At 34.7% G+C, this 60948-nt stretch overlaps 3 protein-coding genes across 7 annotated transcripts; 1 reads left to right on the plus strand and 2 right to left on the minus strand.

Moving 5' to 3' along the window:
• Window positions 1-11770: 11770 nt before the first annotated feature.
• Window positions 11771-15063, plus strand: LOC148879609 (sulfate transporter 1.2-like). The gene is made up of 11 exons (XM_088974833.1): window positions 11771-12109; window positions 12204-12252; window positions 12353-12560; window positions 12672-12846; window positions 12971-13036; window positions 13127-13143; window positions 13680-13995; window positions 14099-14292; window positions 14506-14591; window positions 14687-14763; window positions 14914-15063. The coding sequence occupies exons 1-11, from the start codon at window positions 11771-11773 to the stop codon at window positions 15061-15063; spliced, it is 1677 nt and encodes a 558-aa protein (XP_088830959.1).
• A 5438-nt stretch (window positions 15064-20501) lies between these two features.
• On the minus strand, window positions 20502-39240 carry AE7 (MIP18 family protein (DUF59)). 3 transcript variants are annotated; one of them, XM_088961181.1, is made up of 6 exons: window positions 38792-39240; window positions 31122-31328; window positions 26405-26508; window positions 26187-26286; window positions 22431-22476; window positions 20502-20848 (listed from the first exon to the last, which is right to left on the minus strand). In XM_088961181.1, exons 2-6 carry the CDS (start codon window positions 31245-31247, stop codon window positions 20748-20750), a joined length of 477 nt encoding a protein of 158 aa, XP_088817307.1. In that variant the 5' UTR covers window positions 31248-31328; window positions 38792-39240; the 3' UTR covers window positions 20502-20747. The 3 variants fall into 3 exon arrangements, with proteins under 3 accessions (XP_088817307.1, XP_088817306.1, XP_088817308.1); XM_088961180.1 differs by lacking the exon at window positions 38792-39240 and adding an exon at window positions 31646-31917; XM_088961182.1 differs by lacking the exon at window positions 38792-39240 and adding an exon at window positions 31646-31917 and having other exon boundaries at window positions 20502-20858.
• A 9889-nt stretch (window positions 39241-49129) lies between these two features.
• On the minus strand, window positions 49130-60726 carry LOC148879611 (4-coumarate--CoA ligase 2-like). 3 transcript variants are annotated; one of them, XM_088961184.1, is made up of 6 exons: window positions 59170-60726; window positions 55246-55444; window positions 54274-54419; window positions 54115-54182; window positions 53918-54020; window positions 49130-49500 (listed from the first exon to the last, which is right to left on the minus strand). In XM_088961184.1, the coding sequence occupies exons 1-6, from the start codon at window positions 60232-60234 to the stop codon at window positions 49366-49368; spliced, it is 1716 nt and encodes a 571-aa protein (XP_088817310.1). In that variant the 5' UTR covers window positions 60235-60726; the 3' UTR covers window positions 49130-49365. The 3 variants fall into 3 exon arrangements, with proteins under 3 accessions (XP_088817310.1, XP_088817309.1, XP_088817311.1); XM_088961183.1 differs by lacking the exon at window positions 49130-49500 and adding an exon at window positions 50385-51402 and having other exon boundaries at window positions 59170-60610; XM_088961185.1 differs by lacking the exons at window positions 49130-49500; window positions 53918-54020 and having other exon boundaries at window positions 54111-54182; window positions 59170-60610.
• Between the last annotated feature and the right edge of the window lie 222 nt (window positions 60727-60948).

Consider the following 60948-nt stretch of genomic DNA (forward strand, 5'->3'; position numbering starts at 1 on the left):
CATTTTATAAGACCTTGCCTGCATAACAAGCCCCGAAGGGTTATATAGACCGGTCAACCCAACGAAATGCAACTATGCAAGCAAAATGCAAGCCCCCTAGGGTTATATAAAATGTTTTTCATTTTATAAGACCTTGCCTGCATAACATTCCGTTCTCTATTCGTTCGTTTTGCTATTTCAAGCCCCCGTTTCTTTTCCCCTCTCTGTTTCTCTTCTTGTTTTTTCAAGGTAATCCAGTGCTTTCTGTTTCTTTGGTTATAGCTAGAATCATGCATATCCCTCTCTCTCTCTCTCTCTCTCTCTCTCTCTCTCTCTCTCTCTGTGTCTCCGGGTGACAATAGGGGGGGAGGTCGATATTCCAACGCCGCTCATTTCCCACCAGAAGCCTGCAGCTAACGGTGTTAATCCCGTTGTTGACAGTACTGTTATTTCTTCAGAAAACAAGCGAGATCCCGAAGTCGCTAAGATTATTCTCGGTTTCTCATTGGAGGCTGCAATAGCTCTTTCGATTTTCTACCATCAATCTCAACTTCAACTTTCCTTTCCCTGGTTGCTCAGCGGTCTTTCCTTGGCCTTGTGGGTCGCCTTCTCAGCTTCCATTGCTGCATCCTTTCTGTTCCATCCGAATTTTCCAAAGGTGGCAGATGTAATGGAACAACTTAGCGTTGCTGCTGCTGCTACTGTTTTCTTTCTGGCGACCGGAGCCATCCTTCATGAAAGTATCAAACAGCTATGTTGAGGTATCGAGGGTAATTCGAGTCATTTACAAAAATTTGTAAGGATCTTTTGGACACTGAATTGGCTCTAAAACACCTCTGAATGCATTAAGAGCAAGCCCAAGGTCTTTTATTTTCAGATCTGGAAATTAGTTTCAGACCCAGTTTAAGAGATTCAGACCTCTAAAAGGTGCAATCAAATGACACCTTAGTCAACAACATCGTGACCTAGCTAATTGAACCACTAAACCAATTAATCTGATAGAGGGGTCACCAGTTTGGCATTAATTATATTTTTCTTAATTTTTGTATTTCATTTCCAACAACAATAAAAATAGTTTTTGTTTACCACATTTTTTGTTTTAGTGTGATGAATGCAAAATATTAGAAATGTGGCCATATTTTTTCTATAAAATTTCTATATTTTTTATAAACTTTTGTGTTTCTATCAATTTTTAAACTTATTTATTATTTAAATGTGACATCATGGGTACCCATTTGACCTAGATGATTGAACATCCACCACATGGATGGGAAAAATCTTTTACTTTTGGGTTGATTTTACATTTTATGTTTCATGTCTATCATTACTACAACATATTTTGTTTTGCATACTTATTTTTCTATAATATGATAAATATATAATATAGAGATGTGCTCAATTTTGTATACTAAAGTTATGTACTTTTTATTTTTTGTGTTTTTATATTTTTAAATATTTATTATTTAACTATGATGTCATGGTTTAGCCAATTTGATCCAAAAGGTTGGACATTCACTTGGCACCTAGATAGGAAAATGGTTTCATTTTTAGATCAATTTTAAATATTGTATTCATTTGCATCATTAATAAAGATAACTCCTGCTTATCATGCTTTTTTTTGTTTAATATTACTAATATATAATATCAAAGATGTGCCTAATTAAGTTTTCTATTTTTGTATTTCTCAATAATTCTTTGTATGTTTTCTATTTTTAAAAATTTGATTACTTAACTATAATATCATGGATGAACCCATTTGACCCAAATAGTTGAAGCATTGACCTGCCACTCAAAGAGGAAAATGGTTTCACTTCCAAGTCGGTTTAAGTTTTCTATTCCATTTCTATCACTAATGGAAACACTTCTTATTTGTCACACTTCTTTTTGTTTAGTATGATGGATATATAATATTAGGTTTTCTAGCTTTTTATTACTTTTCTTTATATTTTGTATTTTTTTATCTATTTAAAATTTTAATATTTGATTAATGCATTATGGGTTCACTTGTTTGACCCAAAAGATTGAATTGCTTAGACACCATCTAAAAAAACCGTTTTCAAGTTAATTTTAAAAAATATAGATTTTTGTGCTTTTAAAATTATTGTTCATGAATTTAATTAGTAAAATTTGATGTTTAGAAATAAAGATATCTCAAATATAGGATTTAATGAAAGAGAAAGTGGGCTAATAACTTAAATCGGGGATTTAATAAGAGGTAGTAGAATGAATTGAATTGTAGTATTGAAGTTACATTTTTTGCTCTCATAGCAAGGACAAAATAATTTAAAAAATATGGTTGTCCCCAACCCTAAACATGGACGAGGCGGAGACAGGGAAAATACTTTTTCCCCAAAGTATTTTCCCCGAACTAGGGACGGCGCTGTGATGGGTTTTGTATATAATTCCCCAAACTCGCCTTCAACCCGAAGGTAAAATTAGTAAAATATCTCTATGTTTAATATTGATATTTAAAATGTCTAAGTTTTCCCTAAATTCTTAAAATCCTAGAATCCCATAATTCCATTTTTTGAAGTATCTCCAAAGTATTATAATTCAATTCCTAAAATACCCCCAAATTCCTATATTATATGTGTAAATTGCCCACAAAATAAATAACTTTTAATAAATTGCCTTGGAGCAGGGAAAATTTGGGGATTACCCATCCTCAATGGGGAGTAGATGCCCCACCTCGAACCCGCCCCGCCATCGGGGATGGGGTGAGGATGGGGCAAAGTATCTTGATTTTAGGGCGAGGACAAGGAGGGGATGCCCTACCCGAAACCCACCCCATTGCTATTCCTAGTTACTTCCTTACCCAGCCTAACCCAACAAACACAAAAAATACTTTCCTAAAAAAAACACAATTTCTAAGTTCAAACAATCTTCAAAACGCTTCTAAACTCCCCCTCCTCTTCCCCTTCCCCTAGTGATGTGATTTCTTAATTCATTGTCTACTTGCACCTTCTCATCAGCTTTCTGCTCCCAACTAGCAGCCCCCTAGCTTGAAAATTTCATATGCTTCTCTCAGAGACTCATTATCTTCTCCCTCCTTAGGATCTCTTTTATCTTCCTCCAAGTCTTTGAAAATTCTCTTTACATTCTCTTCTCCCCCTAAAAAGGGAGAACGGTTCAGTTTAGGGTCAGAATTTTTAGTCTCAAAGCACATTTGGGGTAGGTGTCAACTGGAAATTGATGCCAATTCATGGGCGGGCATTGATGTATAGTGTGGGAGTATTTGACATTTTGAGTGTTCATAGATCTGCAGTGGAATTCAGAAATCTACAATGGGCCTGTCTGTACTTTTCCAAAAAAAAAATCCAAATGGTTTCGTCGTTTCCACACTTTTACCAACTCTTTTTTTAATCAAGGATTCTCTCTTCAATGGATTCCTTTTCAGCCCTTGTACTAGTATTCTCCATTGGTCTTCCATCTGATTATGTCTCACTTTCTCCCACATAGACCTATTCATGGGCCGGGTAGCCCATTGGCTTGGCCCGGCCTGACCCATTATTAAGTTGGGTTTGGCCATCATTTTAGGCCCACGGGGGCTTAGGCCTAAAACATCGGGCCCAACTTTTTTTGGGCTGGGCCTAGGCTTTCTCCAAAAAGCCCAACCCGAGCCTGACTTAATATTATATATTAAATAATAAAAATATATTTTATTTAATAAAATATATATATACAACATTTTTTCTTTGTTCTTCTTCTCTTTTTTTATGTGATAGCAAAATATTTATTATTTTTGAATTTTAAAGGTTTTTAATATAAATAAAACATTTTTTATTGAATAAAAAAAGAAATTTTTTTATATTTTTTACTGGACTTAGGCTCAAAACTTAGGTCCAATGATTGGGTTGAACTCAGACTCGGGCTTAAATATATTCTATTGATATATATACCGAACCCAGCCAGAACCCTGCCTGGCGTGGCCCATGAACAAGACTACAGTATCTTCTTCCATACCAGAGCCACTAGAGGTCGTAGGGGGCTGCATTTGATCTTCTCTTCCCCCCACCAAATCCGGAATCCTGTCCGCATTCTCCCCTCAGAGCGTTCTCTGTCAATACTTCCATCTCATTCCTACTTTGAAGTAAGGTCACCATTAATTTTTTTGAACAATCTTCCCTTTTTGCAGGTAATTTTCAACCTTCTCTTTATGCATACTCCTTTTGGAAGAGCTAGATTTTTTTTTCACAAGTTCCTCAACATACCTTAATTCCCTGTGAAGCTGACATGCACAATTGAAGAAGTTGGTGCAGATGTGTAGAACGATATGTGCAGGTGATTCAGACTCATATGTCCAAAAACTTTATGAATTTAGTAGGTTGTCTTTTCAAAGTTCAGAACGATAATTTGATGTATATATACACATATATATAATTTTCTCAGACATAACATATTTACAAATATTATCATATTTTATATTATAAAATATTGAAATTAAGAACTTCCACTTTTGTATTTTTTTTAATATAATCCTTGAATAATTCGGTATTTAGTGAAAATTAAATACATCCTGCAACTCTGGCATATAGTACAAATAAGGAAAACGTGTAAATTAATTCTAGCTCACTTTAGCTTAAGGTTTTACTTTACTTCATCTATGTTATAAACAAACAGAACAAAGCAAAATTTAGAACGAAAATAAATCAGAATTTGCATTCAGTTCTTTTGCATCAGTGCAAAATGAAATTGCATTTTAAACAACTAGGCATATAAGAAACGATGGCAAACAAGAAGAATTAATCCGCGACAAAGGCAATATCAATTATTAAATATGACTCCATGTTGAGGAGAAGGCAAATTTCCTAGATCTGAGAATCTCTGATTATCAGCAATTTTCCTTCCTGCCCGAAGCCTCCAAATCACGCTTTGCAAAAATTAATCAAGAGACGATCATGAACTCCCTCTTAATTACTGCTGCTCTGGAATTCTTGCATGCATGTGATAATATATACATGGGAAATATCTAGCTTGGATGATCATATTCTAAGGGCACTGAATCCCCCAAGGTTTTTAAAACCTACCCAGAGACTCAACCGGTCAGGGGTCCAGTTTCTGGGTAAAATGGCCCAATCATTCAAATCAAATGGTTGGCCCATTCTGATAAAAAATTTTAAAAAATAAAAAAGGTCAAAACCATTAAACAGTTTGACCGACCGCTCGAATCCGGTCCAGTCCGATTATCCCCTATTGCCCTGGAATTCCTCTTGCTCTTGGAAAATATATAAGAAAGGCAATCCCTCGTTTCTTCTTTGTCAAAATGAAGGCTTTGAATTTCTGAGTTCCGAAGCATCTCTACATTGTTAGCTCTCGTTGCCTCCACCTTGAGCTAGTAATTAAAGCAGCTAGTTTCAGCAGAGCTCACTACTTTCCTGTTAAGCTGTGTATTTCTTCTAATAAGCTTTCACTTTTGTATATATCATGCATGAACATAATGGGTTCGACTAAAATTCAAAAGGGTCTAGTTATTTTAGTGTAATAATCACTCCATGATCCACATTACACCCTCTCTGATCAAAGAGTATCTGGTTTTGTTTCTGTGGTGCAGCAGAAAATTTCAGATACACACCGCTAGCTTCTATGCTGATACATAAAACCAAGGTCTAGAGAAACTCTATTGCCATGGAAGAATTAACATTGCCATTGCAAAAGAAGAAGAAGAAAGCAAGGTGAAAATGCCTGGCAAGGGTAGTTTTGATATTTTGTAATACTAGTAATTAAGTACATGCGTTGCATGTGAGAATTTTTTCTTCATATTAATTACTTGAATTTTAAATATAGCATAGTTAAAATAGAAATTGAAAATTAACAAAAGCAACAATTTGATTAAAAATAAATTTAAATGCTTATAGTAAATAGCAATATTATTATTATTATTATTATTATTATTACTAAATTTTGTATTCCATTTCTATCATAAATAAAAATAACTTTTATTTTAACAATTATTTTTATTCAATATGATGAATATATAATACTAGAAATGTTCTCAAATGCTTTCGACAAAATTATGTACATTTTCATTTTCAGTGTTCTATCTTTTTTTTTTAATATTTAATATTCAATTATGACATCATAGGTTTCTTTGAAAAGTTGGATCATTGACCCACCATCTAGATAAGAAATTAGCTTTGCTTTTGAATTGGTTTTAAATTAGAGAAAAATATAATTAGAGTTGGTTGTACATTAAAATTAGGCTACAAGTTGGTCCAAAAACCAATAAAACTCTAACAATTGGCTCTACATTTCAAATTATAAAAACCCTCCACCATGTAATGGAAATGCTTATGTAGTTGTTGCCAACATGGGACTTAATCCATGTTGGACACAATAAAAGCTTATACTGAAATTGCCCTTTAATGTTGGGTGATTGAAAAAAAAAAGGTTTTTAGTTTATCTCACGCTCCCTCTCTCTCTCTCTCTCTCTCTCTCATAGTTGCCTCTCTCTGCTCGATGACTATGTGACTTGAAAATAAATAAAAATGGTTTTTAGCTTCTATATTTACGTTCTTTTTATAAATTTCTCTTATTCTCTCTTTACCCATCGTTCTCCCTCAATCTCTCTCATCCTCTCTCTCATTATTTTTTTTTTTATTTTTCTTACACACGTATATAGTATTAATTAGATCATATAAAAGAACATGAGACCAATTTATTATGGTTCAAAATCATTACAACAATTTGATAAAAATTTATAAGAAACTCTTGGCTATGAAATTTACATCAACTTAATAAAAATTTATAACTTTATTGTACAAGTGGTTGGTCCCTTTAGTTCTTTTATATGGTCTGATTAATATTGTATAAGTTTGTAAGAAAAAAAAATAAAAAGAACGAAAGAGGGAGTTGGAGAAAGACTAAGAGAGAGAGAGAGAGAGAGAGAGAGAGAGAGAGAGAGAGAGAAGGGTTTTAATTTGGCTACAAATCGAAGCTAAGAGAGTGGGAGAGAGGGGGAGCGGGAGATCGAGAGATGACTATGAAAGTGAGAGAGAAGGGAGGGAGATCAAGAAACAGAGGGAGTGTGATAGAAACTGAAAACTTATTTTTAGTATAGGCTTTTTGCTGTGTCTAACATGGATTAAGAGTCCTATGTTGGCAATAGCCACATAAGCCTTCAATGACATGATAAGGTTTTTTATAATTTTAAATCCAGTTGTACATTTAAAATTATATATATATATATATATATATATATATATATATATATTAATACGGGAAAATTCCTATATTTCTTAGTCTAAAATGTTTTATATCATAAATTAAATTTTTAAATTTATTTTTTAATAATTCCACCATAATTTTTTTAAAAATTAAATTTAAAATATTTTGAACTGACTGACCCAAATCGATAATCGACCCAAACTGATAATTTAATATTGAATAATAGTTTAATCTCTAATAAATATTAATCAATAAATTATAAAAAAATACAATAAATACAATAGATAAAATTTAAAAATTTAAATAACTACAACTTAATCTCCAATAATTATCGAAAATTTTCTATTAAATAACAAAACAAAAATAAATTTATACATAATTATTGAAAAATATATTTATCAAAAACAATAAATAGTTACTGAAAATACAATAAATATTAATTTTAGTATAGATAAATATATAATAAATAGGGAAAAGTACGGAGACACACAATGCAGAATTTTGAATTCCAGCCCCCCTACAACTAGCCCTGTGCCCCCTATAAATCACATCTTACCCGTGAATTTGGCATCAATTCACGGTCAAGATGCATTCCCCCTGTACTTTGGGCTAGTAAATTATGAGATGGGCTGATTTGTACTTCTCCCTAATAAATATAGATTAAGATTTTAAAATCATTATAAATAAATATTATTTTTTGAAACTTATTTTCTAGAACTGTTAATTGATATAAGTAAAATTAGTTATCTACAATATTATTTAGTTATTTTAAAAATACCATTATTGAAATTTTAAAATATTAAATATTTATTGAATTTAGTAATCTATAAAATTATAATTTATACTATTATTACATAATTTCGTTATTTTAACTATCTAAAATCTAGTTATGTTTAATACTTCATTATTTAAAATATTTAGTTATTTAAATATTTAAATAATATATAAAATATTTAATTTTTTTGTCATTTGAATTTTATTTAGTTTAAAGTTATTACGTAATATTAAATATTTTTTATATAATTATTTATCTATTTTTAATATTTTGTTATTTATGATATTTAGTTATTGAAATATTTAAATGCTATTTTACTTTTTAATGTTAAAATTTTATTGTTTGAATAATATTTAAATTGAATAATCCAGAAAATCATAATTTATATTATTAGTACATATTTTCGTAATGAATTTTGTAAAATTATAAAATTATTAATAACATGAATATTATTGAATTTATTATAATTATTTTTTGTATTTTTAATAAATATTTTAAAGTTATTATTTTAATTTTTTAGATTATTTAAATAATTTTTAAATTTTTACTTCAAACTTTCTTAAGATAGTTATAGATAAAAAGTGGGGAAGAGGATAAATAGGAATTAGAGATAATTTAGGAGAAAGCGGCAGGGGGTAGTTTAGGAGAAATTTTAGGAGAGGATACTATTTAGGTTATTGAGAACGTATGAGAGAGGGAGAGAGATATCTTAGGTAATTTTTTATGGGAAGGAGAACATATCATTGGTTGTTTAAAAATTAACATTGAATAAAAAATTAAAAAATTAAAAAAAGGAGAAATTTTCTAGATTGTTGTATTTTAGGGGATGTTTGGAACCGTGGCTGTTTTTTAAAAAAATGGTGCCACGTTGGATCCACATAGGTGTTTCAACAAACGCCCATGTAACTCATTGTTTGGTTCATTCGATTATTAAAAAATCAAGCATGCCTCGAAAGTTGGGACACTGCCTACATGGCAAAAGTGTTTTTTTGTGAAAATTGGGTCTCCAAACACCATGTTCGTGTGTGCGTGTGTGTAGATAGATAGATAGATTGATTGCTTGATTGGTTGATAGACAGATAGATTACTAAAAGATTTAATTAGTGGAATTTAATGTTGAATAGCAAAAATACCTTAAATATAGGATTTAATAAGAGAAAATGAGAGATAATGCTTTAAATATATGACTTAATGAAAGGAAATAGAATGAATTGAAGAATATTATTCAAATTACAATTTCTACCCCTCAAAATAGAGAGGGACCAAATTCAAAAAGAGGGGTATTTTAGTCAATAAAAAGTCCAAAAACCATAGGGAGTCATTCCACATTTTATGATGGTATAGATAATTAGATATAGATATAGCTTCTAAGTTTTTTTTTGTGGGACACAAACGGATCGGATTGGATTCGAATCAAGGTATATCTGAATCCGATCCAACACTATTCATGGTAGATCCAATCGGATATGTTAGGTAAGGATCTGAATTCGAATCTAATCGGGAAGTCGAATCTTCAGATCTAATTTGATCCAATTTGTTTACTTTAAAAATTATTAAATTATTAAAAGAAAAATAAAATATACCAATTTAAATAAAGAAAACAAAAAATACAAGTATTATTTTAATTATTTTCATCATATATACATATTTTTTATAAAAAAATAAATAATATATTAAATTTAAAAAAATGCAATATAAAAATATATATATATATATATATATATATATATATATATATATGGCCCTCCCAAATGAGCACTTCATATATAGCTTCTAAAAATGTTGTGGTACAGAATTATTTCGAGGTAGAAGGATGGTTTTTGGCCAGTTTTTCAATGGACAATAAACTTAAAATGTGAAAAAATGTAATCTTTTGAAACCCAATTTTAAGTCGGAATAAAATAGTCTTTTAATTTAAAATGAAGTGGTTTCAAAAAATACAAGCTAAATTACATCTTGTTTTATTTTTAAATATATTTTTTATTTAAAAATATATTTCTTTTCATACATATACATATTTTTTACATTTCACGTACATTACTTTAAAATACATCATAATCTTTTTGTAAATTGGATACATATTCATTTTAGTGTATACATATGTATTGAAAAATTTACACTACTCATTGAAAATTTAATAATTTCCCAACCCGAGCTCTCTCTTCCCTATTGAATTCATGCATGTATGTATGGCATTAGGGTATGTATTAAAACTAGTGAAAAAGAATATCTGTTATCTCTCAATTCGGATCATGCTAAGGTGTACATTAATCAATGAATATTCGTCAAAATTTTAGTAAAAGAGACCTGAATTGATTATCTAAATACAGTGCAGTTTGGCCCTTCCAACATGCAGTAACATGTTGCATGGGCCATAAGGCTAGCCTAGAAAAAGAAGAGAAGATAATCTTATTCAGTCAAGAAGCATAGTCCACTGGGCAAGTAGCTAGCTTATTGACTGAATTAGTTCAGCTTCTCTTTCTTTTGCCTTTTTTTTTTTTTTTTTTTATGTCCAATGCCTCGCATTAATAAACCCCTGGCAGTGCACTAATGCATCTAATGGGCTTTGAGTTGAAGCTCAGAGCCTCAGACTTGCCCTCATATATACTTTCCTCCAAATTTTGGTTGAACTCTGATTCAATTCTCACAAGACAGACCATGTTTACACCGTTTTTACAGCCACTTGTATCTCTGCATTTGGAATATCTCCCCATATATAAAAACATACAATTACGTATGAGCACACAGTCTTGTGAGGACTGAATCCGATCTTATTTTGGTTAGATGGTCCTGGGCTAGAGGAGATTGGATGAACTGAAAACAAAATCATACAACTATACAAGTATATATGTTGGGCAACATATTATGAGTGAACTCCCATGTTTTTGCACCATTGCAAAATGAAATTGCAACGTAAACAACTAGGCATTTAATAAACGATGGCAAACAAGAAGAATTAATCCGTGACAAACTCTGGTATATAGTACAAATAAGAAAAGTGTAAATTCTACTTCACTTTGGCTTAGGGTTTTACTTTACTTCATTCATCTACGTTACAAACAAACAAAACAATGTAAAATTCAGAATGACAATAATTAATCAGAACTTGCATTCAATTTATTTGCACCAGTGCAAAATGAAATTGCATTGTAAATAACCGGCATATAAGATGGCAAAGAAGAAGAATCAATCGGCGACAAAGACAATACTAATTATTAAATATGATTCCATGTCAGCGAGAAGGCAAATTGCCCAGATCTGAGAATCTCTTATCATCAGCAGTTGCCATCAAGATTCAAGATACAGTGAAGTCAACGCAATCCCTGAAGCCTTCAAATCACTATTTGCAAAAATTAATCAAGAGATGATCAACTCCCTCTTACTGCTGCGCTGGCATTCTTGCATGTGATAATATATATTCATGGAAAAGATCTAGCTAGCTCGGATGATCATATTCTATGGGCACTGAATCCCCTATTGCCCTGGAATTTCTCTTTCTCTTGGGAACTATATAAGAAAGACAATCCCTCGTTTCTTCTTTGTCAGAGAGAAGCCTCTTCTGAGTTCTGAAGCATCTCTACATTGTTAGCTCTCGTTGCCTCCACCTTGAGCTAGTTTCCTGTTAAGTTATATAGTTCTTCTAATAAGCTTTCACTTTTTCATCATGAACGTAATGGGTTCAACTAAAATTCAAAAGGGTCTCGTTATATTAGTGTAATAATCACTCCATGATCCACATTACGCCCTCTCTGATCAAGAGTATCCGGTTTTGTTTCTGTGGTGCAGGAGAAGATTTCAGATACAGTTCTGCTAGCTTCAGAGAGAGAGAGAGAGAGAGAGTTTCTGCCTCCGATGGGTCATTCAACTGACGAAGATACGCAAAACAGGGAGATGGACATTGAGAGTCTGCCATCCTCACGTCGTCGCACGGAGAGCTTGTCATCGCACGTTCACAAGGTGGGACTGCCATCTCCCCAGAATCTCTTCAAGGATTTCAAGGAAACTGTGAAGGAAACGTTGTTTCCAGATGGCCCTTTACGCCCTTTCAAGGATCAACCCAGATCAAGAAAGCTCATCCTGGGTCTCCAGGCCATTTTCCCCATTTTTGAATGGGGAAGAGACTACAGTTTAGCTAAATTTAAAGGAGATCTCATTGCAGGACTCACCATTGCAAGTCTCTGTATTCCACAGGTAGAGAGAAGATATTTCATGGGTCCCAGAAAGAAAAGTAGGAACCTTACATATGATGCTAATTAATAGTTCTTTTGCTTGAAAAAATGAATAGGATATTGGGTATGCGAAGCTTGCAAATTTGGCTCCACAGTATGGGCTATGTAAGTGCTTCTTCATACTGAAATTCTGGGTTTTGCTTGGATCCTGTATCAAGTAGTAATCCTGTGTTTTGCTTAAAGGGTTAATTGTTAATTTTTACAGACACCAGCTTTGTACCTCCATTAATTTATGCCGTATTGGGAAGTTCAAGAGATATTGCCATCGGACCGGCAGCCGTGGTGTCTCTCATACTGGGAACTATGCTCCAGGATGAGATTGATCCCGTCAAGAATGCAGCTGACTACCGTCGGCTTGCTTTCACGGCTACTTTTTTTGCTGGGATCATTCAAGCTGCACTTGGACTTTTCAGGTAATCAACAGCTTAATTATTCTGTACCGATCTTGGTTTACTGTTTATTAATTCTCGATCGGTTTATTTGTTACACCATATAATGATGACTGTTTCTGGGTTTGCTTTTAGGTTGGGATTTTTGATTGATTTCCTATCTCATGCTGCAATTGTTGGGTTTCTGTCTGGGACTGCCATTACAATTGCACTGCAACAATTAAAAGGTTTCCTCGGCATAAAAGATTTTACAAGAAAAACTGATATTGTTTCTGTTATGCGATCAGTATGGGGATCAGTACACCATGGAGTAAGCATTAACATTTCCCTTCTTTAATTGCTATTTCAAGGATCCATACACCATGCATGGATTAAACAATCCAACTGAGCTCTGAGTTCAGCCTAAGACTACTGAAATTTACAACATTTTGCAGTGGAATTGGCAGACTATAATCATAGGAACAACATTCTTGGGTTTCCTTCTGTTAGCCAAGCACATTGTAAGAGACTATATATTAATTATTAAATCTATTTAATTTTGGTTTATTGCATTGAATATTTTCTCTAATCGTTAGGTGGTTTATGAACAGGGAAAGAAGAACAAGAGGTTATGGGAATGAAAATAGTCTGAGGGTAAATTTTGGTTTAGTTATTGCTTCAGATTTGACTTTGTCATATTTGTTTGTGAGAAATATAATGGGAAGTAAAATGGAGTGGTCCCCACTTTATATGAAAGAGAATGGAGATATAAGAGGGGAGAGAGATTTCTTTTGGAGTGTTGTAGGAAGAAAGACGATGTGGTCCCCACTTTACATGATAGAGAATTGAAGGATGAGGAAGGATGCAAAATTTGCACTGTTAGTGAGTGCAAATGAGACAAAAAATACAAATTTTTCATGAGCTAGAAGTACATATCATAGTTAGAAGAAAATAGATGCAAAACTGAAATGGGTGTTTCATTTTGCAGTAGAGGATTTGTGCTGATAATGCTGCCTACAAATATGTAGATATGGTGGTCATGAATCGGATGAAATTACATTGTTTTTAGACCTAGCTATCAACTAAAGCTCCCCTTTCACAGAAACCCAATATCAATAAGCTAATGATATCCATCTTTCTTTATGCTTTCTGCATGAATTGATTAATTGATGGCGACTCCACTTCTGTTGCAGGTTCCTTCTCTCGATCTGCAGTGAATTACATGGCTGGCTGCCAGACAACCATATCCAATGTAGTAATGTCTATTGTTGTCTTACTAACCTTGGAACTCATCACACCCCTCTTTAAGTACACTCCCAGCACCATTCTTTCTGCTATCATTATTTCTGCCGTGATCGGAATGGTCGACATTGAGTCAATGCTTCTCATATGGAGGATTGATAAATTGGATTTCGTGGCTTGCATGGGAACTTTCCTTGGTGTGGTTTTTGATTCGGTTGAAATCGGCCTTTTAATTGCTGTAAGAATTATATCTAAAAACCTACAAATTAAATCAGCTTACTACTTCTAGTTAATTAATGGGTTCTCTTCATAAGCTTTAATTTTCTTCTTACATGACACAGGTTTCCCTATCTTTGGCTAAGATACTCCTGCAAGTGACAAGGCCAAGGGTAGTATTACTTGGAAAGCTTCCCTGGAAGACAACCATCTATAGGAACATTGATCAATATCCTGATGCAATGAGGGTTTCAGGCTTACTCATAGTTAGGGTCGACTCTGCAATCTATTTCTCCAACTGTAACTATGTCAAAGAGAGGTATTTTTGAGCGAACTCCCTTTGATCTGTTTTCCAAATGTTAACTTATTTTTTTCTTACTAGCTTGAATTTAATAGATTCAATATAATGAGGAAGGAGTGAGAATCAACATTGCTCAGGATGACCTTGGATTTTGAAATTTTGATTAAGAAAATTAAGTCACTGAGCATCATATAACTGACAATATGTTAAATTATATTCACTTTCTTGTAGGATTGGAAGATGGTTGAGTGATGAAGAAGAGAAATTCAAAGCAAGGTTCCTACCAAGAATCCAGTTCCTTATCATTGATCTGTCACGTAAACATTCAGACTCTCTCCTTTTACTAAACATGTTGGAATTGATCATCCCTCTAGCTTGAAACTCATTTTCATGATTCTTCTTTTCACTGCAGCCGTTATTGACATTGACACCAGTGGTATCCATGCTCTGGAAGATCTATATAAGAGCCTCAGGAAGAAAGATGTTCAGGTCAGCCACAGTAGTATAACTATCCCATGTTATTAAATTAAAGATACTATATATTTATCAGAAAGAGAGAGTGAGAGAGAGAGAGAAGAGAGAGTATTAATAAATCTAGGCAGGGACAACTGTATATTAAAGCTACTACATGTTCTACAGCTTGTTCTAGCAAATCCAGGGCAAGCAGTGATAGACAAGTTTCACGCATCCAAGTTGACGGAATTGATTGGGCAGGATAAGATCTTCCTAACAGTGGATGATGCTGTCTTGAAATGCAGTATCAAGGTTGCAGAATCGGAGCTGAACTAATTAAGAGACTATCTTCATCTATCTGAGAAAATAATGTTCAAGGAAAAGAAGCACTAAGAACATGATTGGAAGCTAGTTTTATACTTAATTCCATAAAGAAAATGATGTAGTTTCTGTCTGTTCTGTATTTTAGTGTAAGAAGAAACGTAAAAGGAATAGTGGAGTAAAGGTGATCAGATTGTTTACATTGTGGATTAATTAATTGTAGAAAAACTAGTGAGATAGGCGGTTGCTTTGGGTTGGCGGTCGAGGGTTCAAATCGAAAGAGGGTTCAATGGAGGGCCCACCGCAATTTAAAAAGTAAAATAAAAAATAACCGATTGTCGGGACAGTTTCTAGGTCGGACGGTGTGACTGTCCAGGTCAAACAGTGTGACTATATAGAATTTACAGCTCCATACCTCTACAACGTTTTTGCTGCACTAGTGCCAAAAATACTGTTTTTCTCTTTTCTTAGCTAACTAAAATATAAAGAGAAATTTATTATCAAATAATAATAATAATAATAAAGATAAATTTATGGTTTAGTCCACCTCGGTCACCCCAAATATAAAAACTCCTTGAGGTTTCATTTTAACAAAAATCTCCCATGTTATTTTGAAAAGACCTGTAGTAACCTCCCTTCCATCATTCTGCCTATGGAAAACTTTGGCCTAATGCAATATTTTTTGAAAATACCTATTTTATCAATATGGCGTATGCCTATTAATTTGTATCAATATTTATTAAGGTGTCGTTTGATAAATCTTTTTTGAAAAAATCTTTTGGCAAACTGAACAATCAAAAGATGATGTGAGCTTTTGCATTAATATTTTAGCAACTTGAAGACCGCCTGATTAAGGCACGTCTTTCCATGCAATTATGCGATGAAAAAAGTTGAAGAATTTTATTTGGAGCTTTTCGAAAATAATCGAAAACGGCTTTACGTGTCTTTTCAAAGAGACATCTTTTGATGGATAGTTTTTTTCCAATCAAACAGAAAAAAGACAAAACATAGGCCATTGACTTCCAAACAACCAACAGCCCACATAGAAAGACGTGCCAAATGAGACCTAAAATACTGCCAAAGATCTTTTATCTAAAAAGGTTCCATAGGTCAAATTGAAAGAGTAAAGTAATTTTACTTTTGTAAACTAATCAAGTTGAGTGAATTTTGGAAGGGCAAATCTGACATTCTGAAATATGTAGAAAAAGATGCCCCAGTGAGTAATAAGGGCAATTTCATAAATTCAAAGCCTTGTTACTATGACAACGGTGGAAGGGACTGGAGATTTTTCAAATTTACAGGGGAGGTTCTTACTATAACGAAACCTCAAGAGAGGTTTTATAATTGTCAGGAAACTCAGGATAGATTTTACAATTTACCTTTTTCTTGGTAAGGCTGAGTTTGGAAGGGGTACAAATGCAAATATGTTGAGTGTAAAACCTTATATTTTGTATTATTTTGTATGTGTTTACGCTATCCATATTTGCATTTGTACTGCTTCCAAACGGATGTTATCCATTTTATTATATAGGATTTGAATTGAAGTTGGATTATAGTTAATTATTGAATAGTATAAATAAATTAAATTTAAAAATGCTCAAAATGTTATTTATTATTAATAAAATGAATTAATAATAACTTTGATATTATATATGATGGACAAAATGAATTGAAAATTACTTACACGAAACTTAAATCTATTACTATTTACTAAAAATATTACATCTAAATCATCTTTACTGTAGATACCATATAAATTTTAAACGTATGAATATCAACCTAAAAGCTTAAACTGTCAAATAAGGTTCTTGAATAGTTTTTTTATTATCTAACAATATATAATCGAATGGAATTAGATCTTATCAGAACAGATAGGGATGGATTCATATTTATTCCACTATAAACAACTCCAATTCAGGTCACTCTAAATGGGATCGAATTCAGATAACAATTAGCTAGATACCCTTTTCAACCCTAAAATGAATTATTATAATTGGACTTCAATTAATGGAGTCATGCAGATGGGAGTATTATAAGAGGTTTAATTGACACTTGATATTTAAGAGACCTTTTAAATCACATAAATAGGTAAGCCTTAGGGGTGCAAATGGATTGTCGGGATCCAAGACCCAATCCTGTTTGGTCGAATTTGGATCACCTCTATTTGAATTTTTGGATCAGATTTGGATCACCCTTATCCGATCCGAGAAGATTTAATCTGATGTATATACTCATATTTGAATTCAATCCGATCCATTTGCATCCCTAATAAGCCTATTTTAAGCATGCTGCTTTTAGGAAAAAGGAAAATAAAAGGAATAGTGGTCATTTCATTGATTTTTTTTTTATTATTTATTTATATTGTCCTCATAATTTTCTCCATGAAGCAAGAAATAAGCCACATGTAATAATGAAAAATAAGCCACATAATATATATATATATATATATATGTGTGTGTGTGTGTGGACATATTGAGGTCAGCTTGAGATATTTGCAATATAATAATGCAAAATTAAGCTAATAGGTCAATAGATAGTATATTGATTAGGCATGAATAGATCCTACTTCATACCCTAATTATTTTTTCTCTGCACACTTATTCCATTAATTAAGCATTAACATAAGCACGCGACCTTAATGCATTTAAGTCACTACCCTTAGTTATTTTTTCAACGCCAGAAAGGCAAATTTTCATTCATTCAAATGCTCAAATTATAATCATTTAAGACTGCCGAGAGAACGAATTAATGGGGAATATACAGACCAAGTATGAATGGATAGAGCTCGTTTTGGGAGAAGATACACCAGTTGGTTGACAAACTGAACTGAGCAATGGGAGATCTGATCCAAATTGCATATCCAATTCAAAGAATAAAGAATTTCCAATGATCCCTTCAAAATTTAACAAACTGAACTGACCAAATGTTCTTTACTCGTTATAAAAGGAAGAAAAGCCGGGGTAGGGTTTTGAAATTCTACTATATTGTATCAGAAACCAAGAGAGCAAGAAGGAAAATGTAAAACGGAGAACATACAGGATTTTAATGTGATTTGGGAATTTGTATGCATCCGTAGATGAATTCTTATATGGAATTCTTCATTCTTTTTTAAAGACAGATATGGGATTCATCATTTTCAATCCAACACATAGACTAGTTTTTACGTCACTAAATTGGGTTTTCCAAAACTTTACTAATCTAGTCTAAGTACAATTGAGAACAAGCATGGTAAAAAACAAAAGGTGAAAATTTCCATTTTGGGGCGATGTAGTCATATTTTGCATAGGGTCCATTTTACTTCTAACATGCAAGTAAATCCATGCAATGCATGGGCTTAGATAGAAATATTGTTAGGCTTGGGCTAACAAATTTAGGTTTTGGCATCAATATGGGTTTAGGTTAGGGTCCATGTTTTAGGGTTGGTCTTGGGTTGGACTTTAACCTGACCCAATCCATTTAATTTATACTCCTGCTTTAAGAGCCAAAAGAGGTAAGAGGAATTGAGGGATTTAATGGGGAAGGGAGATGTTACAAATATTGAATATTAGACTATTGGGTCGAGAGAGAAAGAGAGAGAGAGAGCAGTGATGGATTTTTATAAAGACAATTAGGACCCAAGAGGGCTTATATTTTGATTTTTTTTTATATTTTTAATAATCAATAATTTCATTTAAAAATAAATAACATGTATGAGAAATGAGAAAAGGATGTCCATGTGAGCTCTATAGTGAGTAGACCTCTTGTCTCCCTTTTCCTATTTCTAATATAGATATAGATATATTCTTATAAAAAAATATAGATATACATATAGATATAGATGGATCCTTCTGAATATAAAACATCTTTCTTCTAACCATTTTTTTTCAATTTGATCATAAAGAACCATTTTGTTTTTGTTATTGTTGTTGCTTGTGGAGGATGCACTCATGCACCTAATAAAATTCCTCATCTATGTTTAATAATGATCAAAGTGGCACACTAGAATAAATACCCTCTCAAATTTTGTTTAGGCAACCAGCAATAAACTAACGAACAAATAAATAAAATCCCTTTTACTGAGAAAATTTTAAATATTAATAGAGACATAATAGTTAATATAATACATGTATGATAAAATATAATATAGAAATATTTGATATAATAATGCACTTTTTTAAAATCCTGCTGTGGCAGATTATTCAATTGAGCAAAATCCTGAGCCATAATACTTGCCCAAAGAGAGAGACATAACACCACCATGGATTGAATAACATCTGATGTTGCAATTCATGGAATCCAGATTTCCCTTTCACTTTTCCTATCCATTCTGTATACGCCGTGAATTGCAGTCGCATATCTCTCAATTCATAATAGAGATATCTGGCTGCAATTTATAACGGGTAGAGAATGGGTAGAAAAAGTGAATAGGAAATCCTGTTTAGCAATTCATGTATAACAAGGGTCATTCTACCAAAATGCCCAATTGATTAATGAGGCTTGAACAACATTAGCAAAACAAAAATTAAGGTTTTTTTTTCATTAGAACTACTAAAAAAAACAAGCATGTGGATCTTAGATGGGTTGAAGCACCTAGATCATACTCCATGGAAATAATCAATCTAACTCAACCAGTCTCAGTAAATGGTTTCTTGCATTAGGAAGCAACTCGCCATGGCAGGCCATTCCCCATCCGTCCCCACAAAAATTGGATCCACATCAATGCCCCACAGCACATCCCCATTGTGTATTGGGAACATCTCCCAATAATAAGTAGGGGAGATATTCCCAATGCATGCTGAGATGTGCATGTGGGGTGCTGATGTGATCTCACAAAAATTCCTATCCACATTCCCAATCCCCATCCGCATCCTTGTTAGAAGGGAAGGGGCCAAAGGGGATCTCCACTCTCCGTATTCTTTTATTATGTCAATTATTTTGTCTTTTTTTTATTTTATTTAAAAAAAAATTAAATAAAATAATTAAAATTTGACAAAACAATTGAAAAAGATTCAAATATATTCAATCATATTTTTAATATATATATTTATGCATGGTGTACTCTTCCCGTCCACGACAAAGGGGATGAAAATTTCTATATCCCCATCCCCATGGGGCAAAAATCATCCCCATCCCCGCCCCATTCGGGGTGGGTCCTTGTGGGGATCAGGAAAATGGAAAAAATTTCCATTCCTATATGCCCTAGCAACATGTTCTCAATGGATATGCACAGTGAGAAGTCCAAGGTGAGTTTCCCATGTTCTTCACGGACTAGAGATAAGTATGTTATAAAAATCAGGGGCTTTCTTCTCTTGTCCACTCTCATTTGGATCTTCATGTAATGGACATAAGGGCTTTGAAGGATGTCTAAGGAGAAGATTGGATGAAACAAAACAATACAGTATTGTTGAACGTTGTGAGACAAGTCATAGAAGATATGATGATCCACACAGTTTCAGCGAAGTTTCAGTACACCATTAAAGGCAAAGGTCAAAGTAAATAAGCATTTGCATCAATTTCAATAATTCCAACCCAAAGTTGAACTTCACAGAAAACCTCATACAGTATCTAAACCTTCAAAACACCAAAGAATGAAACGAAAGGAAGCAAAATAAATTGTGGAGCTAACACATAGTTGCTACTCAGTAAATAAGAACCACAGGTGCTACGGTGGACCTCTCAAACAAGCCATAAACTGAATTTGTTCATCAGATGGCACTTGGTCAAGCATAAGTTGGTGCCAGACACTCATCAACCATATCTAAGAGATTAGGGTTTTCCAATGCTGCTGCCACCCGTTCTTTATCATTCAGCTGTTTATTAACTGCAAGAAGCTAACGGCAGCATGTTACTAGACAAATCCATTATTCTGTAATTCCAGCTTAGAGAAGATTATAAAAACACCTGGTAACTAGATAGGTACAAACTGACATTGTTGACATCTAATTAAGACATATGGGTTTGACTGTTGGAGTCCACACTCTGTTTCTTCATGCTCCATCAAACTTTGTTAGACTTTATGGGGAAAATGTCACTCAGATCCAGGCTACCTCTTTTTTGATAATAAAAGGACATTTATTAAAGAAACAAGAGAACAAACAATACATGGTGACAAGGAATCACCGACAAGAGGAAGGGAAAACGCCTTAAATGAAAGAAAAAACCAAACAACAAACAAAACAGCAAACCGAAAACTTCGTCAAACACAATACACCTTCACTTCATCCCCTAAAGCCCCAAGACCAAATGAAAACTGCACAAGCCATCAGTCCATCACTAATCCTCCTCCACAAGCAGATCTTCCTGCCTATCATCAGTTTCATTCCACACCTCTCCTCCTTCCCCCACTATAACTTTGTTCACACTTTCCTCCCTCATCTCGATCTCCTCAAGGTGTTTCCAACAAAAGCTTCCCCACCCATAAAAACAGACCAAGATTTTTGCCAATGTCAACAATTTTCTCAAATAGCTAAACTTCCTTCCTTCACCACCTTTTCTCCTGGGACCCTATCAACCATTCTCACCTCATCTTCAACTCTTCCCAAACTCTTTCTCCTTTTCTTGTGAAAATTATCCAACTAAATCTCTGAATTTCTGGGGCCAAAACAGTCTCCCCCACCAACACCATCCAACACCAAAACCTTTGTATTTACCCCTTTTCTCTTGTAAACTCTTTTAACATTTTTTGCGGGACCTGTGCCAAACAATCAAAGCTTCAGCCGCAAGAAGACTTTTAGCTATGTGAACAATGTGTTTCTTGCAAGGAACGCAAAACTTCTTTGGAGCCAGCCCAACTTCCTCAACCTCACCTCCCCCTTCATCTTTCCCTTTGTGACCCAAATCCACTCTAACTTACCTATCATCACCTCCTCAAAATAAAAAGCATCACCAGCACGAATCCATCTCAAGGAAAGACTCCTGTCACCAACAGCTTCCACTGGACCATCCTCTGAACCACCTCCATCTTCTTCGCTGATCAAACAAAGAACATGAACTTTCTTATGAACTTCCTTCCCATCCCCCAGTCCACTATCCACCCCTTCATTGTTCTCCTCTGAACCAGTCAGAAACAACTCCACCGAAATAGAAAAACTTTCTTGAATTGGCAAATCTGCATCCTTCTGAGCCTCTGATTTGTCACAGGCCACGGGAGATTCAACACCCTCCTGATCACAAGCCCCAGGGGATCAATCAACCACAGCAATGCTCCACGATCCTCCACAACATCTTCAACAATCTTCCTGTTACCTCCTGTATCGAACTTCCTGATCAAAGGCTACCCTTCCATGGGTCTGAATGCCCTCAGATTAACTAATGAAACATATTTAGAATTGAAACAAGCATCCAGTTTTACTATTTCATATACCACAACCCAAATACAATATAAGCATCAGAAAAAAGAATACCTGCAGCTTCAGTTGCATGAGTTCCAGGTGCTATCCTGATATCCACCTAAACAAAAAGAGAGAGAAGTTGAGAACAGAAGTGTCATAGAAAACTTATTCTTTACCAATGGCATCAAGCATTGCCATGTAAGAAAATAATACCCTTTCAAAATATATGGAGCATAGAAAATCAAGTTCAAGGACTTGGATAAAAATTAAAATATCCAATCAAGACACAGCAGAAAATACCAATTTATGCAAACACAAGAATGAAAAATAAATTTCCCTTTGTGATTTATCAAGGTGAACAACACAACTTTTTTTATCAGTGTGAACACTGAACAACACAAAATATAACCTTATTTCCTTTAATCTGCTTACAGTATGTATACATAAACCAGCTCCATCTTAATGGTCACCTTTTATTTTGCTCCCAATTCGCAACTGAAGCAGAAAAAATCTACAGACTTTACCTTTTTTGGAATTTCTGCTATTTGATCAAGGTGAATCCCACACAATACAAATATACAACCTTCCTCCTTAAACCCATATAATTTTCCACATAAACCAATGCTATCCCATTTTCCTCTTCTACTTCAATCCTGACTACCAAGTAAACTACCATGAATCAACCCACAAGCAAAAAGATGAAGATGGAAGCTAAGACTCAAAACCCTTTAATATACTCTGCCTTCAATCAGTCACAAACTACAAAAATGCTTTAAGATTTTGTGAAGTTTTTTTATTGGAAATGGTAACTTCCATTAAACCAACAAAAAGAACACACAATATCAAAGAATTAGCCACACCATTGGCTGACCTCGTCCAATTAAGAGTACTCCAGCTTCCCTTGCTAAGAAAAAATCTCCCTTATCTGCTATCTAAATGTCCACACCCCCAGACTTTTTTTGTCTGCAGCCATCCTATTAACAGCTTGGAGTCTCCCTCCACCTCATAGTTATGAATTCCCCATTGCTTGGCCACAATCCTTGAAGTAAGGCCATAATCTCAGCTCTTAATGAATCTCCAACACCTATTGGGCCAGAGTGTAATGCTATCACCTTGCCCTCCCCATCTTTGAATACTCCCCCAAGATTTTCTTAACACTCATAAATCTCCGAAAATAAAGAGGAGGCATTTATAAACACCTTGAATGCAATAACCAACAATGACCAATATTTTACATTTATGTAATGCTCCATTTAAATTAAAATGCAAGAAACAAAAGTAACAAATTATGACATAGGATCCCATATTCATGCAACATAAGATCTAAAAATAACCAATATAGGCAACCAACTATCTTGCACAAAGAGAGATAATGCTCGGTGAACAATATACTCTTTATGTTGGACACAAAAGAGATGCTATTCAAAGTAATTTATGATTGGAGATATGGTTTCTTTGGAAAATGGTTCTTTGTCTTGGAATCTGCATTTGGGAAGAGGTGTAGGGGACAGGGATTTATATGACACTTCTCTCTTGTTTATCTAATGTTTATCATACTTTTACTGGTGAGGACGAGTGAATTTGGCCCCTTTCATGTAATGGTTCCTTCTCTTGTTCTTTCTTTAAATCCCTTGAACCTTCTCAGAAGTTGCTTTTGACCTCTCCTATTCCATATTAAGAAATTTGGTCAGGCCCTCCTCCTCCGAAGGTAAAGATTTTCTGTTGGGAAGTTTCTCTTCAAATAGTAAACACTTGTTTCTGTTCCAATCACCTGTTTCTCTTCATTTATGATTGTGCACTCTGTCTTAACAGTGGAGTGTTCCAATCACCTGTTTCTGTTTTGTCAATTCTCTTAAAAGATGTGGTTTTACTTCCTATTGCTCTTTGGGAAGCAATGGGTGTCCCCACAAAACATTGTGGATCTTTTTGGACAAAATGTCATAGATTGTAAATCTAAAAGAACGAGGTTGCTATGGCAAAGCACAAGAGTATCTATTTCTATTCTTTGGACTATTTGGGGGAAAGAAATTCAAGAGCCTTTGATGACAAGAAGATAAGGGTGGAGGAGCTAATTGAGCTAACCTAGGTGAGAATAGCTCACTGGGTCATGAGTTGTGGTGTTGTGCTGAATTTAAGGACAGTGGAATGGAAAACCTAATGTGAGGCTGGTCAGTGATGACTGGTGCACGTAACAGGCCTGTAACAAGAAATGTTAATTGGGAGCAGTCACCTGATGGAAGGTTAAAGTTTAGCTTTGATGGCTGCTGATAAAAAAAAAAAAGTTTAGCTTTGATGGACTTGGGGACATGTTTAAATAAAAGTATATACCATGAAAATGATACAGATGCCTACCATCTTATACCTATAGAAAATGATAAAAAGAATTTCTGTTGGTTAATTATTAATGTTCTATAGGAAAAGTAGGTCTTGATGTACATTAACTTATGTCACACTGTACATTAGATATTTCATAGAGTTGTCCCCTCAATCTTCAAGAATCCATGGTGGAAGAAGCCAATGTCTTCCAACATAAACACTTCATCCAGTTAGGAGGCTTCATGCAACACTGAAATGAGGTCATTTTCCCAACAAGATGAATATCAGATAACTCATAATTGAAGGGGACTCAGAGGTGGTGATAGGGTGGCTAAATAAAGATAATAGTAGCCTATGGAATTACAGTAATGAGAGGAAAAAATTTTCAGTGGCTGGTGAGGGAGATGGAAGTGAAGATGAGGTGGGTTCAAAGATCAGCTAACTCTTTAGCTGATGATGAGCTAAACAAGGGGTAGAAAGGGATTCAATGTTTTGGGATAAATTGTAAATTATTGTTCTTTATTTCCTTTTCTTTTCTTCTTGAGGGCTCAAGTTGTATTTAGAAGATAAGAAATTGTATTTAGAAGATAAGAGTGTTTGTCTTCCTCTTTGTAATTACCTTCTTGCTGAATTAATGGAGATGCTAATGAATTTGTTATTGATAAAAAAAATGAGGTCATTTTCAGTATTAGATCTTCCCTGAGTATAATTTTTTTCATGAACTTGCTTTTGAATATAATCCATACTGGGTGTGCTCTCTGTAGAACCAAATATGGGTTAAATCATCACGGCCTTGAAGAGACCATGAAGAAACCAACATAAAAGTTCACTCCTCCCTTTTCTCCCCAAATGCCAAAGCATTTTGGCTTGCACCATCTATGGATGTTCATTCCTCCAAATCATCTTTTTTTATTTATTTTTCGTTGATGGGTAAACCCTCCAAATTGTTTAATCAAAATTATCTTACTTTCTCATTATTCCCCCGACCATGACCTTTTACTGAAGTGAACTTTGATGCATTATCAAGTAGCCACTTTGGTCTGGCACCATGCAAAGACCTGCTCAAGATATATGTGGCATTTCCTGGAAGGTTGTGCATAGTAAATTGTAATTTACTTCCTTCAAGAGATAGTCATAGTGTCATACCTTCTTGTTTTAATTAATTAAGTTTAAACAAGCTCCCTACTGTATGCTCCCTTTTCGGAGCTTTCTGATGTTTTAATGAAATCTGTCACTATGGAACCAGAGAAGTTTATGGTGGATAGCTTTGGCAATTTTCGAACTGATAATGTAATGCCTTAATAATGGTCCAGATGCCTTCCTGTAACCACTTCAACCTCTGGGGATTGTACACGCCAACTCAGTTATCATTTGGTTTGTTGTCCAATATATGATTTATCCACATATCCAAAAAAGAAAGAACACAAGTTTCTTTCCCATCTTGATATCATAGGGGTAGCACCTTTTTTTTCTTTTCTTTTCTTTTTTGTTTTGATATAATAGGGGTATTACCTTGTATCGAGAAGGTAGACTGCGCATGAGTTTCACCCGCAAACATAGCCCAATAACTGTAGCCATACTGCAATGCTCAACCGTAGGGGTAAATGTAACCCTGAATGAAATACATTTAATTAGCTAACAGTATTATGACGGAGATTGGAGAATTGACATCTAGGATAGATATAAGCATGCAGACTATTAAGTAAAAGCAGAAGAATCTATGGAATTACCTAACATGGCTATGCTTATCATCCACTTCAATTGCATCTTCTGTAACAACTTTGAGTTCTTCTAAAGAATAAGGATGCTCTGGATCTTTTATATCTCTAATATGATTTAATATTGTTAAGAAAATAAATAATTCCATAAGATACAGCAGAAAAAAAAAAGATAGTGTGTATGTGGAGAGAGAGAGAGACCATGAAATACAGTTTTATCCTGTTTAATCACAAGAAAGCATATAAATTTATACAAAAAAAAAAGAAGTAAATGACTACCTAGGCTAGTGACAATTAAAAATAATAAAATAGTACATGACAAACTATGTGAAGTTGGAAAGTTACAACAAATTAACTGTTATGAGAAATTATTAAAAATGTTCGATTCATTTATCATTTTGCTCATATTCTGAAAGAGAAATTGTGCTTTCCCTATATATATAGGGGGAAGCACCTGAAAGAAGACACTCCACAGTGCACCACCCTCCACACCTAAAATAGTGTGCCATTTATACACAAATCTCCTCTTAAATAAGCAAAGGTCCTTCAGCACTGACATAATCTACTAAATAAGATCCTACTTCTGCGGAAGATGCTCAATTTCCCACCCTCCAGATGCAACAAAAGATGGCAAAGAACATATAACACAAAGAATAGGCACCACTAGAACCAACAAACCTTAAGGCAAAGAATGAAATGGTACCCCACATCTTTTTTTTTTTATCAGTAACAGACATTCTTCATTATTTATAAAGCAATAACCCAATGCAGGAAAAACCATCAAAGGAAAAACCGAATGGATCATACTCCAAAAAAGGTTAAAAAATCAACACATATCGTATCAGGAGCACCCCGATACACCACTACAGAGGGTGTATCGGGGTTTTGACCGGTTCAGGGGGTGGAGGAACCTTAAACGGTCCCCCCTGAACCGGTTTTGACCGGCGTATCGATATTTAGAACCTTGACCCCAACTCTCTCCCCCAAAAATATTATTAAAAATCAGCCCAGAAAATCAAGCTTTTATTGACCCCTTGTTTGGCTAAAGAATCAGCCATGCCATTTGCCACCCTACTAACCTATTGATTCTAAACTCGCATATTCCTAGTTAAGCATTTGAATTTCTTCATTAGATCTCTATACATCAAAATCACTTTTCTCCTCATTCATTAACCAGCCTATTATCACTTTTGAATCATCCTCTATAATTAGGTTGGACACACCCATTTCCACAGCCTTCTGCACTCCAAACACATCCACCATAAGTTCCACTTTATCGAGTATCCCAAGACAATTTGAACCAGATTACATTGCCACTATATTTCCTTCATCATATCTGAAAACACCTCCTGTGCTGGAAGGCCCTGCTTTCTAACACTACTGCCATCAAAGTTGAGATTTAAAAATCCCCCACTCAGTTTCATTTACACTAGACCTGTTCATGGGCCTAGCCTGAGCCCAGCCCGGCCCGGCCTGATCTAAGTCAGGCCTGGACAGGATTTCAGGCCTACGGGCTCAGGCTCAGGCCTAAAACATCGGGTCCGACCTTTTTCGGGCCAGGCTCAGGCTTTCTCAAAAAAGCCCAACCCGAGCCCGACTTGATAAAGTATTAGATAACAAATATATATTTTATATAATAAAAAATATATACAATATTTTTTCTTTATTATTCTTCTCTTTTTTCAAGTAAAAGTGAGATCTTTCATTATTTTTTAGGTTTTGAGGTCTTTTAATATAAATAAAATAGTTTTTAATTGAATAAAAAAGAAAAAAATATATTTTTCCAAATTTCTGGTCAAGCTCAGGCTTGGGCTCGGGCCCAGGCCTGGGCTTTAGGCTTTATATGAGGGCCAGGCTCGGTCTCAATACCTAAGCCCAATGGTCAGGTCGGGCTTGGTCTCGGGCCTGGGCATATTCTATTAATGTAAAGGCAAAGCCCAGCCTGAACCCAACCCGGCCCGGCTCGGCCCATGAACAGGTCTAATTTACACATAGCCCTTCTTTCTTTTTTGAAGATGTTCCTGCTATCACAGCTCACTTCCTTGAAATGTCATCCACAAAAAAAAAATGAAAATAATCCCATCATTTTCAACCAAGAAGCTGCCCTATGGATGACACAATCAGGTAATTCCTCATCACCTCTTTCCTTGTCTTCAAAGATTCTAGCATCCCTTTCCTCCCATAGACTCCACACCATTGCTGCCTTCAAACACCTCCACATAATTCTTCCCCTTCTTTTTTGGCCACATCAAGGTTGTTGCCTTGTTGGAGAGAAAAAGTTAGTGACATAAGTAGGATAATTCCACCTATACACAAGAAAAGAAAATGCCTTCCTAAATACTAATGGCAAAATAACAAAATATTAGTAAGTGAATACAAGACTCACCATTGGACTTACAAAGAGTGCACCAATGTGGGAAATAGTACAATAAAGCCTCCTTTTTGTAGTAAGCTCCATGTATTGATGCATTCATGATATACTTCCCAACAAAGAGCTGCAACCTTGGGAGAATAGTCTTACACCAAACCTCTTTTATAAGAAAAGGAGGTTGACCCTGAAGAGAAAGAACTGAGGCTTTGAAGAAAGAGGCACACAAAGATGACCCAAGGCAAGAGGCCTCCAAACCCAGCTGTCTTCTTTCCCAACGTCAAGGTAGATCCCATCAAGAAAACCCAGAAAATTGGAAGCATCAGAAATTTTAGACTCTCTAAGGTTCCTTCTCAAACCTAGATTCCAATCAGAACCTTTGGAAGAATTTGAAGGTACACTAAAATCAGCAATGGACCTACCCTTTAAAGATGAAAGAGAGAACAAAGAAGGGAAAAGATCCTTTGGAGGCGACTCCCCCACCCATTGATCGTAATAGAAATTCACTTTATTACCAGAATAAGCATCATGCATTAAAAAATTAGAGAACACAGGGAAGATGCCAAGAATAGATATCCAAGGAGAAGCAAGAGTAGCTCTAGTTGAGAGGCTAGCGTCCCATTCCTTTTCATTCAACCCATGGATGCTTACCACCACCTTGTGCAACAATTTGTCCTTCTCAATTGGCAGTATCCAAAGCCATTTTCCTAGCAATTCCATATTCTTCTTATCCACATTCCCAATCCCTAATCCACCTAACTCCTTCCAGCTACACACCACTTCCCACTTAATCAAATGATCCCTCTTACTCTCCCCAAAATCTCATAAGAAATCCCTCATTACCTTCTACCCTTTTGACTACCAATTGAGGCATTTTAAACACTGACATATAATCAATCAAAGATTAGCTAACAATGCTTTTATAAAAGTAGTCCTACCACCCAAAGAGATGTAACTTCTCTTCCAGGCCACCAATCTATTATTAATCCTCTCCAATACTGCCTTCCAAAAGTCAATAGACCGAGGATTGGCACTTAGCGGGAGACCTAAATAATATAATGGCCACAAAGAAGTAGAGAGCCCCAAGGATTCAGCAACTAAGTCACTTTCTTCTCTCTCCAAATTCACCTTCAGACTTAAGAATCTTTCAGAAACACCAAATTTCAGGTTTTATCAAATTACAATATCAGATGGTCAGCAGATTATTGTGATTCCTAGCACATTGAACATTGTTACTGTTAGGCATATGAAGGTTCCTATGATTAAGGTGATCCACTATGAGCACCTCACCAAGAAAAAGATCGGGAATAAAACTTCATTGATCACTATAGGAAACACCTGCTGATCCCAAATGCAGTCAAAACTCACCACCCCATTAGAAACTACATTTTCAATGTTCTAAGATTCTATGGCCCCTCTAGACCCCTAGCCAGCCTTTTGTTTTACTTGAGCATCATGTAGGCCCTCCCATTTCAAAACCTTTTACCAACATATGAGTTCTGTCTTTACTTGTTTTTATTGATAATTTAGATTTTCTTAGGGTTCTCCAGCCTATATTGTTGAGTAAACCTAAGCTAAGCCTCAAGCTAACAAGCTGAGGGCTTTGTGGCCTGATTCCAGCTTGCATAGGCCCATTTTCAGCCACCTAATTAGCTGGTGTTTGGGTGAATCCTGCATAGCCATCTCAAAAATCAATATCAACAAGTAAGACTATAGCATTATCACTTCTACATATATTATTAAGGAAAAATAACAATAAAAGTTGTCAAGAAACAACTATACACAACAAGGCACAAAATAGAAAGGCACTGATTTAGATGATGTTTCAACTTTTTGGACAAAGTACAACCAATAACATAGGAATTCTTGATTTTTTTTTCAACAGCTTCTTTGCTGTTCTTGAAAAAGTTATTTTTTCTCTCTTTTTTTTTCTTTTGATAATCCTGTTCCTGAAGAAGTCGAGAAATCTTAAATATTGTAGACTACAGGAGAATTGGAGAAAAGCAGAAGACAAACCCATAGTTACTAAAAAGGTGGTTCAGGGAGTAGGCCTATTTGCCAAAGCTAGGCTTGAGGATTTCCACAACCTGCCTACCAAAGACCAAATAATGAACAATTAATTCCTAAACAGAGAATAATTAATAGACAACCCTGATCAATGAGCATATTATAATTCTGGTGATAAAAGCATAGTGCCATAATTATATAATGTTTCTCCATATAAGAAATAAGACAATTAGCAAAAATTCTCCTAACCGTCCATATTACTCACCAAGAAAAATCGTACAAGAAAAAATAAACAGCATATAAACTGTACAGAAACATCGATAAGAATCATCAAAGCTATCAAACTGAAAGGATATCAAAAATCTCTTGTTGGTCAATGGGTTCTACAGCGTATTCATCGGCGCTGAAAGGTGCAGTCCGAACTCGACGCTCTTTTCTTTCATAGACAACAGGATTGGCATTGATTAACCCAGAAACCATCTTCAAAGCTTGATCAAGAACTGAAACGCTAAAGAGAGATATCCAAGGAAAAGTTTGCCCTCCTTTACTTTGACCCAATCGCTGCATAAGGTTAATGAAGTGATTCCATCGTTACAAATGTCAAGTAAAAGCTATTAGAAACCATAAAGCTATTAATATAGATAGAGAAGCTTTTTTAAGAAAGATTGAACCTTTCATTCTTCATTCTTTGTTTTTTTTAATGGGTTTCTAGTTTAGCTAAACCAACATAGAATTAACGGAAGAAATCAACCAAATTCGAGAGAAAATAAGAATATGTCACAGCTGTTTTATCTGTCAACACCGATTCAAGTTGTGCAGATCTTTTCCGTTTCTCCTTCCTTCGAAATGGCAGGAAAATAAGAGAAAGAATAGCGTACCAGGAATTCAGAATCAAAGACTTCCGTTGCCGCCTTGAATGCTTGGAAGGTGTTGCCTGTGCTGTGTATTTCAGAAGGACTTACTCCTTCGGGTTCGGGAATGAAAGGTTTTGTACTAGTATTTTTTTATTCTTCGCGACCGCGACTCTCTTTTTGGTGCAAGTTTATGTACTCGGGGGCTGTCCAATATCGGAATCCAATTTGGAATAGCCTCTTAACCATCGGATTAGAATTTATTTTTCAAATCAAATCCCACTCCCTGGGCAGGCTTGCTGGATATAGGGAAAAAATCAATCAAACAGCTGAAACACTTTTCCGGCATTACATACGTAATAGTACACCGTACACGTGACGTGAGGCATTGGAGCCCACCCGACGTTGTGGGATGTTGTGGGACGGAGATGTAAACACGTGTTTTGCGGGTAGGTGTGGATAGAATTGGCGCGGGTAGGAGATCCGGAGTCGCAAATAAGAGTCCTCTCCAAACATTCCAACATGATCTGTATGTCCGATCTGTGTCCGCACATCATGTGGAATCCATCACATTATTGGGACCCACCATGCTGTGATGTAATGTTAGTTGGAAACGTGTTAGTTGGGAATTTTGTTGGCAGGAGATCCCGACTCCACCTGAATATAGGATAGGAATTTGTGAAGGTCCTGAAGGATGAGTGCAGATCCGTTCTGCTCCTCACACAGGCGCCTTACACCGCCCTTACACGCACTTCCTACTATGCATTGAAAACATCTTCCTAAATTATTATTTATGGGAGTTGTTCTCACTGCACAGTGGATGTGCCTATGAGGCGGCCATGTGCGAAGAGCAGATCCCCTTCCCACGTAGCGCTTTTCACACCAATCTCACAGCATGTATCAGTTGTGAGATCAAATCCTTCGGGGTAAGTTTGAATCCATCGGACCACACCGTTTCAACCGACTTTTGTAATCTTGTATTGAAAACTAGTAGGGACTTATGCAATGTACGGGATTTGTTAAAAAGAATTGAAACAACGAAAATTAATAATCATTATAAGGAAAGAATGTAATGTTATTTAAAATAATTAATCTTTATTTTATTAACTTGTTACAAAATAATTTAGTAATTTAGTTAATTGGATTAATTATATTAATAATTTTTAATAAAAATAATAAAATGCTAGTAATTACTTAATAAAATAATTATTGTTTCCATATTATCCATTAATGTTTTATCTATTTATTTTACTTTATTAATGATTAAAAGTTATAATTCTTTGTAAATGTTACTTAAATATTAGTAAGTATATAAAGTTAGGTCGTAGTCATGATTAAATTAATCTGTAGATTAATTTTTAGTCATAATTAAATTAATCTAAGATTGAGTTCAATGTTTAAGATTTTAGGTTAAGCTTTGGTCGATTCTCAACTTGACCCAATCCCCTAAGTTGCACTCATTGAAACAATGTGACAATCTCCTAAGCTAAATCTTAAGGAGCTATGGGGGATGGGCTACCCTCAATATGTAGCCTAATGAATCAAAAAACATATAAGATTTCACGCTAGATTTTGATAGTGTATTAACAATTTTATAGGTTGCCCAGCCCATCTTGCCCCACAGCTTAGGCATAATAATATTTATTTGTTCTTGGGACAGGGACATGATTGCCTATGTTAATTAAAATTTAGGAAATTTGTCTAAAACTCACAATGAGTTTTCAACATCTCTTAAACTCACCACAACTTTTCAAAATGTCTAAAACTCACCACGTCACTAACTTGATGTTAAAAAAAATATTTTCGAATATAAAATACATAAAAACACACAAATTACAAACAGAATAAAAAATATATTTTCAAACTATAGAAACTATAGAAATTGAAAAACAAATTCAGAAAATAAAAATTATTGAAAAAACACTAAAAAATATAAAAGAACACAGAAATTGCAAATAAATAACAAAAGATATAGGAAAATTATAGATTGTAGAAAATAGAAAAATGTAAAAAACAGAAATTAAAAAAATCATTGGAAACTATAACAAAACACTAAAAATGCAAAAAAAAAAAAACAAGAAAATTGAAAACTGAAAAAAACCCTTCTCCTCTAACTCACCATTTGAGGGTAAATTGGTCATGAAATTAAGAAACATTAAGTGTGCGCTAACAAAAGCTGAGTTTTGGAAAATAAAAACTTATTGACATAGTGAGTTTTAGACATTTTGAAAAGTTGTGGTTTGTTTAAGATAAATGCTGAAAACTCATGATGAGTTTTCAACAATTTCCCTAAAATTTATATTTAGTTTTACTTTATTATAAATATATATATATATAAATTTATATCTATACATTGATATAAAATTTGTTACTTGTATGCAAGGTTCAAAGTATCGATACTAGTCGATACACCGGTAGGGCATATTGGCTTATACCGGTCCTCTTTTAATTTTTTACATTTTTTTTCAATTTTGATTTAGAGGGGCCAGTTTAAGTCCCAGTTACAATACGTATCAGCTGATACGTAACGATTTTTTGAACCTTGTATGTATGTATGTATGTATGTATGTATGTATGTAGCTTTTAGGTTGAGGTTGGGGTTCAAATAATGATTAAAAATAACAAAATAACATTAAATAACAATAAAAATTAAATATTTAATAACAATAAGTTACACTACTTTTTTATAATTTTAAACAATTAATGATTAAAAATAAGAAATTAAAAATACATTACATTAGAAATTAAATATTAATTAAAAATAAATGACACTAATTTTCATAAATAAATTGTTGAAATTGTTGAACAATTATTAATATTCCAAAAATTATTCAATAATACTCCTAATTATTATTGGAATTATAGTTATGTCAAGAATACTCATAATTATTAGCATAATTTTTTAGCATAATTGTGTGATTCACATGCTTTGTTGAGTGAAAGTGAAATAATGGAAATACATAATAGTAAATACATCTTTTCTATTTTCCATTGTAACACAATGAACTAATATTGACCATAGGCAAGGATTATAATGTTTAAATTATATAATTTATAATTAATACAAAAAAAAACAAATGTACTTTAAATACACCATTAGCTAATTGCATTTACTTCTTGAAGATTATTGATAATTAGTACATATTTTCAAAAAGTAATTTTAATGATTATATTTTTATTTTTGGTAATTTATCAGAATTATTAGAAATCATGTTAATCCATTTTTTGTCATTTCCTGAACATTTTTTGGTTATTATAACAAAATTATTAGTACTTTAATTTTGGTTATTTTCTTGGATAACTTCTGTTCATTAAATGTAATTTTCTGCTATTTATAGCTTAAATTATATAATTTAAATAATATTTAAAACATAATTTAAATTATAACTTACATTAATTAACAATTTAAAAACTATTAAAATGCAGACTTACGATTAGTAAAATGCAGACTTACGATTCAGAACCAACATCAACCAACCAAGAAATCATTTTCAGATATATTCCATTGCAAGTTAGATCTGTCTTGGTAGCATAAATTCGTTAGATTTTTTTTGTAAAGGCTAAGGTAGAGGCGTGGAGGGGAAAACATGAAATAAATCTGCCTAAAACTCATCTTAAAAAAAAAAAGCAGTAATAATTATAATTAGTAATTATACGGACGTACTATGGACCTACATTAGTAAATTCTGAACCATGCTAGTCAAAATTGCGAATATTGATTCCGCCATCAGTTTTGGGTCAATGGTTCGATCGTCCGATTCTAACGGACGGCTTCTTCTGACATATTATAAGCAAAAAATTGCATAACTGTTCTGGACACCGGTTTTTGGATCGACGGTTTGACCGTTTGGTTCAAATAGATGGCCCGTTTTAGCAATAAAAATTACAAAAAAAAATTGAGTGTGCGAGATCCATTAAGCAGTATCATACGTGTTTTGTCATTCAAGCACGTGACTCATATGACCAAAAAATGGAACTGTTCTAGCCACTAATTTTCAAGTCAACGGTTCAACCATCCAGGTCGAACAAATGGCCCATTCTAACAACAAAAATTAAAAAAAGTAAAAAATTGCCAAAAAAACATTGAATGGGTCAACGGGTCAATGGTTTGACTACTCGGGTCAATGGGTCTTTGACCGATTCAACGGTTTTTGGCCAGGGACCAAGATTGGGGTAAAATGGAACCGGTTGCCTGGACGGTTCCCAATTCAAAAAAATAAAAAAATGGTGGTTCGTCCGTCTGGTACAAACAAACGACCCGTTCTAACAACAAAAATTATAGGCACAAATTTGAGTGTGTTAGGTCAATTAAGCAGAATCATACGTGTTATTTCATTCGAGCGTGTGACTCATACGACCCGAAAACGGAACCGCTCTAGCGACCGGTTTTCGGGTCGATAGTTTGACCACCCGGTTTGAACAAATGGCTCGTTCTAACAACAAAAACTTAGAAAACTAAAAAAAATGGCCAAAAACCATTGAACGGGTCAACAGGTTGATGTTTTAACTGCTCGGGTCAATGGGTCATTGACCAATTCAACTGTTTTTGGCCAAGGACCGGGATTGGGATAAAACGGAACAGGTTGCCTAGACGGTTCCCAATTAAAAAATAAAAAAAGGCCAAAACCATTGAACGGGTCAATGGGTTGATGGTTCAACCACCCGGGTCAATGGGTCATTGACCAATTCAACGGTATTTTGCCAAGGACCGAGATTGGTGTAAAACGGAACCAGTTGCCTGGACAGTTCCTAGGCCAAAATGTCCATCCGTCTGGGTCAACGACGGTTTGAAAATCATGGTTTTTTTTGCTTTTGGATTTTCACTATTCAAAGGTTTCTTCTACTATGGGCTTTATTCGAGCGTGTGTTTTTTGCAGTATGTTCCTTTTTTTTCATTTTCTGCTTTTGTTTTTTTTTTTCTTTCGTCTTCTTTAAGATCTCCAAAACGATATAGGGTTTACCACAATTTTATTTCTTTTCTTTTTGTTTTTTCTTTGGGTTTTCTTGAGTGTTTTTTTTTTTTTTTCTTATAAGACAATATGCTTTGTCCCTTTCTTTGATTGCATGTATGTTTAGCTTCGTCTCAAAGCAGAACTTTGGACTCGATTTCCCTTGGTTTTTCTAGTTTGGTGGATTAACCACCATTTTTTTTTTCTTGTGTTTAAGGTCAATTTGGGTTTATCTTTCAAGGTTTTGGAATCCCTTGCAATATCTATCCTTCCCTTGACTATGAGTACAAAGTTATTTCGTCTAATTATTGACATCTAGAAAAAACGACCCAGAAACGAAACCATTCTGGCCACCAATTTCCAGGTCAACGGTTCGACCGTCCAGCTTGAACAGATGGCCCGTTTTAACAACAAAAATTAAAAAATTAAAAATAAAAAAAATGACCTAAAACCGTTGAACGGGTCGATGGGTCAAAAGTTCAACTGCTCAGGTCAACAAATCATTGATTGATTCAACAATTTTTGGCTAGGGACCGGGTTTGGGGTAAAACAAAACTGGTTACCTAGACAATTCTCGGGCCGAATGGTCCTACCGTTCGAATCAACTGGGAGTTCTCTATGTGAAACAAAGGACAACTATAAAGCAAACTCAGAACTATCATTGTATGATCGTATTATTTTATACGAGATGTTTTGCTGAAGCAATATTTAAAAAACGAGTACATGATGATCTCTTTTAAGTCTTTATATGAATTTCAAGACTTGAGTACTTATAATTGCAAATTTCTTAAGAAATCATTATCTTTTTTAATGTAGCAAATAACAATGTTACAATTCCATTTCAGCCCCAGCGAATCAGGGGCCCCTCCGCTAGTTCAATATTAAAGCAAATTTTCATCATTAATTGCTCCCTACAATTTTGAACTTAAACCTTCTTAAGTTTAACACTAAAAACATAAGATATCTTCTAAATAGAAGAGTATATAATGTAAAGGCTCTACATCCTATGATAAAGGGCTTAATGGAATCAACCAAGTGAACTCAACAAAGCAATATTTGGTTTTTTACTTGGGACCAAGCAAAGAAATCAACCAATTCAACAAACACCAATCCCTCAAATAGGTGACTAATATTCTAAAATAATAAAAATTACAAAACCTAAAAAGGAGAACCAGCAGTACAATGAGAGCAGACTCACCTAAACCTACAAAGGAAATGCTTCCACCAAGATTAAAGTAAGAATAAACAACGAAGGTATACTTCCTCTTCACCAATAATGGCAAGCCCAGCACCAAATGAAGAAACATATATCAATGTGAATAAACATAATTGTCCTAAAGTTAGTATATAGCCATCTAGTAAAATTTAGATAAAACCAGTAAGTGCATATGTTCTAAACATCAATGAAATGAAAGCACTCACTTATGGAATTAATTCAAACAGGAGATGATGTCAATTAAAGAAATTCGTATGTCTTCTTTAATCGTATTCTAGATTAGTTAAATTATAAGCAGAACAAATAAAAGTCTAAAAAATCTCCTCATTAAGCTACCCTGTTAATACTAAAAGAATGGTGGAATATTTTTCACACATGGCAGAGTGGTGCACACCATGATCTAAGAGCAATGGCAATAAGTGATAACCCCAATGGCAAAACAAAGAAAATCCCCAACTAAAGAGAAGAGGAAAACCTCAACCCTAAGAGCAAACCGACAAAGAACACCAAAATGAAACCATAAAGGCAGAAGCAAATGAAGAAAAAAAAAAGCCCAAACCTGTATAGTTAAATCCTTTGTCACTGAAACCAAATTGAATGCAGTCAGATGCAAAGCAAGGGAAGCCAGCATCGCCTATCTATTGAAGGAAAAAATATCTTTCCAAGAATAAAAATACCACCAAGGTATTTTCATTGATGAACAACGATGAAGAAAGCCCAGTGAAGATGAAGAGAGTAGAATGAAAGGAAATGGAGAAAACTCTTGCAACGGAATGCCAAACGTTTCAGATATCAACCATATGGTTTTGATGGTGCAAACGAAAATAATAGTTGGCAGGAGAAGATTTGGAAGTCCAAACGTCTCTGCTTTTCGTTGGTTCCTTTGCAATTACGTAGAATAAAAGAAAAGGAAAACTAAAAAAAAAAAACGAAAATTAGAAAGGGGGATTTGAGCAAAAAGAGACGTGATGAGGCTTTGAAAGTTGAAAGACTTCAATTAGAATTTACCGTTTTGATCAACTTCAATCGATTGGCCGACTCCTTGAATCCTTAAAACGTATAGAGTTGCCGAGTCGAAGCAATCACGTACTCCTCTTATCCTCCGGTCTACTTGCTATGTCTCCTTCTCTCACTCACCTTCTTTAACCATTTTTTATTAACAGATACTATGCCACAGTTTCCACTCTGTCTATGCAAACTGAAATGAAACTTCTAAAGGTTGAACCCTAGGAACAAACAGTTAATGTCTCTCTATCTATGCCTTTCTCTCTCCCCCTTGTCGCTCTATTTCTCCTGAGGCATTAGAAGTAAGAAGAGAAGCGTGGAAGGAAGATAGGGAGGGTAGTGTTATTGAAAAGATAGAGAGATTTGAGGAAGATGTAGAAAAGATAATGCCAGAGTAAGAGAGAGACGTAGGGGAGAGAGAGAACTCTCTCGTTGTGTGTTCTTTTCCTCCCTCGAGACCTCGTGCTAAACGAAAGAGATGGAGGGTGATCATGGACCGGGTCGGGTTTTCCTTCATAACAACGGGTTTAGGTTAGGCCCGGACCCGGACCGACCCGACCCGTATTATGAGTCTAAAAATATAAGAGCCAGTTTGGCACGTCTTTTTGGGAAGATCCTTTGGTAGCTCTGACATTGAGCTTTTGTATGAAGATCTCAGCAGCCCAAAGCACATTTGGAAAATGCGTGTCTTTCTCTATGAGATTGAAACGCAAAAGACATGAGAAGTTTCACTTGAAGTTTCACAAAATCAGCCCAAAATGGGCTTCTTGCATCTTTTCAGCATTCTGTCTTTTGGCAGCTAGATCTTCTATGTGCCAAACGGAAATAGACCGAAAATCGGTCTTTGCAGCTTGTAAATAGCCCAAAGACCGCATGGAAAGATGCACCAAACGGACCCTAAGTCTGGGTTGGGCCAAGATTCAAAGCCTAATTATTAGGGTTGTTCATAAGAAGGCCCAACCTGATCAAATCGACCAACCCGAACCGGCTCAACCCGAGTCAGACAGGTTTTCATCAGCACGGGTTGGTTTCGGGTTGTGCAAATTCCTAAACCGATGATTCAAGTCGGTTTTGGTTTTCACACAAGAAAACTGAAACCGACCCGAACCGAACTGACTTAGTTCCTAGTTCAAACAAGAAGTTCCAAAGCCCATTAGGCCACCTAGTTTTGAATGGTTGCAAGAAACTCTGGATTAGTAAATAGTGATTAATGAACAAATTTTGTGATTAACTTTTCATTTAAATTTTATCATAGGAGATGGCTGAAATGATGTTCAATTTATGACTATTTTTCAAATTAGCAAGATTTTATCACAGGGATGAACTTAAAACCGAAACCTACCCAACCCGACTCAAACCGACCAAGTCGGTTTTGCTTAACACTCGGGCAGTTTCGGTTTCTATGTCAAGTAACCCGACCAAGTCGAGTCGGTTGGAAAAACAACAGTAAACCGACCCAACCCGGCCCGTGAACAACCCTACTAATTATTGTATTTCAGTTCCAAAATTAAACAATTATACTTTTTTTCACTTATTGTCGTGGATATTATAGTAACTTGTAAGGAACTTTAAACTTAATATCAAGATAAAAGCTTCCAACATAAAAGAAATTAAATAATTATACATTATAATTTATAAGTTTCAATTGGTCATTAGTATGCTAAAAATGACAATTTTAACAAACCAATTCTTCTATCAACAAAAAATCAACCTAGAACCTATAATATCTATCAAAAAATAACCATCCATCGTCTTGTAGTATCCACAAAACAACTTTAAACATCTCTATAAGGGGCTCCATCTTCCATTCAACTCCTACAAATAAAAAGTAAAATAAAAATATATTAGCAAACTAAGAAAAAATAGTTCAAATTAATGTAAATAAATAAGTAATAAAATATTGAAAATGGTTTCAATTTTACCCAAAACTTGCAACCACTCCAAGCTTCATATTTATCTTCATCGATGGAGTCTTCATCACTAGAAAATTCGTCTTTTGGTGAGAGAGAGATTGGGCACGGCGGTGGTTTTGTGAAATTGGTGAGAGAGAGAGAGAGAGAGAGCCGAGAAGATTAGGGTTTACTAATTTCTATATTTCATTAAATACTATATTAGAATTTGGTTAGATCTAACACCGTAGGATTAAGATCTTTAATCTCCTACAAATCTCAATTAATCTCTATTTAATATATAAAACATCAATTATCAAATATTTTTAAATAACATATATACATAAAGATATATATTATTTATAAATATTCGGGCCAGGTCTAAAAAATTAGGCCCAAGCCCGGCCCTAAATTTTGCAGGCCTGATGCGAGCCCTGGCCTGGGCCAAGCCTTAACAAAAAACCTAGGCCCAAGCCCAGATTTTCCGAGCCGGTCTGAAATGATCACCCCTACTTGGGAGCCCAAGCATTTCTCACCCTTGATTGGTTTTCTTACAAATTATGTGGAATAAAAATACAAAAATTAATGATATCACCCCTACATGCCTCGTCGCTGACGTCGGAGAGGGTAGGGGCGGGTACCCACTGGATAGGGTAGAAATTGCTATCCCTAGTTTAAATGATGCATTCACTTGTCACTACATCAAAGTATGAATTGCCACCCCTAATTATCAAAAATACTATAATTATTTAAATATAGTTAAATGTAATTTTTAAAAGTAATTACTGATAATTATAAAATAAACATATGTTGATTTTAATTATAAAATAATTACTATTAATTATAAAAAAATAATTCCAGTTAATTTTCTGATAACTATTGTTAATTACATATTTTCATATTTTCAAAAACATAGTTACATTGTTTTTGTTTTTTTAAAATATTGTTATTTAATAAATACATTATTTTTAAATAAATGTTGTAACTAACAAAATATTGTTAATTAATTAAATACTGTTAATTAAGAAATACTGTATTTTTTAATTGGGACTCATTGCTTGGAGGTGGTAGACTTAGGACTGCTTTTACTTTGTCTTCATTGGGATGGATTCCAGTTCGGTCCACTCTATTCCCTAGCAACTTTCCAAACTGTACTCCGAATGCACACTTTAAGGGGTTAAGTCTTAGGTTTAAAGCTTTGCACCTATTGAACACTTTCCTCAACACCTCAAGGTGATCTTCATTGTGAAAAACACTTATCATCGCTCTCTGATATGTGGCCCTAGAATTCTTTAGGCCAAAAGGCATTATCTTGTAGTAAAAATTCCCAATAGGTGTCATAAAAGTCGTATGAGGTGCATCTACAAGGTCCATGAAAATCTGAGTATACCTGTTGTAGGCATCTAGGAATGAAAAGAGTTGGTTCCCTATTGTTGAGTCTATCAGGATCTCCATGTTTAGTTGGGGCAGGCCCTATTCAAGTCCTTAAAGTTGACGTAGCACCAATAGCAGGGGTGAGAGGAGTTAGTTCATAGTAGTGTTCTAAGAACTTAACTAAGCAATTAAACTTTAGATACTAACCTAAGTTGCACGTTCTTCTTTTTGACTGGGACTATATTGGCTAGCCACTATGGGTGCGCTATATGTTTAATGAACCCTACTTTTAGAAGTTGTTCAACCTCCTCCTTAATTTTCAGGGCTATTTCAAGCTTGAAAATCCTCTAAGGTTTCTTTATAGGCTTGAATTTCGAATCTATACACTGAGAGTGCCTGATAAGGGCCAAGCCTAAGCCTGGCATTTAGTCATACGACCAAGTGAAGACATATTGGAATTTTATGGAAGTACGCCCAGATTAGTCCGTTTTTTTTTTCTCTTTAAATAAGTCCTAATGTTTTGCGATATGAAAAGGTTTTTACCTTTTAACAGCACGATCAAGTTTTCTCTGTATTCTAGCCCTAATCTTATTGATATACAACCTCTTTTTTGCCCCTTCTGCGGCCATATTGATTTCCCCAAGTGGTTCTTCCACTACATTGATGGAATCTCACATACATTTGGGAGGTCATTGAACCTCATCGCAATACTCTAAAGTTACTCATTTTTGTTCCTATTATCATGAGTAGGTCTTACTATTTCAAATTTGATTATTATTTATGTGCTTAACATACTTTAGCATTGTACCCTCTACGCCTGTGGTTCTTGTTCAGGCGGCGATGCGTCTTTCTGTGATGTGGCCACTGTGATGTCCTTTTGTAAAAGTGGTCTAGAGAAATAGTTCTGGTTGAAATATTGTTTGCAAACATGATTTCATTAAGAGAAAGTTATGATTGTTTTATTCAGAGCTCATGTTTTGCAAATGATACACTCACATGGCAATAACATATATTAGTTTTTGACAAAGCCGCTTGGCAATAGAAATTACAACTTGCAATAAGATCATATTTTTATTCTAGCAGACACGGCATAAATATCATAGGATGAATCATACCTTGCAGTTAATTATAAAATCATACCTTGGGGATGGCCTTTTTGGCCGCCGATGATTCGTCGTCCTCATAGTCCGTGACGATAGTGTAATAGCTCTTTTCTTCATCGTCATTTATTCACATGCATTTAGTCCTTCCACTTAGGCTATTCTTGTTTCATCTTCGCCAGCTAGCTCTGTATAATAGATTGCATCTTGCAAGTGAGCCTCTCACTTGTCGAAAGGGACTTTGGTTGTCAGGATCCTTATCACACGTCCCTTGTGCTTGGCCTTTATACACTAATGATACATTGATGGGACCAGGGCTAGACCATGGGTAAACCTTTAACTATCCCCTAAAGTATGTTCATTAGCTTTAAGGTGTGGACGTAAATTAGGTTCATAGAGCTCCCAGGGTCAACCATAGATCTTCTCATCTCGAAGCACCCCACCTTTATTGTGACATACAAATGCCGATTGTGGTGGGGGTTGGTAGCTAGCATGTCTTCTTGCGTGAATTCTACATTGGTTCGGTCGGGTCGGTGCGGCTCCAACGGCCTTTTAAATGCTTCTACTAGCGGTCTAATGGCCAACCTCCTCGTTGAGGCACTAGCTCCCTGTCTACTGAAAAACTGTTGGAGCTCCGGGTTTTCTTTGAACCTTTTCATTAGCCTGCCAAGCTGGTATTGGCCCGGTGCACCAACTATGTTAATACTTCCCCCCTAAGTGTGAGCTGGGAGGGGGTTCGTCTTTACTTATGCTGGGTTCCTTTTTACAAAGTCACCTAACTTTACTTTTTGCACAAATAACCTTCTCAAAGAAGAGTAGTCCATCAAATCATAATGTGACGACTGGTGGAAGTTGCACCATCTTCCTCCACACCTTTCCTTTTCCGGGTCAACTCCTGGTGGGGGTGGTGGCAAGTTGATCACCCTGTTTATGACCAACTTATTCATGATCATGACTACCTTCTCCTTGGTGCAAGGAAAAGGAGAAGGGATCGACAAGTTACTTCTCTTACCTTGGAGGTTGTTGCGGTAATAGGGCCCTTGCCTAGGCCCTCCGTTGTTATGGAGCTTTCAATCAACTGCATAAGCCTCGCTCCTTCCATATTGCCCCAAAAACGGCGGACTAGGCCGGGGTGTTTTTTATTGTGCACGTTGTCCTTTCCGCACATCTCCATAACTGATTGAATGTATCAATCTCCACATTTTCAATGGGTATTTTGTAGGCAGGTTGCATCCCCTATATGACTGCTCGACGAAGCTCTTCTCTATGGCGTGCTCGTAGAAGACGAAATGAGTTAACTTATGAAATCTCATGACATATGTCAGGAGGTCCTCCCCTACGTGCTGCTCTGTGTTGCGTAGGTCATTCATTGCCAACTTTCTCTCCAAAGTAAACCACTTCGATAAGAATTTCTTGGCTAACTTAGCCTATGAGTAGAGATGCTCCCCACCGTAGGGTTGATGAACCAAGTGTATGCTGGCCCTGTCAAGGACTTAGAAAACTCATTGACCTTTAGATCCCCATCGAGAGCAAAGGATCCCAGGACGTCCTCAAACTTGCTCATGTGTGCCTGTGGGCTCCCCTTCTGCCGTCATACTATGGCCACTGCTAGGAAGGAGTGTAACCAACGGGGTAAGACTTATATAAGATCCAGTTGGAGAACGGTTTTTGCAAAATGATCGAAGCTTGGGCTTGATTTTGGCTCTCCACCACCAGTCCCTAAACATACTCTTTTAGTTCATCCCAACTGAGTGGGACTTCTGCCACTAGGTCCGCTTGGGGGAGGACTCTGAACTGCCCTATGGTGGGCTGGTTGGTCTGTACAGGTACCAGATTAACCCTGGTAGGCTGCTCTGGCATGGTGGGATTAGGGTTGGAAGTGTGATGGCTAGTAGGGATGGATACAGGAGTGGTAGCCAAGGTAAAAGGGGATTGTTTAGTTCGGGCGAACTATTGGAGAAGAATTTGTAGGGCGGCCCTTGTCTCATTTTGCATTTGCTCAATTCGATCAAACCGAGCTTCAAATTCATAAGTGTTTGACAGGATTTCGATATCGATCTAGTCAGTCATCTCTATCTCATATTGATTTCCAACCTCTAGGTTGGTGTTCTCCGAAATGTTGTCATGCTCCTTAGGGTCAGGTGAGAGATTGATTCTTTGGGTGGCCATCCTTCATGATCAAGGATGAACCAAAGGTTCTAATGTGAATACTATGGTTAGGCTACGTTCAAGGGTCTCCTTGAAGAACGAAGGAAGACCGGGTGCAGGAAGCCGGTTCGAAGGCTAGGGTAAATGGAAGTGATAATGCAGCAGGGTAGAATGATTGGATGAATGAATGAATAAATTCATTTATGAAGAGGACCCTCATTTATAAGGGGAGATCCTGAGGTCCCAAAAGAAAGGAGTCAAAAGTGTTTGATTCCCATTTGGAAAGGGAATATTAGATTCATTGTCGATCATTTAGGAGCACTACTAGGGTTTTGCCTTGCGTCCTATGAGATCTCCTAAGGACGAACTTTCCTTTCGTCTGAGGATTCTCATAATCCACGTGTACTACTCCCTTTCATGACCTACTTAGCCAGCGTGGCGCTAGTGACATCATTGTTTGTCGGGCACATTCTTACCAAACCTATGTGGCGCCTTATCACACGTGTAACTTAAAGTTGCACGTGTAGCCGATATTTAACTCCGGTTTACAGAGACCTGCGGTTCTGTAATGTTCTCAAGTTCGTCACAAAACCGCGCACATATGAAATTCATTGTAGAACCACATGTATCTAAGGTATATTGTAGAACCACACGCGTCTAAACTTCATCGCAGGTTTACATTAACTAAAGCTTTTCCTGGCATGTGTCAGGTGCAAGTTTGTCACTGACATGTTGTGAATTGTATGTTCATCGCAGACGTTCAATGAGTTAAAAGTTCATCGCAAGTAACCAAAGAGTTATGATCTCATCGAAAGCGTCCATGTGGTATCAATTTGGTATCTTCTGTACTTTGATGGTCTAAGCGACCACTATGTACCTACAGCAATTATTAAATTACTGTTAATAAATAAATACATTAAATTTAATAAATACTCTAATGATTAATACTTGTAATTAATAAATATTGTTAATTATTAAAAATAATGTAATTATTTAAATGTAATTTTCTAATAATTATTGTTAAATATACAAAATAATTACTATTAATTATAAATAAATACTGCTAAGTAATAAATACTTTAGTTAACTAAATGTTGTATTTATTATTAATTAATAAATATTGTGTATTGAAAAGACTATTAATTAATAAATACTATAATTTTTAATAATTATTGTTTAAAGTATTTAATTATAATTAAATATTGTCAATTAAGAAATTTTGTATTTATTAAAAATACTGTAAATTAATGTTAATTAATAATTATTACTATTAATTATAAAATTACAATATGCTGATTTTTGTTAATTATATAAATAATTACTGTTAATTTTGTGATAATTACTGATAATTATAATTAAATAGTGTAAATCAAAAACTGTATTCAATTCTTTCAATTAATAACAGTATTTTTTTATAATAATGTTAATTATTAATAATTATGAAAAATACTGTTAATTATAAAAAATAATTACTGTTAATTAGAGTTTATATTTTGTACAATGTTTTTGTTTTTTTTTTGTGAAATATTGTTATTTAATAAATAAATTCTTATTAAAATTACTGTTAATTAATAAATACATTATTTTAAATAAATACTGTAAGCCCCCAAACCCATTCTTAAAGAAAAAAAACCCTTCCCCGTCTTTGTCGTCAAGGAGGGTAAGGGTGGGTATCCACCGGGTAGGGTAGAAATTGCCATCCCTAGTTTAAATGTTGCATTCACTTGTCACTATATCAAAGCATGAATTGCCATCCCTAATTATTAAAAATACTATAATAATTTAAATGTAGTTAAATGTATTTTTTTAAATAATTACTGCTAGTTATAAAATAACCATACTTTGATTTTTTAATTATAAAATAATTATTGTTAAATATAAACAATAATAATGGTTAATTTTCTGATAATTACTGTTTATTATATATTTTCATATTTTCAGAAACATAGTTACATTGTTTTTGGTTATTTTTTTGAAAATACTGTTACGTAATAAATACACTATTTTTAAATAAATACTGTAATTAACAAAATTCTGTATTTATTGAAAATACTGTTAATTTAGAAATACTGTATTTTTTAAAATAATGTTAATTATTAAAAATTAGAAAAATACTGTAATTATGGAAAATATTGTAATTATTAAATTACTTTTAATTAATAAATACATTGTGATTAATTAATTAATACTTGTAATTAATAAATACTGTTAATTATTAAAATAAATACATTATTTTAATAAATACCATAATTATTAATACTTTAATTAACAAATACTGTTAATTATTAAAAATACTGTAATTATTTAAATGTAACTTTCTGATAATTACTGTTAAATATACAAGATAATTACTGTTAATTATAATTAAATACTGTTAATTAATTATAACTAAATACTGTTAATTAATAAATACTGTAATTAGCTAAATACTGTATTTATTATTAATTAACTAAATACTGTGTTTATTGAAAATACTATTAACTAATAAAAACTTTAGTAAATAATGTAATTTTTAATAATTACTGTTTAAACTATTTAGTCATAATTAAATACTGTCAATTAGTAATTACTGTATTTATTGAAAATACTGTAAATTAATGTTAATTAATAATTATTACTGTTAATTATAAAATTACTATTTTTTTATTTTTTTTAATTATATAAATAATTACTGTTAATTATACAAAATAAATAGTACTAATTTTGTGACAATTACTGATAATTAAATAGTGTAAATTAAATGATGTATTCAATACTGTTAACTATTAAAAATACTGTAATTACTTAAATGTCATTAAAAGTAATTAAAAAATAATAATTACTGTTAATTACAGTTGATATTTGTAATTTTGAAAATGCTGTTATTTAATAAATACATTATTTTTAAATAAATACTGTAATTAAAAAAATATTGTATTTATTGAAAATACTGTTAATTTAATTAAATACTGTAATTAATACTATTAATTAATAAACACTGTATTTTTTAAAATAATGTAATTTGTTAAAAAATACTGTAATTATGAAAAATATTGTAATTATTAAATTACTGTTAATTAATAAATACATTATTTTTAATGAATACTGTAAATTATTAATACTTGTAATTAATAAATAATATATTTATCAAAATACTGTTAATTATTAAAAATACTGTAATTGTATAAATATAATTGAGTGTAATTTTTAAAAATAATTACTGTTAATTATGACAGACCACTCTTTCACTGTGGAGATTGGCTTTCTGAAAATTCTCAATTACTATAATGACTTAAAATCAACTCATCACGAGTTTGATGATTTCTGAATCAAAAGGAAGTTAAGAATTGAGGGGACCCATAATGAATCTTCAAAGTGGCAATTCAATTTTGTTAGGATGTCACTGCAACTCTGCAAGCTCGTTGCACTAGGTTGGTGGCTTAGTGCAAATTTAGAAACATTAAGTTTGAGCTTAGTTGCTGTGCAATTTTATTTGCACTAGTATAAATGCATGAGAGTGCAAATGAAAAGAATACAAGTTCTGGTTTAATTTTGTTTCGAGTTTTATTTTATTCTCTTTGAGGTCTTATTTTAAAACAAAATAAGATAGTATTTGAAATAAAATAAAAAAAAATTTGCATCTAAATCATTTGCATTGTCCTAAATGCATGAGAGTGCAAATGAAAAGAATACAAGTTCTGGTTTAATTTTGTTTCGAGTTTTATTTTATTCTCTTTGAGGTCTTATTTTAAAACAAAATAAGATAGTATTTGAAATAAAATAAAATAAAATTGCATCTAAATCATTTGCATTGTCCTAATTTGACTATCGTCTTCCTTTTGCAAGTAATATAATCATTTCAGAGGAACAAAATTCCTCTCTTATTATAAGAAAATATTATGGAAGCACAACATGGAGTTACAATCTAAAGAAAATTAAGAACAATAGTAACACAATATTGGATGGCCCTTCAATTTTACTCTCACTGTTGGCTTTCTTTTTCAAACCGCCTGTTCTACCTTCTCCTCATTTGAATTCGCCTCTAACAGGTCATGAGGCCTTGATGTAGGGCTACAAATTTAAGCCATTACAATAACTTAATTTCCTGCTGGGAGGCTGCGGCAAGTTTGGCTCTAAGATCTTTTCTCAAAATCTTTCCGGATGGAGACTTGGGAATTGCAGGGACGAAATATACTTTGTGAAGTTTCTTGTAGAATACCACCTGTTGATAGAGAGAGAGAGAACACACTTCATTAGCCATCATGATAAATGGTGGAATTCACTTTTTCTACCATACTGTCGTAGTGCAGGGCTAAAACAGAAAATTAAACCATGGTCTTAGAAGTACTTGAGTGGCCTCACCAAGAAGTCATTTCATCGAACTCAAGGTGGATTTTGATTTAGGTCTCGTTTGCTTTGCAGGAATAGGGGTCTGGAGGTAGGATCGGAATGGGCTATTCCGATTCCAACTGTTTGATTTGGCGGAATCGGAATTCCAATACCATTCCTGCTGGAATGGGAATGGCCATTCTATGCCTTTCCATTGGGAATGAAATCCTATTCTTGTGGATTCTAATTCCCATTCTCATTCCTTTCTGAATCAAACAGATTATGAGAATCAAACAGACCCTTAATTGTTTCAGTGGAGGACTACAATATTGGAGGTTCTAGGTCTAATTCTCAAAATTAGTGTAAAGTAAAGCTTAAATGACCTTATCTTTGTCAAGGGTGACTGTAAAGAGTTTTCTCCAACAGAGTTGGAATTAATGATCCTATCATGGCTTGAATAAGGGGGATAAGTGCAGGGCCATTTGATAACAGCTGAAACGGCTTAAACTGAATGACTTATGAAGCTGCATTAATTGCTATACATATCTTCAACTATTTTATCCACTAAAAAACAAAGCATTAAGTCATAAAATCCAGCCACTTGAGCCATATCAAACGACCCTTTAAGTCTCCATTACTATCTCTTATTAGAAGCTGCATTTGACATTTCTTATTTTAATAAATTATCTCCTTTTTACAATTAAAAACTCAGTAAGTATTTATAAGAACATTTTAACTGCAAAAAGGAGGAAGTCCTCAAATGCACATGATCACAGCTTCAGATAAAAGGAGTCTGGATCTCCTGCACAATCCTTGGTAAAGAGTTTCCTTCTTGTACATCAAATCAGAGAGTGCCCTCTCTGTTTTTAATATATTAAATAATAAAAAATATGAGTTAGGTTTCCTTTACCTATTTGGTTCAAATAAAAAACAAGAATTTACAGAACTGAGCAGAAAAAAATCAGGAATGAGATAACATTCGGCCTCTTCTCCCAGTCCAAGAGCCTTGCTTCTTCATCGTCATTTAGCAAACTGCCCAAGCTTCCCCTCTCCAGGTACTCGTATTTCATCAGATATGGATGAACGACGGCGCTTTACAGCAACAATTAACAGCACCGGGACGCTTTGCTTTATATACACTCCCTTGTCCTCCCTTCCCTAAACAGTATGTCTCATTGAAATTTTCAATGGCCATTACTATATCCTTGAAAACTAATTTCCCGTCTTCTTCTTCTTCATCAGCATATGTCTTTGCATCAGCGAGAGGTATGATTATCAACAATCTGCCCAATGCTTTTGTTCTTGTTTGTACAGGTGTTGCTACTACTACTACAAGGAGGCAAACCTTGTGCCTTTGTGCCGCATAAACCAGATTACCTGCCAATGCCTTGAGAGGAGCATTTTGAAAGGCCTTAATGTTGGGAAGTGGACCCTCAAGATTGTTATTTGATATATCAACAAATTGAAGACTCCTCAAATCTTGCAGGGCTGAAGGTATGGAACCAGAAACAGAAAGCCTTTTATTAGAAAGATTGAGATTTTCTAAAGATGTAAGACTTCCAAGCTGTGGTGGTATCTCTCCAGTAAGAAAATTCTGGCAGAGGTCAAGCATAGATTGTAAGGTTACTAGCTTCCCAACCCGGAGTGGAATTGTCCCATTCAACTTGTTATCAGTGAGTTTCAGAGATATTAGTTCTTGACAATTTCCAAGTTCCTCTAGTATTGGCCCACTTAAGTTGTTCTGTGACAAATCCAGAATTTGTACCACTGGCACCCTTTCTATCTCTGCTGGTATCTGCCAAGAAAACTGATTGTTACTCAAGTTTAGTTCGGATACAAGTGGACCTGAACTGAAATTCCCCACAGGAATGTCTCCTTCTCTTGCAAATATTTCAACCTTGCAATCTCCCCTGGGATTTGACTTGATATCATGTTACCAGACACACAGAAGAACCAGAGACTCGAACACTCTATCTGGCCAATTCTTTGATAAGACGCCAGACAATCGATTATCACCCAAATCTATATATGTGAAGTCTATATAACCACCAAGAAGATTATGCTCTGGACGGACTCTAGTTATGCCTATACGGTTTTTAAGGCTTTGGGGGATGGACCCAACAAATCTATTTGCACTAGTACTGAAGTATTTAAGCTGTCCTCCTATACAAATTTGAAGAGGGAGCTTGCCTATGAAATTATTGTAAGAGAAGCTCACATTATTCCATAGAGATATGGGTCAACAAAATCATCAAATATACTACCAGAGAAGAAGTTAGAATGAACATAGAAGTAAACCAGGTTCTTCAAACGGGTTATGGTGGGAGGCAAGTTTCCTTGCAGCTGGTTTTCACTCGGATCAAGAAGTTCTGGATTTTCCAACTTGCCTATTTCATGGGGAAGGTGTCCCGTGAACTGGTTATTGTAGAGACTTATGTTTAGCAAGCTGAGATAAGTTTCCTATGCTGGAAGGAATTGGACCACTAAGAAAGTTGTTAGACAAAAAAAGGTTATCCATCAGAGGTAAGTCTTGGTTGGCAGACCAGACTACTTCTGGGAAGCCTAAGTTAGGCAAGTACCGCTGCAGTAGAGAAGATCCAGAATGAAGCGAAAGAAACAAATTAAACTTAAATAGGGACCGGTTGATTTATAAGATTGAAACTACAGTTGATGATGATAGAATAATGAAAATTAATTAGGAGGCCTTGTGAATTGATTTGTTTTATGGTTGACAAAATTCAAGATGAAGGAAATAGGAAAAAGAAACCTAATTCATTTTTTGTTTGTTTTAAAATTTTAATATATTAAAAACAGGGAGAACGTTTAAAACGTCTGTTATTCTCACTCCCACATGCAAAATTTAAGCATGAGAGAGTACTGACTCTCATTTGATGCATAGGAAACTCTTTTAGGAATGGTTGTGCAGGAGATCCGGACTCCAGGTAAAGCGGCCCTTTGTGTCAGGCTAGCTCTATTCTCCTGATAGCAGCTTATTGTTCTTGAATCCAGTCCTTTCTTACTTGGTAATTGGAATAGAAGAGAGAGAGTAAGCTACCTACTTTATTTGATCAAGTCACCAAGATTTCCCCACAGCCACTATGTTGTGTTTGGCATGTTTTCAAAGAATTAACCCTGATGAATTTTTTTATTCTAAGAGTCATTTTAAAGTTTTGATGTATGAAAGTCATCACTTGAGATGCCAAACTCATTCTAAGAACTAGGGATGTCAATGGGTAGGGTTAAACGATAAACATGGCTTGACCCAATTCTATAGGGTCAAGTTAGGAACTTGGGATTTTGATTCTTTAACCAAAGTGGAGTTTTAGGTGGGTTTAGGTTTGGCTGACCTGCCTTGCCCAGTCATGTAACCCCTACATAAATAGTGTGTTCTTGTAATTTGCTATGACAGCAAACTTCATAGCCTTAAGGTTATGTTTGGTTTGAAGGAAAAAATAGGGAAAAGATGGGAAAGGGAGGGAAACTTTTACAAACCTTGTATTGGTTTCTCTGTCTTTCCCTTCCTTTCCCTACCTTTTCCTTCAAACCAAACATAACCTAAACATTTAGGATTTCTTTTCTGTTCATTTTGGTTTTTCTCCTTCACTACAACTTCTAAACCAAATTCCAGTTTACATTAATGACTTGTAGGTTTTCAAAATGTGTTATAAAAATGCAATTGAAAGGCAAACCCTGTAGGGTTGGGGTTGGTTTGGGAATGCATGTTATTGAGTCGGGTAGGGTCGAGTTAGGGTGGAGGCAAACTCATACCAAACCCAATCTTGTGATATCCCTACAAAGCACTGATTCTTCAGAGCTACACAAATTAGTTTCAAAAAAGAATCATATTTGACTCAAAACTTATTCTTCAAATTGTAATTCTTTAAAACAAAATTTTAACCAAACATAGCTACTAAAAAGAACTATACCATGAGAATAAATAAACATATTGGTGCATGTCTTGGACAAGTTGATTAATTATGTTATTTTTTATATTTATGTGGGGTTTATGGAAATTTTATTTTCTCTAGGTATGATTTACCCAGGTAATTGATAACTACATCCTATGTGTATAATTAACCTTTCCACCTACAGAAAGAATTGACAACACTTAGATAGAACAAAATTATCCCTTTTAATAATGGTTCTTTTATGGTATGAAATAAAACAGTACGAGTAAATGCACTTACCCTGATAATTGCATTTACCAGAGTAACTTCCTAAAAAGTAACTTTTTTTTTTCCTTTCCTTCTCAATAGTTGTATATATAATATCTATTATCAAAGTGAAATTGAAAGAGAGTTTTCACTTACTTGTTTGGCTATAAATTCTTTCACAGCCTCCTCTGTAAGATCGAAACCATTTGACCGGACGACGAATGCAACCGGAATTTCACCAGCCACAGCATCTTTTTGCCTGGTAGTAATACACGCAGAAGCAATTCAAAATCAATGTATAATGGGAAACAAGTTGATAGGTGTGCTTAAATGTGAGGTCAAATGCGCCTTACGCGACAACTGCAGCATCAGCAATGGATGGATGACTCACAAGAAGGGCTTCAAGCTCTGCTGGCGGGACCTATATTCGGATTATTAACACAGTTCAACTATGAATTTGATGTGGTTATTGTTTTGTGATATTCAGGGAGAGAGAGAGATAGAATGCATGCCTGAAAGCCTTTGAATTTGATGAGCTCCTTGAGTCTATCAACAATGAAGACCTCTTCATCATCATCTACATAGCCTATGTCGCCTGTGTGGAGCCAACCATCAACATCCATGGTGGATGTTGTGGTATCTGGATCATTTAGATATCCTGCAAATAAATGAGCATATAAACATATATTTCATCAACCATGGCCCATGCATCAATTTCCTTTTTTGTTATTTGATGATACACCGGGATCCCAATGAGGTATGAGTGTCAATCGGACTGGATTTGGTCTAATCTGATCCAGTGTCCAATGTGAGTCCATTACAAATAGACCAGGTCCTATCCAATCCAATTAATATTTGGACTATTTTGGATCGATCCAATTCAATGTTTAGATAATTCAATCTGTTCAAAATTATTTGCAGTTAAATTGATTCCGACCCAAATCTGGTCCATTCACACCTATATTCTTATCCTATACCAATGGACCAGATATTTGCTCTATCCAACCCAATCTAATATAAATTTATTATAGATGGACTATGTCCAATAATCCAATAAATACTTTGGACCGTTAAGTCTGGTTTACTACAATTCAATATGTCTTGTTGGTCCATCCAATCTATCCAAATTGATTTTGGTTTGGATGGGGTCCAACCCAAAACCAATCCATTGACACCCCTATCATGAAGGCCCTTGAGTAGTACAGACCACATTTATATGCCCCTCAAAGTTTTTTTTTTCTTTCTTTTTCAAGGGTATACAACGCCGAAGGGGAGCCCATCCCCAACCTAGGTGCAAGTGGAATTCAATCCCAAATCTCCACTACAACCAACAAAAGGCCTCATCAACCATCCAGTTGGCTCATAGCTACCCCCTCAAAGTTGGTGGTAAAGGGATTTGAATCCTTATCTCTGCTGGAACGAACCAACAAACCAATTAAACCACCCTAAACTAGTAGGTGGGTGAATAAGAGAAGTGAGCTGACCTTTCATGATCTGTGGTCCACGAATGCATATCTGGCCGGGTTGGTTGTGCGGGAGGGATGCACCAGTTTCTGGGTCGATGACCTTGAGCTCCGCATTCCTCACAACGGTGCCACATGAACCAGACTTGGTTGGGAAGGGTTGCTTCGCAAACCCAAGGCACATGGACAGCACTGGCCCGGCCTCTGTCATTCCATAACCCTGCATAAACGAGCCACCCAATCAAATTAGTGGAAACTGGCCAACCTTTTTCAAGATTGGAGTAAATTTGGCAAAGCATTGTTTATAGGGTAAATTCAGATTACCACCCTGTATTTTGTGGGTAGTGATACTTAAACCCCGACCTCTTATTTGCAATAAGCATTTAAGCTCCATTTGTTTTACAGGAATAGGGGTCTAGAATTAGAATCAGAATGGATTATTTTGATTCCAGCTATTTGGTTGGGTAGAGTCAGAATCCCGCCCATTCCTACTGGAATGGCATTCCCTTATTCCTACCCCTCCCTTGTTAAATGAAATCTCATTCTTGCTGATTCTAATTTTTATTTCAATTTTTGTTTAAACCATTAGATTCTAACACTTTGACCCCTTCTAATTTTTATAACTAGAAATTAGAATGGCAGAAGAAATTAACCTATTAAAATTCCTTTTTAAAATTCATGTGGGTGAAAGCATTCTCTTTCACGCCCATTTTGGATTAGAAAAAAGAAAAAACATAAATAAAGAACTTATACAAATATATACGAGAAAAGAAAAAAAAAACAATCCCACAAATTAAGGAAAAAGATAATTTAGAAATTAAAAAAATGTTTAATTAATACACAGCCGTTAAATGAGAATCTTTTTGAAAATTAATCAACGAAAAAATCAACATAGGGACGAAATGTTGAAATCTAAAAATTTAAAAGGTTTTTATCGAAAATGAAAGTTTTGAGGGGTCAGGTATGATTGCACCCAACGTAGTAGCAGTAGTAGGTGCATTGAGTAAATACTCAATAAATTCTCTAACTTTTTCCAATATCCTTCATCCGACACAATACATCTCATTATAAAAAGCTGAGGCCCACCATAAAAATTTTATGGACACCCGCCATATTATATTAATTGCACTCCATTAATAAACTCTCATGGCAGATTGGCAGCTGCAAATGCCCCGCCCCTCCATTTATTATTGTTTGTTGGTCTGGGACCCGAATTTGAATCCAAACTTAATTTTAGCTTCAGTGACCCGTCGATGCATAGTGTCAATTCATGAAACCGTTGGATTGGGATTCTTTTTTTTTATATGCGGCCTTCATCAAATATAATATTGACATCGATTGACAATTCTAGATAGAATATAATAACTTTTGGCGCTTGACAGCTCTGTTATGGCCTTTTCGAGGACACTCCATTAAAGGGTGTTTATGAAAATCCAAAAAACTAAAAAAACTGAACCGAATTGAAAAAAATTAAACTGAAAAATACAAATATTGAATCGATTAGTTTAGTTTTTGTTTGGTATTTTTGAGAATTTGAAGAATTGATTTGGTTTTCAGTTACTCTAGAAAAAAAATTGACAGTTAATCGAATCGATCTGTATATATATGTTTATATGTATATTTTATATATTTTAAATATATGTCATATATTTTGTATATATTATATATAAATATAGATACATTATATATAAATATATATTATTTATAATAATATATTTATGAATATATTATACATTATATATTTTTATAATATTTATAATATATTATATATCATTTATTATTTATAATATAATATTATAAATATATATATATATATATGAACCAAAAAACCAAAACCAACGAACTGATTAACCAGTGATACTGGTTCGATTTTCGTTTGAAGAAATTGAAAAGCCAATAGGACTGGTTCAGTTTGCAAAAATTGTCCATGGTTCGGTTAACCGAACTCTGGACACCCCTAACCCCCATGGCCATGAACAATTGACCAATCACACCATAAATCTTGGTGATTAATCAGTTTAGACCATTTTCTTTCTTTTTAAGTCAATCTTTTTCTTCGAGCAAGCAACTTTTAAAAAGAATTTAAGGATTCAGATCTTGTTCTCCCCCTGCCTCGAACCCGCTTGGTTGTCATTGCTATCACATCAATGCAGTTGGGAGTTGGGAATTAAAAGGGTCTTTTGGATCAAGTTCACTTTGATCCTTACGCTTTACAAATATTTTTATACATACCAATAATATTGTTAAGGACTTCAACAGATTGGATCCAGGTGCATCTACATCCGCATCTAAGGGTGTCAATTGGACTGGATTTAATCCAATCCAATCCAATGAATGTTTTGGACCAATTTGGACCAGTCTAATTCAGCGTCTGGACCATCCAATCAATTCAATTTCATTTTGATTTAGATTGGTATTGACACATATTCTTATCTTATATCAATGGACCGGTTTTGAATTGGACCCCATCTGATTATAAGACATCTAGATCCATATTTATATCCAGTTATCATGTTGGATTTTGTATCAGATTTAGACTTCATTTACAATCATCTTATTGTATTTAAAATGACTAAAAAAGTTAAAATATTTTAAAATTTTAATTCTTTTTAGTTTATATATATAATGAATGTATGTAAATATAAAATGTGAAATTAATTAATTATAAGATAGATTTAGGGATATATAGAATTCAGTTCACATCACGAATTTTTATTAGGCTTTTAGGTTTTTTTTTACCAACAATTCTACATATGACTCACTATCTCCCTTGAATTTTGATTCATTCCCCAACTTGTTATCGTTCCAACTATAGTAAAGTTTAGTGGACTAAACAATAAAAAACCGTAAGATTTATATAATTATACATAATTATATTATACATATATAATAACCTTTTTCTGAATAATAATATCAGGTGGGACTAAATTTGCATCCAATCCAATTATAAATCAGATGCAAATTTAACATCCAAATCCAAAATAACCAAATTTAGAATCAAATCAAATATCAAATTCAGAGTCCATTTGAGGTTATTTTATTAGATAAGCAAGCCAACGATTAGTACATCTCGACATGAACCCTTGAATTAAAAAACCATTAAAAATCAAAGGGCTGCCAATGGATGGGATTAAATCTGATTTGAATTCGAATCTAATTCATTTATATTAAACATGGTGCATTTATTAATTTAATCAGGGATATTATTTTATCCAATTCAATTCGATTACATGCATACATATATAATCGAATTAGATTTGATTTGGATATTATGAATGAATTGAATTCATATTTCTGTCTTCCGTATCTACCGGATATTATTATTACATCGTATTTGGATCTCTTGGATTCTTATCGGACTGGGCTCAGAATATTTCTATCTGAATTCGATCCAACTCATTTGTAGACCAATAAAAATTTAAAATAAAAAATCTAAAAATTAATTAAAAATGATAATATTTATAAGCTACACTGATTGTATATAATGTGTTATACACTTATACTATGTCAGCTGCCAAGCTGTTTCAGTTCATTGCAAGAGTCTGTTTGGTTTGTAAGAATAAGGGTTTGGAATGGGTCTGATTCTAACTTTTTGGTTGGATGAAATTGAAATCCTATTTTCATTCCCATCAGTTTGAGGAAATGACCATTTTCCCCCTCCCCTCAGAATGAAAATTCATTCCAATCAAGGAAAATACACCATTCTGATTCTAATTCCAATTCTAACGGTAAACTAAACGGACCCTAAATTCTTTTATGTTTATAGCAGGACCCATTTGATTGTGGGTCCCAATTCTCCTTTTGAAAACGAGGTGAGTAAAGATGAAAATCGTTGTACGGGTCGTGCACCCGATAACCGGATTTTATTGCCAAATATAAATTAAGCTCTATCTCTGTGCCTCTATCTCTCAGTTTCGTTTTAAGAGTTAAGAAGAAACGGGTTACCTGCCCGAAGACAGCCTGAGGGACTCTGCTACGAAGAGCTTCCTCGAGCTCCTTACCCAGTGGAGCAGCGCCCGACAATACGATCCGAATGGAGCTAAGATCGAAGTTCTCCACCATTTGATTCTTCGCTAATGCCAAAACCAACGGTGGAACAACCGGGGCAACCGTAATCCGGTGCCTCTGGATCAAATCCAATAGTGCCCCAATCTCAAATTTTTGCATCAGCAGAACTGCCGCCCTGGCTCTCAAAGAACAGAGGAGAACAGAGTTCAAAGAGTAAATGTGGAACAGGGGAAGAACACAGAGAACAACGTCTTCTGTCTTCAAATGTAAATTGGGATTCTCTCCATCCACCTGCTGAGCCACGCTTGAGGTCAAGCTCTTATGGGTCAAGATAACACCTTTCGGAAATCCGGTCGTCCCTGAAGAGAACGGGAGTGCAACTGGATCGTCTGGATCAATTGATACTGATGGCAGCTCCCGTTCGTCGGAGTTGGAAATAACAGAGAAATGAACGCAGTTCTCTGGTGGGTCATCAACGGTGACCACTGTAAGACCTTCCCCGATTTTGGGGAATTTCTGGCTGGGATCTTTGAGCTTGTCTACGTATTGGGATTGGGTGATGATGAGCTTGGCGCCGGAGGTGGAGAATTGTTTGTAGATCTCTGCTGGAGTGTAGAAAGGATTGGCGGTTGTAGTTACTGCACTAAGCATTGATGCACCCATGAAGGAGAAGACAAATTCAGGTGAGTTTTGGAGGAGGACCATGATCACGTCGCCTTTCTTGATGCCGAACTTCGATAGACCAACAGCTGTTTTCTGACAGATGAGATGGGTTTCTGCGAAGGTGTAGATTCTGCCATTGGAGCCTGTGATTAAGCATGGTCTGTCTGAGAACTCCGACACCTTCTCAAAACAGAATGTGTGGAGAGGGAGGTGGTTAGATATGGGGATGTGTGGGAGTTTGGACCGAAAAATGAAGGTCTCTGTTGCTGGGTCCTCGGTTGGGTGAATTGAAGGAGTGATTTGTGGTGGCTGGGTCTCAGGAGAAGCAACAGAAACCATGGTTGCTATCGTTGCAGTTCTAGTTCTTAGATAAATTGCTTAAGAACTTTCAGAAAAGTAGAAAAATAGTGGAAAACAGAGGTGTAAGACCAGTTGGAATTGAAAGTTAGAAACTTGAACCAAAAGAGAAGCTGAAGTTCGTACCCAGAAATATAGATCACAATTGAAAATTTGAAAGACGACCAGTTAAAGAATGGAAACAACTGATGAAAGAATAGATTATAGCTCTAGAAAACTGGAAATTGAGATTATCCCACCATTAATTTTTTTTCCTGCTTATTGATTTTTCAGGGATTACCGTGGAGGATAAAGTAAATCGAAACCCTTAAATAGAGGAAAGAAAGGCAGAATGAGAGTAACAAAGAAGGGTTGGAGAGAGTGAAGAATGATGCAGCTTTATTAAATACAAGAAAGAAGTGTTAGGTAGGTAACTTGGGGTCAGGAGGTAGCTTCCCTGGGTTCTTTAGTCTCACCTACCTAACCTTTACTAACACAATCTCTCTATCTATCTATTTATATATATATATATATATATATATATATATATATATATCCATTAAATTATGATTTGATGAACACGGTAAATAACTTGTCAAATTTGTTAATACCTGTCCATGAATACCTTCAGCCTACCCTTATTACTTTATAATGATTCAAAGCAAATACAAAAAAAAAAATCAAATTCAACATGGATCACTCTTTTTTGAGAGTAGA

This window comes from Nelumbo lutea, chromosome 1 (assembly GCF_056320005.1).
Source record: "Nelumbo lutea isolate HS-2025 chromosome 1, American lotus-T2T, whole genome shotgun sequence".
NCBI lineage: Eukaryota > Viridiplantae > Streptophyta > Magnoliopsida > Proteales > Nelumbonaceae > Nelumbo > Nelumbo lutea.

Coding starts and splice junctions, on each gene's coding strand:
- AE7 (XM_088961181.1), bottom strand. CDS start 31,247: ATGGTTTCTGGGTTAATCAATGCCAATCCTGTTGTCTATGAAAGAAAA. Junction 26,287..26,404: donor GATAAGCATAGCCATGTTAG/GTAATTCCATAG, acceptor TATTTCATTCAG/GGTTACATTTACCCCTACGG. Junction 22,477..26,186: donor GTCTACCTTCTCGATACAAG/GTAATACCCCTA, acceptor CTTTTTGTTTAG/GTGGATATCAGGATAGCACC.
- LOC148879611 (XM_088961183.1), bottom strand. CDS start 60,234: ATGGTTTCTGTTGCTTCTCCTGAGACCCAGCCACCACAAATCACTCCT. Junction 54,021..54,114: donor GCTGATGCTGCAGTTGTCGC/GTAAGGCGCATT, acceptor TATTACTACCAG/GCAAAAAGATGCTGTGGCTG. Junction 51,403..53,917: donor AAGAATTTATAGCCAAACAA/GTAAGTGAAAAC, acceptor TTTTCTTGGCAG/ATACCAGCAGAGATAGAAAG.
- LOC148879609 (XM_088974833.1), top strand. CDS start 11,771: ATGGGTCATTCAACTGACGAAGATACGCAAAACAGGGAGATGGACATT. Junction 12,110..12,203: donor CAAGTCTCTGTATTCCACAG/GTAGAGAGAAGA, acceptor AAAAATGAATAG/GATATTGGGTATGCGAAGCT. Junction 12,561..12,671: donor GCTGCACTTGGACTTTTCAG/GTAATCAACAGC, acceptor GTTTGCTTTTAG/GTTGGGATTTTTGATTGATT.